The 72,089-nt window shown below is 28.3% G+C and overlaps 4 protein-coding genes and 4 pseudogenes across 4 annotated transcripts; 5 read left to right on the forward strand and 3 right to left on the reverse strand.

Moving 5' to 3' along the window:
• Window positions 1-3,648: 3,648 nt before the first annotated feature.
• LOC148201652 (putative lipid-binding protein AIR1 pseudogene) lies at window positions 3,649-4,418 on the forward strand (annotated as a pseudogene).
• Window positions 4,419-8,264: 3,846 nt separating this feature from the next.
• LOC148201653 (putative lipid-binding protein AIR1 pseudogene) lies at window positions 8,265-9,019 on the forward strand (annotated as a pseudogene).
• A 5,017-nt stretch (window positions 9,020-14,036) lies between these two features.
• Window positions 14,037-14,792, forward strand: LOC148201654 (cortical cell-delineating protein-like). The gene has a single exon (XM_088108646.1). It carries the CDS (start codon window positions 14,105-14,107, stop codon window positions 14,618-14,620), a length of 516 nt encoding a protein of 171 aa, XP_087964772.1. The 5' UTR covers window positions 14,037-14,104; the 3' UTR covers window positions 14,621-14,792.
• Window positions 14,793-20,168: 5,376 nt separating this feature from the next.
• Window positions 20,169-20,961, reverse strand: LOC124823418 (putative lipid-binding protein AIR1). Its single transcript, XM_047295610.2, has one exon. It carries the CDS (start codon window positions 20,862-20,864, stop codon window positions 20,457-20,459), a length of 408 nt encoding a protein of 135 aa, XP_047151566.2. The 5' UTR covers window positions 20,865-20,961; the 3' UTR covers window positions 20,169-20,456.
• An 8,280-nt stretch (window positions 20,962-29,241) lies between these two features.
• LOC124823417 (putative lipid-binding protein AIR1 pseudogene) lies at window positions 29,242-29,989 on the reverse strand (annotated as a pseudogene).
• Window positions 29,990-40,187: 10,198 nt separating this feature from the next.
• Window positions 40,188-41,076, reverse strand: LOC124823420 (14 kDa proline-rich protein DC2.15 pseudogene; annotated as a pseudogene).
• An 8,756-nt stretch (window positions 41,077-49,832) lies between these two features.
• On the forward strand, window positions 49,833-50,549 carry LOC124823421 (14 kDa proline-rich protein DC2.15-like). Its single transcript, XM_047295612.2, has one exon. The coding sequence runs from the start codon at window positions 49,921-49,923 to the stop codon at window positions 50,323-50,325; it is 405 nt and encodes a 134-aa protein (XP_047151568.1). The 5' UTR covers window positions 49,833-49,920; the 3' UTR covers window positions 50,326-50,549.
• A 16,131-nt stretch (window positions 50,550-66,680) lies between these two features.
• LOC148201655 (protein NRT1/ PTR FAMILY 6.3-like) lies at window positions 66,681-71,261 on the forward strand. Its single transcript, XM_088110240.1, has 5 exons — window positions 66,681-66,839; window positions 67,039-67,216; window positions 67,363-67,402; window positions 67,656-68,227; window positions 70,247-71,261. Exons 1-5 carry the CDS (start codon window positions 66,725-66,727, stop codon window positions 71,121-71,123), a joined length of 1,782 nt encoding a protein of 593 aa, XP_087966366.1. The 5' UTR covers window positions 66,681-66,724; the 3' UTR covers window positions 71,124-71,261.
• The last annotated feature ends 828 nt before the right edge of the window (window positions 71,262-72,089 follow it).

Consider the following 72,089-nt stretch of genomic DNA (forward strand, 5'->3'; position numbering starts at 1 on the left):
TCACACCATTTCTTATATTTTATAAATAAATGAAAGTAAACATATTTAATATAATAAAAACTATGAAAGAAATTAATACCATTTTCTATTTAATAGAAAAAATTTCGTAAACAAAAATTGGAAGAATATTTGGAACTCATTGTTAAAAAATATCAAATTGATCATCAAGTTAAATATGTTTACACCAATTGATATAATTTAATGGGGGTTTTAAATGTTTTAAGTATTTTTTTACTAATACATGAAAAGATTAAAATATCTAAAAGTAGTCATTATACACTAATATTATCATATTATACGATATGCCATTTAATATAATTGAAGATGTGATATTATAAATTCGTGCGTTATGTCCTCAATAGGTACTAATAGAGATGTTGGAAACCCTCTTTGTAATAATTTTAAATAGTCTGTAAGCTAAAGAATTAATATAAGGTAAATTTAAAAGTTAAATAATTAAAAAGTCTTGAATTTAAAAGTTAAACCACAACTCTTACCATCCGCTGCAGTAGAAGTATCCTCACAGTAATAATAAGACAATGAAGTAAACAATTATGATAATTATATAAATTATTAAGACTATTATTTTATAAACACATATTTTAAAATCTTCTGTTTGTCTGAATTATAATATAAACATATTTGTCTACATAAATTTTCATTTAAGATTTGGTTGTCATTTTTGTTGTGCAGTTGGTTTTATGTCCAAAATTCAATGATAAAAACTATAATTTACTACATTTCATTCTGTTATGTCATTTGACGGAATTTATAGATGAATTTTTCATTAATAATATTTTGTAAGGTATAAAATTATTTGAAGATATATTTTTTAATAATTATTACAAATATATCTTTTAATAATTATCGATAAATATTATTTATAAATAGTTATCGAATTATGTCAGTTGATAATTATCAATAAAGATATTTTTCAGTAAATATTACTATTTATGATAAATTTAAGTTTTTATTTCTAATGACATATAAGGTGTCTGATCTTGAATTATTATTATATTACAAAAAGATTATTAATAAATTCTTTGATAATAAATTTGATTTAACAATTTATAACTAATTGAATTTTTAAAAATCCATGGTAATATAATTTTTTAAAATTGATTAATAACTTATATTTTAAAATCTGTTGATAAGTTTATTATAAAATAGATATAAATTTTTTGAATAAATTTGATAAGATATTTGTTATATAAATTAACTAAAAGTAAATGAAAAAAAGGACAAAAAAGAATGAGGAAGAAGAGAATGTAACATACAACAATATTAAAATTCAGTTATATATTTCACATATAAATTTCATTATTGACTCATTAGAATCAAAGTGAACCTCATATAAATTAAGAAAAAAAAATCTAACCAGAAACACGTGGGTGCAACATGAGTGGATACTAAATTTCTAAATTTTCTTAGGGAGTATTGCTCTTCCAAAATAGTACAAGTGAGGTTGCTTTCGACAGGTAATCATCAATTTGTTTCCAAAAACCGAAGACCGAGGTGGTAAAAATAAGGTTCATGTTATGCTAAATCCTTCGAAAGGTAATTATCAAAAATCCAAGTAAAATTCTCTTACAGGAAATTATCACGTACTCAAATTGATGCAATATATAATGATTCACTTATAACAAACTACTTATCATAAATATATTATAAATTATATTTAATTACAATATTTTCAAAAGTATATCGGAGTTAGATGGGTTGGTTTTTTAAACAATTCAACAATATATGAAAAATAGTATTGCTATTTTGTGTGGCCATACAAACAAACTCATCGTAATTTGGTCAAAGTTGATATGCCGCAAGGAGAAAACTTCATATAGGATCTCGTTCATACTCACTAATTTAACATAGGAGATTTATATCACGATTCATTAGTAAGAAATTTTCTAATATTTAGATTATGGTAAGTCACACAATTTTTAATATTTCTTTACGATTTTTCTTTTGATACAATAGTTTATAAGCGATACATTTTTTATTAAGTCTTATTTGTATTTTAAAATTTCAAAACATAAAATATAAGCTTTTATTTTCATAATATAAATTTTGTATCACGTTTAACTGAATTGTGTTATAATATTTAGAATTTAAACTCACAATTTAGTCATAACCTCTGCTTTAAATATATCTCCGATTCCAAAAAAATTCACTGCTTTGTTTATATTATTATATTTAAAAGAGATACAGTATTTGTTAACTATATTTGGTATGATATTTTAATAAGAAAATTTTAATCTTTAATTAAAGTTAATTTATATATAAAATTTATAATGTTATTTATACACACACACACACACACTTTTAAATTGCATTATTTTCTTATTTTAATTAATTAGTCATAAAATTATGTTATTTTAATATAATAAAAATTTAAATACAGAGGATTTATATTACTTGATTTAGATATGATTATCTTGAGCAGATATTTTACTAAGTCTAAAAATTAATATTTTCTAAAAATTTATATTTATATATTTTACACATATAATAGAGTGATTAAATGATTCCTACTTTCTTTTATTTAAAATATATATATCTTTTACATTATTTTTATCTATATAAATGAGGTATTAAATAATTATTGATTTAAAATTTAGTATATATAATATGTGTGAAATAAAATTTTGTTCTAAAAATAAGTTTAGGAAAAAGTATTCAATGAAAAAATATTAATTTTTGTAATATTTAATATAAGTTAAATTAATGTAATTTGATTTATGCATATATTATTATTTCTAAAATAATTATATTATGAATATCGATAAATTTATAATACTTGACAACTTATAGTTTAACAACACTGTGATCTTCTCTTTAGAGTGTTAGTATAGATATTATTCATTATTTTCCAAAAACTTGAACAAGTGAGTGATGATTGATGGACCTCTTTATCAGTGAAGATCCATTAGCCTTATAATCAGGTCAGTCCAAAGGTTTCTACTTTAGGGTTCAGTCTTGCACATGATCAGAAACAGCATCTTCAAACTTCATCTGCACTGTTAATCACATTTATCTGAGATAAAAAGAAAAAAAAAACCTTCATAAATCGATGAACATCATTAACTCCAGTGTCCATAATTGGGCAAACGAATTTACTTAAACAACATGGCTCATGGATCGGCTGACATGTGTATACACAGTTTTGTAGCGATTCCTCAAGGAGACAACTTTCATAAAGTTAATCGTTAATTAGATGCATATTATCTGTAATTTCGTATCGTGTTGGACGACAGGATTGAGTTGGAAGAGACAAGTACAGAGTAATAAGAACAACCTTGAGCTCTTGAAATAATAATTCATTTTCAATAATAATATGTCAAAAATGACAAAATCCTGTAAATATATTATGCATTGTTAAAAGCTAATGAATCTATTTTGAAATTTCGGAAGCAAGTATACGTGAAATGATTTCATGGAGTTGACAACTAACCACACCGGAAATCAGTATATAACTCCAAACTAGATATTATATAATATTATATTCCTTCGTCCCTGCTGATCCAGTGCCAGCTTGTACATTTTTCATCCAAAGCTCGGTCACGTCATCACGTGGGCCTCCAAGTAAACCTAATTATTTTAAACCTTAAAATTTAAAGACAATCTCGAATATCAGCCTATAAAAGCCGCACTCATTCGTCTCCAATCTCACACAGCAAAGCAAAGCAAGAGTGTAAAGTGTTGTAAGAGTGAGGAAGTTGTAACGACAGAGTGAAATGGCTTCGAAGGGTGCTCTTCTCTTGTGTCTGAACATCTTGTTTTTCAGTGTGGTTAGCTCCACATACGTGCCATGCAACCCACCCCCAAAAGCTCCAAAAAAGCCACCACACACACCTGTGCCAAAGCCACCTTCCACAAAGTATGGGAGTTGCCCAGAAGACACCCTTAAGTTCGGTGTGTGCGCTGATGTGTTGGGTTTGATCGGCGTGCAGCTTGGGAAGCCACCAAAGACCCCATGCTGCAAACTCATCCAGGGCCTTGCTGATCTTGAAGCTGCCGTCTGCCTTTGCACTGCTCTCAAAGCTAACGTCTTGGGCATCAACCTCAATGTCCCCGTCAAGTTGAACTTGCTTCTCAACTACTGTGGAAAGAAAACTCCTAAGGATTTCCTCTGCAATTAAACAAACACTTCCCATAACCACTTTCACACACTTAATAATCACCATCTCCTAAGCTTTTCTATTTTCCTATATTCCTTATTCATAACTATTCTGTGTACTTAGTGTTCCCCCTGGTGCTTGCCATTTACCCAACGAACATTTCGTTCGTACTACTGGTTTTGGCTATTATCATCATTGTCGTGGTTTAAAAAGACTCCCTGGGTCTTTCTTGTTAGCTTCTATAGTCCTTTGTATTCCAAGTGGTTTTTACCAATAAAAGTTCTACATTTAAGCTTATAAGATTAAGTACTCCTTTATATAATTTTTTCTTTTTCAATTCTTTCCATATATACGAGAGAAAAAGAACAGCAGCAAAACTCTAATTATGAAGAGACGGCGTGGTCTTGTTGTTCTTAATTTAATCGTCTTCTTCTTTTCCAAACCGACTCACAGAAAGATTGAAATGGAAGCTCTTCAATAATCTTTCGCCCGTATAAAAAGAGGCCACAAGAGTACAAAAGGAAAAAAACAAAGCAGAGTGTTTTTACTTTCTCCTGTGAAATTATTATAGCACAATGATATGACGGAACTAGAGGATTTACCACTTTAGTTGTTCAAGTATGTAAATTTTGAATATAGATTGTATTTTTATTTATTTTTTGGTTGGAAGAAGTATGGATTGTAAGCTGAATAAGTTTTTATAACATTTGTGTTCGAACATGATTGAGACTCTGCGTGGGCAAGCTCAATCATAATTGATTTATGTTTTGGAATTTTGTTTCTAAAATTGTCATTTGCCAGAACCTGCTTGGCCTTGTTATGTATGTATATGTGTATATTTATTTTCATATCCGAGGGAGCACGACATATTACTCCTATATAACAATTATGGGAGTTTATAATATTTACAGTCTCGCAGTATGTATCATTTTGAGTAATGTATACGTTTCAAAATGGAAATATTCGTTGAAAAGGAAGGCATTCTTTCCTCTGAAAATAAGCGTGGAAGAACATTAGAAAAAGAATTTTTGTCCTAAACCTCGTAAATTTGGTGAAATATTGTACAGGTTACAATATAGTCCCATCGAATTTGTCATTGAAGGGAGGAAAATATAATGGTGCAAGATTTAATTCGTTTAATTATGATTAAGTGAGATGGAGTCAATATTAATAAAATAATTATACATAATATTGAAGAAATAATAACTTATTAAAAACTAAATGTATAACATGATTTTCTACATTCTTAACATTTAAAGTTCATGCAAAAGGTTCCAATATAACTTTCATAACTCTCAGTTTTTTAACTATAAATATCACAATTATTAAAATTAACATTTAGAATAAGATTGAAAATGACAAATGTAGATTTTTTCCTTTTAAGAAAAGTCAATTTGACGCTTTATTAATCACTTTTCATAAATCCGTTGTGAACATTATTTTAATGGTTTAATTATATTTTTTTTTTGCAGAGTATTTTTTTTGGGCTGTGTTCTTAAATTGATTTTATAGTTTATTTTGTTTTTTTAGTCCGACGAATTGGTTTTTCAAAATGCTGTTTTGATGCTATTTTATTATTTGAAAGATAAATTAAAAAAATTAAGTATTGAGTGTAGATGGCAAACGGATTCGAACACCCAAGTGTTCCTTATTTTCTATATTCTTTTTTATTGATAAAAAAAATTAAGTATTCATGGTACCCGTTATTCTTCACATAAATTTACAATAATTCACCCTAATTTCACTATAATAGCCTTTCAAGTACTATATTGTTGAATGATTTTCATTTGTTGAGAAGGCAGAAACCATGTTAAGTTGAACCTAATTTCCTCTATTATTTGGTTTTGTTCAAGTGCTTTATTTAATTTCATTACATCATTCAATAGAAGATACACAACTTCTAACATATATGATAGATAGTTTGTGTACATCTACTTTAGAGAATAACCTAAGCAATATTCCAGCTCAATGATAAAAAAATATTATTTACATGTCTTCTCCACTCATATAGGCATGTTTTAGTTAGTTATAAAAGTTATATTGTACCAATGCATATATCATATCATCTTTCTAAAATCCATCAATAAAATATATTAATAGTGCAAATGTTTTTGTTATTGAAGAATATTTCCATCCATAAATCTTGTTGGAAAATTAGTGCTAAATTTCTCACTTTAACTTTGACTTAACTTTGACCATGTTGTGGTAAAATTCTTAGTTAATGATTTTGTTTTTCCAAATTTCTTAATAAATTAGTCGTTAATTGAATTTTTGAAAATTCGTTAGTACATTCGTTGGTAATTGAAATTTTGAAAATTCATTGATAATTTCATCATTGTATTTGTTGATAAAATAAGAGTCAATATTCTGGTTGAATTTAATAAAATATGTATTATAAATTAAGTGGAAATTAGTGAGAAGAAGGAAAAGGAAAAGAAAAAGAAAGAGAAAAACAATAAGGAGGAAGATGATGGAAAGATAATAAAACCCATGGTTGCAATGACTCATACTAACAATGAAAAAGGAGGAAAAACAACACAACAAGAAAAAAAGAGGAAAAAGAAGATAAGGAACCATAGGTGATGAATACAACTATGAAGGGAATAATGACAAACTATGGAGGAAGAGAGGAGGAGGAGAGAAAGAAGAAAAAAGAAGAAGAAGAAGAAAGAAAGGAGGAAGAAAATCATAATTCAATATTTACCAACAAAAAAACTATCGATAATTACAAAAATATATTTAACAATAAATTTAAGTCATCATTAATTATTAACAATTTTCTGATTTTTCAATAAATTCATCCAACATATATTTAACGATAAGTAATTACCGACATATTTTCTAATATATCAATAAAACTCATTAACAAATATGTTACCCATATATTTTTAAACAAACTAACAAATAAGTTTTATCGATAAAAAGAATTAACCTGCGCTCTGTAACATTAGAAAATCTTGAATCTTTAGTAAAAATTTTACCATGAAAATTTTCACACTACATCTTCTAAATTTTTATTTTTGAATATTTGTGTTAAAATTAATTTTAGTTAATAAAAAAGCGCATTAGTTTTTAACTGTGTCTCAACCTTAAATATTTCATACGACTTAACGTATGCGTGAAATGATTTTACTTCAGAACTAACCACATAGCATATGCACATGACACGAGCTTCCATAGTTAATATTATTAATTTTATTCCTCATTCAATGATATGACCCGATGCCAGTGTGTCCAATTTCCTCCCATGGGTTCACTCACATGGGCCTCCAAGTAAACCTAATTATTTTAAGGGTGTTGCTCCCTCCACCTCCACACCTTTCTCCCTCCACCTTCCCAATTTTTTTTAATTCCAATTATATCCTTAAATTAAAATTTTTTACTTTTATTATTTTAATTTATTTCAAACCTAATTCTCCTTACATTATTAAAATATATTAAAAATATATTCAAAAATAATAAATCAAAACATTTAAATTAAATTATTAAAATATTTCAAAAATAAAGAATAAACTAATAAAACAAACCCTAAAATTACAAATGTAACTTTTGACATCCTTAAACGGATGTCAACATCCGTTTAAGGAAAAAACGGATGTCAACATCCGTTTAAGGAAAAAACGGATGTCGACATCCGTTTTACCTTAAACGGATTTTGACATCCGTTGAAGGATTTTGACATTCGTTGAAGGATTTTGACATCCGTGGAAGGATGTCACCTCCGTTTAAAGGTTACGTTTTTTATTTTAGGGTTTTATTTGAAGGTTTATTCGAATACGCACCTTGAGAAAGCAACACACGCACTGCTTGATACGCACCATGAGAGCGACACTGTACCACGAGAGAGACTGTTTGATACGCAATTTGTAGTATCTCACAACGACAAAAGAAAGAGATGAAGAAATATAATGTTAAAATAAAAGAAAAGTATTTTATTCATGTACGGAGAACTAAAATAGATTATTAGTGGAATAGGTTGTGAATGGGTAAAATTAAAAAATAACCCTAAAAATAAAATTTTAGTTAGGGACAAAATAGTAAAGGGGAGGTGGAGGGAGAAAGGTGTGGTGGTGAAGGGAGCAACACCCTTATTTTAAACCGTAAAATTGAAAGACAGTCTCCAATCTCAGCCTATAAAAGCCGCACCCATTCCTCTCCAATCTCACACAACAAAGCAAAGCAAGAGTGTAAGAGTGTTGTAAGAGTGAGGACGTTATAACGACAGAGTGAAATGGCTTCGAAGGGTGCTCTTCTCTTGTGTCTGAACATCTTGTTTTTCAGTGTGGTTAGCTCCACATACGTGCCATGCAACCCACCCCCAAAAGCTCCCAAAAAGCCACCACACACGCCTGTGCCAAAGCCACCTCCCACAAAGTATGGGACTTGCCCAGAAGACACCCTTAAGTTCGGTGTGTGTGCTGATGTGTTGGGTTTGATCGGCGTGCAGCTTGGGAAGCCACCAAAGACCCCATGCTGCAAACTCATCCAGGGCCTTGCTGATCTTGAAGCTGCCGTCTGCCTTTGCACTGCTCTCAAAGCTAACGTCTTGGGCATCAACCTCAATGTCCCCGTCAAGTTGAACTTGCTTCTCAATTACTGTGGAAAGAAAACTCCTAAGGATTTCCTCTGCAATTAAACAAGCACTTCTCATAACCACTTTCACACACTTAATAATCACCATCTCCTAAGCTTCTCTATTTTCCTATATTCCTTATTCATCACTATTCTGTGCACTTAGAGTTCTCCCTGGTGCTTTCCATTTACTCAGCGAACATTTCGTTCGTACTACTGGTTTTGGCTATTATTATCATTGTCGTGGTTGAAAATTGAAACACTTCCTGGGAAATCCTTTTGTATTTTATGTGAAATTTCTACGAATAAATTTTTATATTTGCAGCTCATATGATGCATTGTTTCCTCTGTCACTCTTTTATTCTACTCCTAAGCATTCAAGCTACTTTATGAAATTACATATTTGTGGATCGGTTGTAAAATTAAGTTTTAATAGATATTTCTCTTCTACATATTAAATCCTTGGGAAGATTGAAATGGAAGGTTTTCAATAATCGTCCGCACAGAAAGAAAGAGATACCAAGAGTACTGTAGTTAGAAAAGAAAGAAAAGCTTTTTCGCTTTGATTGAAGCTAAACAGAAGTAGAATATTTTTGTGACTTTTTGTAGAGAAGCAAAAGATAAATGAGGTTATGATGAAGAGGGAAAAGGTTACAGCACAAGATGTGTCCAACTTGGAATTGTCATTCCTTATTTTTTGAATATAGATTTATAACTTTTTTTTGGGAGAAAAAAAATTGTGAATTGTTAGCTGAATAAGTGCTTTAAAGTAGAAAAATAGAGAAAGGCAGAAGTAAATGTGATATGTATAGGTGATTGAACGTGGTCGACACTGTGTGTGGAAGCTCAATTATTATTTGTTTGTTGGTTTTGGAATTTTCTTCCTGAAATTGTCATTTGCCACTGGCTTGACCTTGAAATATGTACAATGTTTCATAAGCGAGCAAGACATGGTGAATATATAACACTGAACTATATTCTTCTAGGTTAAGGTTTGAATAAATCCTTAATCCCACCACTTTGTTAAGTGAAAGACTAAAATATGAATGAAGAATGAAGTTTAATTAATCATATAAATAAAATGTATAGTTTTTTCTTTTTTTTATTATCAGCAATAAAATGTATCTTTCTATAAACTATCTTTCTATAATGTATATAACGCATAATAAAATTTATAGTTATGATTAAAATTAATAAAATAATATAAACTATCTTTCTATAATTAATTTTCCTCACCTCTCCCAATCTTAGTACACATACCACTGTTAGTCATAGAAGAAATAAGTTGTTATGGTTTAAAAACTTTATATACAGTATTACGAGTTTGAATCAAAGTTCTTAATCATATTAGGAAAAATATTAATTTATCATGGATTTTTCTGGTGTGTCCTTATAGTACGAATCCAAATTCACTTAGTACACCTTGATAATTATTGAAACCAATTTTCTAAGTTTGATTTTCATACATTTATTTACTTGAAAGAATGAAAGAATAAGTTATATTTAAATAGAACATAAGTCTAATTTTTATACCATTATAAATAAAAAAATCCAGTTAAAAAAATGTAATTATGTGTAATTTTTTTCAAAAAAATATTTTTCATTTAATTTTAAACTAATACTATTAAAAAAATAATATATTTATTGAGAATACAATTTTTTCTATACGTAATAACAAGTTGTCGTACTTTTATAAATTATCTCATAAAATTCATATTTATGATTTGTTCATAATAAATGCTAACATGTAATATTAATTTTAAAAATTGATAGTACACAATAAAAAATATTATTAATCAATCACATAATATAATTAATTAATTAATCACACTTAATAATTTTTTTAAAAGCTATAATTTTTTAATAATATAAATTATATTCAAACAAATATAATTGATGCAACTATAACTAAAGTTATTAACACACACTAAAAAAACTGACAATATAAAAATTAGGCCCACGTACTATTCTTTAAATTTTGGTTAAGTTAAAAAAAATTATGTATCTAATTTCAACAAATAATATTTAAATTTTACCATTTAATATATATATATAACCAACGTATAAAAAATATCAATTTTATTTTTAATAAAAAAATTATAATATTTTCACTATATATAATGGTTCTTACATGTATACACGGTTTTTCTAATTTAAAATATCTATATAAAAAAATTTGTATAACGTTTTTTTGTTATATATGTATTTATATATACTAATTCATTTAATTGATTATAAGCAACCTGTCAAAATATACAAATTTAATAATTGACATATATGATAATTTTTGAAATAATTACTTTTCCCAAATTGTGACTCTCCTTTCTCTAAAACTTAAAATAATACTATAACACATATGCAAAGTTGACCAACTTCTTTATACGTAATGAGTAGTCTTAAATTGCGTGCTCCTAATTTATTACACGGTAAAATGATGATGCGGTAAATAAGAAAAAGAAATCATAGTAGGAAATTGGTATAGTAGTGATCCATAAAGAAGTTACGAGGAACAGGACGGTAGGTGTCGTGACTCTGAACTTGCATCAGCAGCTACAATCCGCGTGTCATTGACTTCCTTCTATGTCTTCTCTTCATTTGGATCATTGTTATATTAACGAAGCCAGAATTAATGAGATGTGGCCCAACCTTTTGCAGTAAGTCATGCACAACCGCCAACGCGCCAAGGACTACAAGACAGGGATGGTAAAGACTAGGATTTTACGTATACCATTATATACTATTTGTCTTTCTATTATTTGTATCTCATTCAATTGTACACTTCTTGTATCACTGTCGCTCTATCATATACCTATCTAATTTAGAGTAAAACCAACCAAAAAACCTGCAAGTGCTCTCCAAAAGCATTAAAATTACAACTCCCAAATTTACCAACAGCATTTGATCATCCATACTTCTCCAGGTTTCCTCCCTCTTGCTGCAATAGTTTGTAGTTTAGCATCTTTTTTAGGTTAATAGATCCTTAAACATCAACACACACAAATTCATCGTATTAGTAATAAGAAATGGACTTTAAATTTAACGCAATCTCACAAAATTAATTTATAAAGTGATGTTTGTACACACTTATTTATATATATATATATATATATATATATATATATATATATATATATATATTATAAATTGGTTTTATCTTTAGTCAATGTTAGATTTTCAACAAATGACTCATCAACCAAACAATTTAATTTTAAAAAAAATTATATCTTTGACTGAGAACTCATAACTTACTATATTTGACTGATTATTCTGGATCGACTATATACTTGATCAAATACCCATAACCGAGAACATTTATTGTTGGTCAAACACTTTTGACTGACCATTCATGATCGAACACTTTTGGTTGTTTATCCTTCGACCAACCTCTTGGACATAAGTATGATTTATTACTTTGATCGAACAATATGACCAACTAGTTATAGAATGATTTGATTAACATAATGATAATCATGAATCAACATGTTAATGTTGATTAATATATAATCAAGTTATGATTATGCTGACAAAAAAGTAAAAATCCACAACCACAATAAATAAACCTCGAAGTTATGATTTTAAAACACATACATTAAATAATGTATCAATCGATCATCTATTAACTTTTGTATCGAAGTATCTTCTACATGTATTATCTTACTAGACTCAATCCACCATCCATTCGACCATAGAACGCGACACAAACACCCGAATGAAACAAACATTCTAGAAATTCACAATTTGACATTGGAAACCGACCACAAAAGCTCGGTACATACATCTCGAAACAAAATTGATTAAACTTTTTTTTCCTTATAATAATACGTTATTCTATTATACATTGTTAGCATCATATCATTTTATATACATATATTATACATTATACATTATTAGCATCACATCATATTATATATATATATATATATATATATATATATATATATATATATATATATATATATATATATATATATATATATATATATATATATATATATATAAAAGGTAACTACGAAGGAAGTATATAAAATCATAAGAATTCGATTATATTTAAAAACAAAGAGATGATGAGATAACACATTAAAAAGTTTGGACATCACGATAAACAAAATAGAAAATATATTTTTTTATTAGTATTTATGTCCAAAATCATGTATTAAATATGTTTTGAAATAGTTTAAAGGTGAATTAAAAATAGGAGTTTAATCTATTATATTGCTGCCAACAACTATGTTATCAGCTTTTACGCTATCAAGGTTTTTAGACAATTTCCTTGTAAATGAAGAGCTTTTTCTTGCAAAGGGAGTGATTGTATTTTAAAATTATCATAAACAAGTAATACTGAAAAGAAACTATGTTTTGTATATATTTAAATAAAATTATGCTCTAGGAGAGTAATTTTGAGCTGAGATTGTTGTGATGCAAAGTTACTCTTATACTACTTATAGAATGTCAAATCTACCTAATATATAAATAGGTTTCTTTGTAATGATTGGAATAGACTAAACTCCGAAATGAAATCTAAGTATAAATAGATTTTTTTTAACGATTTATTTGTGTGATATTTTTTTCTAGAAATCTGGTATTCAAAATTAGCATGTATCTATTGAAATTTCTCTGCACATGTTACGACACCCTTAATGTTCCATTTTTTTATTTATATATTAGTTATTAATGATAAAAATAATATACAATTTAATAATTAATAATTGAAAAATAATTATGTTAAAATGAAGAAAGTTAATTGTGGACTGTGTTGAATAATAATTTATCACTTGCGAGTTTTGACACTAACAGCATTCGGCTAAATGGATCCACCTTGTTCTTGTTTGAATGCTTTGCTCCATCGTCCAAAACTTTCACTTTGTAATGGGCTATGATACTTTTGTTGTATTTATTAAGGAAGAAGTTTGACTGAATTATGTATGTAAAATAAACATCTCACATTATGATGATTAGTGTTACTCATTCTAGTGATTCATTTATTTTCTCTACCTCTCGCTGTCACATATTCAGAGCTCTGTCATATGAATCAGAGAGGCCGAATATTGCAAAACAAATTATGTGAAAATACAATGGAAATCTGCGACACTGCACACAGATTTCAGCACTCTGAACAGTTCACGGATCGTACTGAACAAGTCACGGAGTCACTCTCGAAATTCGAAAACCCTCCAAACAAAACTCCAAAAACTTCAATTACCTCTCTCTATCTGTCACTTAGAAGAAGCCTTCGTGGATCGATGTTCTATGTACATGCTGCCGCGTGTAATACTCATCAGCACAAGGTTCAATTTTATTTTCAGCTAAAGCATATACTTATATCACAGACTCCATATATATACACTTACGCTTCTCGGAATATCAAACCCAATACATAGAACAGCAATAAGAAGAATTTAGAACCCAGAGCTATCATGTCTCCAAAATCAAAGGCTAAAGCCATGTTCTTCATCATCAAAGTAATAATGTTAAACTTTTTGCCACCAATATATGCATGTGGTCATTGCACTCCGCCACGTCACCCCAAGCACCCACCGCATCACGGCGGAGGCACGCCAAAAGTATCCCCTCCTCTCCCACCGATCATAATCAACCCTCCTGTGGTGCCCCCGCCGGTTGTGATTTACCCTCCACCAAGCTCACCGCCGTACTCGCCGCCGCATCGGACATGCCCAATTGATGCCCTTAAATTGGGACTTTGCTTGGACGTGCTCGGGGGATTGGTGCACGTGGGAATAGGGAACCCAGCGGAGAACGTGTGCTGTCCCGTAATACAAGGGTTGCTTGACCTTGAAGCTGCAATTTGTCTTTGCACCGTTATTCGGGCTAAGCTTCTGAACCTGAATATCTTCCTACCTCTTGCACTTCAAGTTTTGATCACTTGTGGGAAGACTCCTCCTCCTGGTTTTGTTTGTCCACCTTTGTACTGAACCACTGCATGTATGCATGCACTACTTCATAGCATTCCATGCTTGATATCATCATGGCCAGTTCTAGTTTGTTACTGCTTAGTACTACTAGATTAATATGTATGTCCCTTTCCTTTCTATTAGGGTTTCAGGGTTTATGTTATAACTCGTATTTCTATGTGTTTAGCTTTAATTACGGTGCGCGTAACTTTTAAATTTTCCTGTTTTGAGTTAAGGGCTTCGAGTTAACTTCTTTGCTACAAAATCCGTTTAATGTCTTATTCACTTATTCATGCTCTGTCTGTTTTCTCCGTCTGTGGTCTCTCAGATCACGTGGACGCACACGCACCAACATTGGGAGAGTTCATCACCTGTGTATATGTTTTAAAGAGTTTTTCTTTTTTCTCTGTACTTTTTTATTAATTTTATATTTTTTCAGATGAGATTGCTAAGATATATGTTCACAATTCTTTTTCTAAGAAGGCTCTTTTGTAGTTTTTAAAATCTTATTGAAATGTTTAATTATGTCAGTCTTTAAATAAATTCTAGTCCTTCAAATTTAGTTTTTGATGTAAATTCAATTTTTTTAATATATTAAAAATATAATTTTAAAATTTGGAAACCATCAACAAAACTATCCAAATTTTTTGGGATAAAAAATTAATATCACCAATCACATAATCGAGTTATTGATATTTAAGTGAGAATTAAAATCTAAAAAAGTAATACTACCTAATCAATTTCTTCTAAAAATAATATTGTTGTAAATGTTCACGAGAGAGAAATAATACACTATAGTTTCTTAAATTTCTTCAACACTATAAGGTGGACATTGTTAGATTATTTACTTGCTTGTATGGTGTGTTAATATTAATTTAGAACTAGTTACATGGATTCTAGATCCAGTGGGATACATGAAAATCACAATCTTATAAATTACACTTTTACAAATAAAGTTCGACAAATCCTAATGAAGGACACATGAAATTCATTATTAAGGCTTATAAGAATTGCTACTTTTAGGTATGACCAACTGAACATAATAATTGAAAGAATTAATCATAATTGATTCCTTTAATTATATATTAAGCTGATAATATACACTTATGATGCATCCCCTAATTAAGCTGGTGATTATTTCAAGTGATAATGAGTGTAAGATGGTTATTTGTTTACTTTTGAGGTTTAATTCTTATATTATCACATTTATAATATAAACACTTTGTTGGTTTATATACGATACGATTTAGAACGTTCTAGTGTTATATTATATTGTGTATATAGACTAACATTTCCATTTATGAAAATATAATTAAGATTTCATTAGTATTTTATTTTATACAATAATTGAATAACAAAACAATGTTTCTCCACATCCACAAACTTTGGCTACTGATTTTGAAGACGTCCTGCATTTGGGACATTCTCAAACAACTAATGCTCCTTCACGAAAAATCAAAATCATTTGAGAGTTCGGTGACAAAAAATATAATTAACCTTCTTTAAAATGTATAAAAAGTCAATCATTTTAATTTATTTAAAAACAAATGAGTTATTATAAAAATATATACAGTTTAAATGTTTACAACACATTTTGAGTAATACATCAAAAATTATTATCTATAATAATAATCAACATTCAAACACAATACATAATGCCTTAAATGTTTAGAGATAATAAATAAAATACAGTAATTTACAAATTTAGTTGCACTATCTATTTTGAGTTTGATCACCATATATTATGTAGAATAACTCTCCAATGTGAATAATAGAAAAACCATCATTACGTGAATGTTTTACAATGAAGATTTGACCATTTTCAAAATATACATTTTAAACTAAAAAGAAAACTATTATATAGAATACACATCCAGAACAATGTTTTAGTCTAATAAAACTTGTTAAGTAGAATATTTCTACGATGCCAATTGTGGCACTATTATTTCCTTAATTCTTTAAATAACATTTAAGTGATGATAAATCACTGTCCTTACATATTAGACAATACATCAATCATTGTTATTACATATTATAAAATACAATTATTTTGTCACATTACACATTGTTACTCATTTATCAATTTTAACGTTTTTTAATGTTTTGAAGGGTAGATCAATCTCTATTGGTTGGAAATTAATTGTGCACTCTTCTTAAGTGAAGTGACTATTTAAGATACAAAATCATTTGATTTATTTGAAAACTTAGTTAACAAATTCTATAAAAGAAAAAAGTACTTAACAAAGCTGAAAAAAGATATTTTATGTTAATATATTTAAACTTCAATATTTTGCCCAAAATAAAATAACTTTAAGCTTAAAAAATATAAGAAACAATATGACTTTTTTTTTATTGATAAAAGACAATTTAAGTGGTATCAATAAATAGTAAAAACTTTAATAAGTTAGTTTTTTTAAGAACAGTAAAAAAAAGATTAAAATTCGTGAGTCAACTCGATTTATTACAAATTTGAATCAAATTGACTTAAAAAAACTTTACAAATTTCAATACAAACCAAAAATAAACTCAATATACTAAGAATCTATGGTTGAACGTGCGTTGAGTCAGGTTCACTCACCAGATAAAAAAGGTCTACCTCACTTTAAAAATCCAACTCAAAACATAAGCAATATTTTTTTAATAAATTTTGGGAGAGAGAGTGACTATGCCTATGACACTTTATTTACTCTTTAGCTTTATATTTGGATTGTATTGAAGTTTAAGCTTTAAAATAAATATGTTGATTGATTTTTTCGATTATTTATATTTTATCTAAAATTATGATTTAGTTTTTTAAGATGAGTGATTTATTTATTGTCTAAAATAAGAAAAAAAAAACATAGATTTTTTACACTTTTGGATTTTGGTTAAATATTAAAAAAAGTTGTGATTGTTTTTAATTGAATGAACCAATTCGTTTAACCTACCATTAACCTATAGTAAGTCGAATAGACTCAAACTTTTTGAGTTCACAAATAAAAATAAGACGAATTGAATTGACTTACTAAATAATTAACTCAGTTGATCAGACCACATGATTGATTTTTTAACAGTTCTAGTTTATTATGTTAAAAGAGTCTTGATAAGAACAACATAAACATAAACAAAGTTAAAAATGTTTTGAAACTCGAATCATGATAATGCCAACTTTCACGCGATAAAAAGAAAATACTGTGTTAACAAGCTTAAAGTTGAATACTTTATCCAAAATAGATGAACTTTAAGTCGCAAAAAGAATATCATAAAGAGTAACAACTCGTAACAGACTTGTATTTTGCCCAAAGAAGATACAATTTAAGTCTTATAAACGAGCATCACAAACTCTAATACAGGATAAAAGTTCTTGAAATGAGAAAGGATTTAAGATTCAAATTTTAGCCATTCTCTTTCCAAAGGTTCGGATCTTGCCATATTTTGTGAATGCTAGAGTCCAACAACTCCAATACTAAACGTAATGCATTGGTTTGGCAAGACATGACAATAAGCTGAATAGAGAGCTTGAAAATTTTAATTTTAGAGAGTATAAAATAGTATAATACGTTTTTAAAGAACAAATATTTTACAACATTGTAACACCATTTTAAATTCCGACAAACCTTGAAATGGTGTGTAGTAGGGTTTTGGAGTGACAGAGGCACGAAGTGGTTGGCGAGTGAGAAAGGCAGTATAGTTATAGGGTATGATAAAGAGGAAGACGAAACATAGGATTTACTATGTGAGAAAGACAAAGTGGGAGTGGAAGAAAGAAAATAGAGAAAGATAGTGTACGAGGAGAAAAAAAATATTACTTATGTTTTGAAATTTTGTATTTTTGCCGTGGCAAAAACTTTCATTTATTTTCTTGTTTTGTATATTTTATAGATATATACTTTTTTTCCAATAAAAAAATAGAATTGATAACTCTTGATTAACAAAAACTTAATTACAACCTAAAAAATACTAGATAAATAGAAGATTCAAAGCCGAAGAAAGATAAATATTGAATGCTTTCCTGCTCTTGACTCGAACATCCTATATAATTATTGACTTTTCATTTATATTTATAAGACAATAAAATATTTATAAGGAACTTTGATTTTTGACGTGATTTGTCTGATAAATTCTTTGTGGTTGTATTGATCGAATATTGGGAATGAGATTTCCGTAGCATGAAATGATTAGGTTTGTATGAAGTGCGACAGGAAAGGGAAAAGGAAATCCACTCCGACATTTTTTTCTTGAGTGAGAGCGTATTTTTTTCCTTTTTCTAGTTTATCCACGTTGCATGTCACGGGACAAATAGTGCTCCCATAATTGAAAAGCTAGTTGGCATAGACTTGGTGAAAGTAATGTACAGTATTTCCCAAACAAGAACGCATCCATGACCAGCTTTAATTAATCTGCAACATGATGTAATCAAAATAATTTAACTATAAAATATAATGGTAACTAATATGTATGAATTATTCATTCTAGACAGAAATTGTCATGTTTAAAGATTTATAAAAGGTGTCTGACAATTTTTTTCATAACTTCTTTTTATCATGAACTTATTGTCTCGTCTCTCATCTGATGAGTCTCGTATGAGATGTGTGAGTGTCATTTGCACATGGAGTCTAATTTTGAAGTTACTGGATAAATACTAAGGACAACCTAATTAGTTAGATTTATGGCATGTAATAATGGTGTTTAATGACCCTAGTGTTTTGGTCAACAAAGGAGGATGAAGTAATTCACTAGTCTAAGGCCAAGCTGGGTGTTCGACCTTAATTGTTATTCCTCTGAAACAAATATAAAACGCACAGGCTTAAATAAATACTAAATCATTGCTACTGCATAATATATATTGATAATGCATTTTCAGAAATGTTGTGGTGAAGTTAAAAAAATTGTACGGTTGATATAGTCGGAACAATTATACCTTTTATATACTTAAAAATAGCCCGGTAATTAACATGTGAAGGGTAAATTATAAGGAAATATTTCTTGAACAAGTTTTTTGATTTTGTCTAGTATTTTCGAGATACAAGTATTTGTAAAAAAGAAAGAAAAAAAAAGTGAAACAACGGTAATTGTGTACAATATTTTTAAGTGTCAATATCACTATCAATGAAACTCAAATGATCACAAGACAGTTATTCAGGTCGTAGTTACATATGTTGGATCTCCCATCCGATCTATTTTTAACAATAATTTAGTAAAGTAACGAAGTAGTTTATTTATTTGTCTTGTTTTTGTGCCGAATATGTAGTTTTGTGTTCGGATTCCTTACATGTAAGTCCAAGGGGGGGAAAACGACATACAAGTTGCGCAATGGTTTCAGACATGCGATAATTTATTTTACGGTAATGCAAATAGAAATTGTGGCCCAAATAGAGTCTCTTATGTTCAGCATCTTCAACCGATCCTTGATTATGTCATCTTGATATATCCATATTATGGCCATTATATGTAACATATTAACAAGGAGTGTGTACTGTTTGCTTTCCGTTAATTCTTTTTACTGAACTTGTTTTTATGTTGTTGCGGGAAGCTTAAGTTCAATGAAAAGGCCAAGGGATTTAACTAAGAAAGGAGAAAAAGGAAAAGGTAGAAACAAATTAAGAAGGATTATTGTAAAATAATCATGTCTCAAAAACACCATATTCATCATGTTTGGTTCCCAGGCTACGATTTACAGAAATGATAGCATCAGGAACTTTATACTTATTGCAACAACACACTAACCATGGAACTAAAAGGAATAAGGAGGGGGGAGAAGTTAACCCTCATGCACGTACAATCAATTAGAAAACACACAGGTTGATGAAATTTGACAGAAGAAAAAGAAAATCCAGACGTAGAAAAGTAGATGAAGACGATATGATATATGTTGTGATTAAGCACACTGGAAATCACGTGGGACAGTTTTGGAGCAAACATTGAGAAGCAAGGAGAGTGAGATGGGAAGGTTGAGGTTGATGCCCAAAATGTTCGCTTTGAGAGCAGTGCAGAGGCAGACTGCAGCCTCAAGATCAACGAGGCCATCGAGAAGGGAGCAGCAAGGGGTAACCGGTGGTTGACCCAAGGTGGCGTTAACCAAGCCGTTGAGCACATTGGCGCATACACCTAGTTTGAGTGCGTCACGGGGGCAGGAGCCACTGGGGCTGGGGCTGGGTGTTGGCTTTGGCTTTGGCTTTGGGCTTGGACCAGGGCATGAGTAACTACCGCATGCAGAGACAAGTGAGAAGAAAATGAGGTTGAGTGTGAGGAAAATGGCAAGGGAGGAACAAGCTTTGGAAGCCATCTTAAACTGATCTCACTGCTTTGTCTTTATCTTCCTAATCACTACCAAATGCTAATGCTTAGGAGAAGACTGCTTGTGATGATGGAAGTAATTTGGAATGGATGGTTGCTTTATATAGTGCTCTTGGGGTGCTCAAGTGCCAAGGATCGTATCATCATACTTCATTAAAAAATTAGCAAGTAGTTCGTCTGTTTTATATACCATATGGGTAACGCATAAAACCTAAAATTAAATATATTTACAAAACTGATCCAAGTGCTGATAGTTTTTTTGTTAGCGACGAAAGAAATAGATATGTATGGATTACCTGTAAAGATTCTCTATGGGTTAAAAATAAGTGAATCGTAGATATTGTATTGCAAATATAATTGGAGTGATTTTTGAATCAGAATAAGCTTAGTTGATGATCCCTATTTTTATTTTGGCAACTAAAATTAAGAATAATTATGTATATGATGATGTGTGAAGTTGAGAATATTTTTAGCTGGCAGAGGAAAGGCTTAAAATTAGGTTTTGGATGGTTGTGACTTGTCATGTAGGGAGTGCCATGATCAATGAGTGGATCCTTTGGTCATTTGATTCCTCACACCGTAAAACGGTTACAATCCCCAGAATTATTCAATCGCTAACTTTTGCACGTCGAATGGCGGGTCCCATTCTGAACATTAACGCACTAATTGTGGCTGTAAATTCACCAAAATTCTCTGGAAACTCTTCTCAAACATGAGCCTCTAATTAGTTCACTTAATTCACACTGTGAATAGTCAGAGTCTATAATAACCGTTTTTAAACACTTACAGAATTTTATTATTAGATGTTCTTTACGATTATGAAGTAAAAAAAAATTGATATTTTAATAACTCTGTTTACTTTTTAAATCTCGAAATATGTTAATTAAATCGATAAATTTTATGACTTATTTATATATGCATGTATAATAATTAACTTTTTTTGCAAGATATTAAAATGACACAATTAAATTATGAAAATATTATACCAATATGACACGATTTACTGTAAAACATTTTTAAAATTAAAATTGTATTAATAACACTTCTTAGTTCAGAGTATTTTTAAATTGAAGTCGTGTTAATATAACACAACTTTTACTAAAACTAAACTAAGATTGTATTACTTTTACATAACTTTAACTTAAATACTCTTTCTTAAAATCGTACATCTTAATAGAAGGTCTTTACAGTGTCATAATAAACTAGGGCAACTTGTCTATTTTAGTTATTTCTATAATTTTGAAAAACTTACACCATTTTCATACTTTTGCCAACCTTTTCCAATTATAACTTTCCAATTTATTCTGGTGTGCATGTGAAGAATGAAATTGTATTTTTGTTTGAAGTTTGGAACTTCCAGAGAGGTGTTTTCCGACAGCCAACCAAATCCTCACATTACCACTGGCCAATAGGCTTATAGCTATTATCATGTTTTAAACTAATTCGTTAATACCCATTATTAAGTAGAAGGAAACTTACGATAGTTTCTTAAATTTGGAATTAGAATTTTATTTCTAATCTACCTAAGTTATTATAATAAAAACAAGGAGTTGTTCAGTAACTAACCTTACCTTAACAAACTCAACATGTTACCGTACTATAATTATAATTTTTTTTATCCTTTTACTCTTTACTAATGTAAACAAGTAATACAATACATCGTGTTAAGAGATAGCTTTTTATTATAGAAATTAATGTATACATATACACCACATGCATGTATAATTTATTATGTGGTAACACTATACCCTGCCGTTAATTCTAATTTCTAATTTTTCATTAATAAGAAAAAAAAACTATTAAAATGGTTAAATAATATAATAAAATATATTTGTTGGTGAATTTTTTTTTTTATATTAACAAAATATATTATCAAATCTTGGTAATTTTATTATGTTTGAAATTATTTTATATCATATATCTTCCTAATTTAGGATTATTTAGATAAGGTATTATATGTTATTATTATTATTTCATTAATTATTATTATTATTATTATTATTATATATATATATATATATATATATATATATATATATATAATAAGTTGTTATTTTTATTAATATTTTATTGATAAGATCAATTTTTACAAGCCTCATAAAAGATCTATAAATCTCATAAATATACATACTTAATTTTCTTGTATTCACTTTTTTTATTCAAAATATTCAAACTTCATTAAAATGTCTTTTGCAAATAGATTTTTTTTTTCTGATTTCCAATTCTCAAAAACATTCATAAGGAGTTATCAAAGACATTCGCTAGTTCAAAATTTCCCAAAGGAGATTATTTGTATGGTAGTGCAAGAAAGAAATATTAATCATTATTATAACTTACACAATAATGACTAAGATTAAATTACACAAGTTTTGAATCTCTTCCCTGAAAATGTGCGATTTTGACTTCAAATATCTTTATATAATTATTATTCATGTATTATTAATTACCTTTCTCGTTTTTTTTTTCTTAATTCATATAACTACCGTATGATAAACCATTTATGATGTGTAAGTGTGAAAAAACGTAACACATGGTATCAATGTCTTAATTAGTTGTTTTACTTAATTACGATCTATCTTTATGTTTGATCAATGAAAGCAATTACGTGATATTAGCAATTGGAAAAGTTGTACCATGCTTGAATGCGATATCATGATCTTAAATTATATAACAAAGGAGAAACACGAGTTTTTTTTATTTAAACACGCCTTTTCAAATAAAAGAATCACATTTACAATTTTCACACACAAGTACATGAAATAGATATCGTCAAACCTCAAATGAAAATAGAGTAATACACGATACCTAAAGAATTACCCTATTTATATGCATAATAATATTAATTAAGTTCTAAAGAATCAATAATATTAAAAAAATTATATTAATATCAATTGATTGATATTAATTTAAATAAATACGACTAATAGCAATCAAACTAATGTTAATTAAATATAAATCTGAATTTTTTTCAAAAAAACAATATTAATTTAAGTAAATAATAAAAGTAAATTAAATTAGAATTAGTTAAATTGAAATTAACATAAATAAATATTAAATGTAGATAACTTTTGAGTCGAATTATACATATTTCTAAAAATTATTTATTAAATATTTCTAAAAGGATTATGTGTACTAAGTTTTAGTATCTTTTATAGATACCGTATTAAAATACTTGCATTCACATAAAAGAAAAAGACTAGTTTTGTTTAGTTATTGAAATGGAGCATGTGTGAACATGAGAATTTTATCTCGAAATTTTGGATGGTTGTGGCTCGTGATGTAGGGACCAGAATATAGGTGGATCTGATTTTGATAATAAAGGATAAAATTGTCTTTGTATTAAATTTGGAAGTTCCAGATTACACCGATAAGTTCTAAAACAAGAAAAATGTGAACCCGACAGCTTATCAAATCCCACATTACCACTCACTAATAGGCTTATACCTATTATTATGTTTTTAATCATATCCTCACATTCGCTCTTCCTAATTGGCCAACCCTTCTTATTAAACTACTAATTTCAACAAAACTTAGGCTATTCTTTACTTCAAACTACCTTATTGTGTTATTTTTATTTTAAAAAAACAAGTTCATTTACATACTCATTTTGTGTGAACTAGTCTGTAATTATTGACTTAAGTTGTGATTAAGAATTAATATTAAGATCTATTATTTTTCCACGCGTTTTGGCCAGTGGAATGTAATAACTGATTTTTTTTAAAATGTCTCATGCAAAATTGATGTGGTGTTGATTTTAACACGTAAAGTTAGTCGTTTAAAACAATTTTGACTAAACATATAATTAATATTAGGTTAAGACAATCATTGAGATAAGTTTTTCATTTAGAATTATAATTCATAAAGATCTGAAAAAATATGCTTATATATTGTAGAGAAATCGAAAAAATGTGTTCAAATTTTAGGAAAATCACAAATTTTATTCGAAAAAGTTTCTGATGTAGAGCGCCAAAGTTTCTTGTAGAACTACTAGCAAATTTCTTAGTATTGTTGTCTACTTATAATTCATAAAATTTTAGTATTGTTGTCTGTAACACTTTTTAACTGAACTCCACCATGAAAAATAACAAGTAAATAAATTGATGTTTTGTTGTAACGCTATACCTTCTTAATTAAAGAATTCACTGCTTCAACGAACTGATCCTTCGGCTATTTTCATTTTCTTATTTTACCACTAAGAACTACTTTTCAGGGATTAACAATACCATTAAAATAAGAGAATGTTAGTTAACTTATCTTTCTACTTTGTCAGTATACACTTTTTTTAAACAAAAATTGTGTGATTGTAGTTCATTGTTTTATAGTTTGAAAATAAGTTAAAAATAGAATGAGTATTTTATTATTGAGTTATGTATGAAATTAATTTATTTTTAATCATCTAAAATAATTTATCATTTTATAATATAAAAAAAATATCATAAACTCAAAATAATTTCTTATGGTTCTATTAATAAAAGGATATTATAAATTATGAATGGAGTTCTCAGAGTATTCCAAATCCATATTGACATTAAAGTTGTTTACAAACAATTTCAAACTTATTACAATAACATACAAGAAAAAGCACTCCCTCTTATTAAAGAAAATTATGTTAATTGAACAAGAGTTCTTTGAAGTTCTTTGAAGTTTGACAACTCTATATATTGCAGTTGTTATGTGAGTTGTTGCAATTGACTTATAGTTATTGGGTTCTTTCATAAAGACATCAAAGAAATATGAGACATATAAACTATCTTTATATTCATATATAAAAAATCATAACATCATTATCAACATAAAATTTTAAAACAAAAGTTTAAGTATTGTAGATTATTTATTTTATTATTTAAGTTTGCAGGTTATTCATTTTTATTTGATACGAGATTCTAAGTCACACTTACTTCTTAGGAGTCACTTAACACATAACAAGAATGAATTTACATATAATAACTGAGATAAATTCTCAATGAATTTCTTTTATTTAAAACTTTACGCTGATAAGGTGTTTTCTTACCAAAATAGACCTAGAAAACAAAGTGAGCTTTTGAACAACCTTAATTGAAAATGTTGATTGTGCAACTAAATAAAGAGAGATACTCCCTCCACCACCACACATTGCTCCCTACACCTCCCCATTCCTCTTTTACCCTTCGGTAATATTTAAACGGATGTGAATATGCGTCGAATTCTTAAATGAATGTCACACGAATATCGACATCCGTTGAAGAACAAACGAATGTCGATATCCGTCCACGGATGTTGACATCCTTAAGAATATATTTGCAGCTAACAGTTCCTCGTTTGAAAATTTTTTGGACTGAAAGCATGCACTCATGGAATATAATAGAAGATGATCTAGAATGGTGTCGTTCTAAGTGCGTGTGTGTCACTGTAGTTCTCTCGGGAGAACAAACCATAAACAAACCCATTCCCTTTGGAGTGTTGCGTCCTTCCATCATCTTACTTCGATCCTATCTGTTCCCAAACGAAAAGTACAATTCTTCCTTTCCCTTTCGTTAGCTCCACTCCACACATTCTCAATGTCAATCCAAACCCCAAAATGTCTCTACCTTTTCGTGGGTAACCCTTCCTCTCCCTTTAGGGTTCACCTTTTCTCACCCCACCCCTTTTCAGTTTCTCTGGCCTCCTTCATATCTTTTCCTTTTTTTGTTCACTTCTTCATAATTCTTCACTCACCCTTTTCTTTTTTTGTCACCCTCTCACCACAATTTCCTCCTCAAAATCCCAATTCCTCCCCTACTTGTCACTAGGGTTTGTGTGCGAAAAACAAAGGAGAGAAAGTAGTTTGTGTGCAATCAGAGAAAAATAAAAGTGAAGAGTAAGGGGGTGTAAGGAGATTTATGATTTTAAAAAAGGTGAATAAAAGTTAAATTAACATAGAACATTTTTTGAATTAAAAAAATAGTAGGGAGGTGTTGAGAGTACTTGGGGTGATGGAGGGAGCAACACCCCTAAATAAAAACTTTATAATTTTTAACTTAGGAAGTTAACTTTTAAGCATTATTTTTTTTTATAATTTTTGACAAAATATTATATTTTTTATTTATATTTTTACTTTTTAGACAAAGTCTTAAAATATTACTTTTCTCTTTTTAATATTTTTTCTTTATTATTATTTTTATTTTGAAAACTATAAACAAGTTTTATCAGAAAATCAAATATCATATTTACATTGCATTCAAATAATTGTAGTATTTTCCCTTTACATTGATCGTGACCGAAATAGTGTTCGAAAATATGTGATAACAAAAATCCTGGTATTTAATATGGTAGCTAAATAGGCACCAAAATATCTATGTTAATCCGTCGGTAAAAAGACTGGTCACCTTCTACCATAAGATCAATATAGCCACCAAAATTTTCATGGCAAATTCAGTTGAAAAAAAAAAACAACTTCTCTTTTTTGGTTGTTAATATGAAAAAATGTTATTAAATTTTAAAAAAAAAATTGGCCGCTAATTCGACCAACTATGATAATATAACGACACTAATCTTTTGATCGTAAATAAGTAACTATTTTATTTTAATTAAAATGTTTTTCGGTAGTTAAACGATGACAAAATAAAATAAAATATTTAGTGACCAATGTATTTTAATGACTATTTTATGTACATAATTTTACGTACTTATATATATATATATATATATATATATATATATATATATATATATATATATATATATATATATATATAATATTTTAATTAATTTTCTAACCTGCCTATAAATACTAGAAATTTAATTATACTAAATATCAATAAATTCAAATACATAATGTAGTAAAGAGATTAAAAATATACATGATATTATATGGTGTAACATAAAGCCAAAATGAAATGTATTCTACACAAATATGAAAACTTTAAATTCATAATACATTTAAACATATATAATTGTTTTCTATGTACTATATTATCTATACAATTACAATTATAAGAAAGGTCTCGTATAAGATTCTTCAAAATTAGAGAAAATTAAAAAAAAAATTGAACTTTAGATAAATAGAACTTTGAGTGAAATAAATAATCAATATCTAACTTTTATTAATAAATTTTCAAATCATTATCTATTTAAATTTTAAAATAAAATGCACATCTTTCCATTATAGTTTTTTCAAAGATTTAAGAGTAATTTAATTAATGAAAATGTCCACGAAAAATAAATGCATATAAAATTAATTTTTTTTTCTTTTTTATTCAAAAATCGTTAAGATTAAGTTAACGAGAAAATTTAAATCATGTTTTGGATTTAGCTAGCAAACCTTTTTTATCCCTAATTCAGTCGCTACATATAATTACATTTAATGTTTTAGCGATCAAATATTTTCGGTCACTAATTATCATATTAAACATATTTTAAATATTCTTTTGATCACTAATTTAGTAATTAAAATATTACATTTAGCAACAAAAATTTTCGATCTCTATTTTGATCATTATACAAATAAATGTTATTATATATTGATTCCGTCTCTAATTTGTGACTACTATTATCCGGTTGTTATTTCAGTCAAAATTTGCAATTAATTTCTTTTTACCGTTAATTTCAACTGCTAAATTTCATTTTTCTAATTTATAAAGATTTTTTTGGTGAGATGTGAAAAACGCTTACAATAATGATTGACCTTATAATTATTAATATATTTTTTTAAATTGGGTTAGTTTGTTTTCTATTGAACTTTTTATTGTATATATTGTCTTTTGATACAAATCAGTAGCAATATTAAGATATTCAGCATTACAATAATTGAATTTGAGATTGATTATTACTGAGTTTATGAATGATTCATGTAGTTAATGACTTTATGATATATTTTACTTTACCATTTAACCTGTACGAATGTTTTTACTTTATTGGATGAGTTTTAGCTTTTATAATTCATACTTGTTGCTATCAAAGTTTGACTCGTGCATCGGCTCCAACAAGCTAGTAGAAGAAGAATAAAAAACAAAACACAAGTAATAAATATATACCCTATACGTTGTGAACCGATTTCACCGTTGGATAGGTTAAAGTAGTATGTTTGAAAATGGACCTTCTTGATGCAGATTGTTGAAGGACCCCATATTAATCTATCAGTGCCAAAATATAAATTCAAACGTAAACTGCATTAGTCTATAATTTTGATCTGGTTAAATATCTAATGCTTCACTGTAACAGTGCATGCACGTGGACTGAAATTAAGTTAGTCACGGGCTACGTAACTGTGCACGTTTTGCATAAGCTTTGATTCTGTCTTGAATCTCTGTGGGACAGAACTTATAAGGGTAACGAAAGTTTTCCCGATCAACTGCATCTCATAATCAAAATCGACAACAAGAAAAAGAAAGGCTACAAATGAAGAAGTATTTTACTTGTAAAAACATTTTCATTTCTCAGTTAAAAAATAATGACGGACATGTTTGACTGTTTTGCTTTACATAAGAAAGCATTGGGAATTTATTTAAAAGAAAACACTACAGTGACATGATAAGATGGAGTTAAGCATCCATGCACGTACAAGAATCACACACCTTGATGAATAAGAAAGCACAAAAGAAATGAAAGGAATGAATAGAAAACACGATGATGGAAGGAAATTGTGTATATGCCATGATCAGGCACATTGGAAATCACGTGGAACCTGCCTTGAGCAAACGTTGAGAAGGAGGGAGAGTGAGATGGGAAGGTTGAGGTTGATACCTAAGATGTTTGCTCTGAGGGCAGTGCAGAGGCAGGCTGCAGCTTCAAGGTCAAGGAGACCATCGAGGAGGGTGCAGCAAGGGGTAACTGGTGGTTGACCCAGCGTGACGTTCAGCAACCCGTTTAGAACATTGGCACACACTCCTAGTTTGAGTGCATCGCGAGGGCATGAGGCACCAGAACCTCCATTGCTTCCTGAGCCACCTGAACCTCCGGAACCACCATAACCTCCGTGCTTTGGGTTAGTGGCAGAGGCAATGGCAAAGAAGAGGATGTTGAGTGTGAGGAAAAGAGCAAGAAGGGAAGAAGGGGTTTTGGAAGCCATCTTCAACTCTAGTAGTTGCTGATATCTTACTTTCTTCAACTCGAAAATAGGAGGCAACTATCAGAGCTTTGTAGGGATGCGAGTTATTAGCAATCGGTGGTGCTTTATATATGCTTAGAACTCCAAGTGGCGTCTATTGTTTAAGAACTAAAAAATGTTAAATGAGTTTGGGACACCAGAAATTAATTTATGAGATGATTCAGTTTTAGCTGGCTAACAAACTCTATGAACTCTGCTTGCATCTACTCACCACTACCTTAAGATAATAACTGTAAAAAAATATTTAAAGATAATTTATTTTTAAACAATTTAAAATGAATTTATAATAAAATATAATAAAAAAATTAAAAAATTAAATTTGAAAAGTTGAAAATTTTTCCATCATCCTTAACTAATGCATAAGATCATTTTAACCTCAATCTTTTTCTTTTCTAAAAGTCCTAATGGATAAGTTTATCGAAAGATATTCTAAATAACCTTACAATAATTAATTTTTATATTTTTATCATTCATTTTAATGAGTAAATATGTTTAACAATAACTATAGTTCACTTTCTTGGAATTTAGCTTTCTTAATAGCAATGATAATAAAGACTTATTGGGATACCTTATTTATGATAGTAACCGTTATAGTTTTATTAATATTTAAGAATTCTAATAAAAAGTTAATCGTAATTATCAATTTTATATCTTAAAACACACTTGTTTTTCAAGGATTTGGATTCGATACAATTCAGAGTACTTACGAATGAGCCAAATCAATTATATATGAATTATTTTTCAATGGCTAGCAAACTAATTCTCAATCTGATTTAGAGTGTTTTTTAAAGGGTCAAAAAGGATAAAAAATGGAGAAGTAAACGAAGAAGATAACGGAGATGAAGGTTTTGCAGAAGTGAAAATTGTAGTAAAATAAATTTTAAGAGTAAAATAAAAACTCTTAAAAGGAAATCAATGAAAGCGATAACCTAATTATTACAATCAACACTAAATTTGTCAAAACATTTGCGACGTTCTCAAAATATTTGAAATTGTATTGATATGACATCCTTTATTTGATTCACTTCTTGATATATAAACAATACTACATCATCAATATAATAATGACGAGATAATAAAATCATTATATATTTACGAGCAAACAATTATTACATAGCTATCCAAATTTATCAAGAAATTCTGTTTCTTAATTTCTCACTATACGAGTAAGGCTTTCACTTTTTTTTTAATATTTTCATTTTTATTTAAATGACCCCTCTTCAAAATCCATAATATATTAGATAATAATTTCTAAACGTAAAGCTTCCTTTGATAAAAATTTCACTTAAAAAGATTAAAAAAATGATTTAAAATAGTATTTGTCAATATTATTTACATAAAACAGGGTTCATATATAAAACTTAAAAAAGGGAGAACGTTTTTAAGGTAATTGAATAAAAATATACTAATTATGTAGAAAAAATATATGACTTTATTTTTTATTTATTTATGTTTTAAATTGATATTTTTCTCCACATAAAAGTGTAAATTGGTTATTTGACATGATAGTATTTTCAAAGTTATTTTCTCTGTCTGCGTGTTTTGCGTGGGTCAGCCTGCAAATATTTTGCATGAGTGTGCCTGTAATCAACTTCAAAATATTTACGTACGTATTTGTAGACTTTGTAACGTAATTAAATAGGTTTATTACTTAAGATTGAGCTGGATTGATTTTTCAATGTGGCAAAATGGATCTATTCTTCAAAAATAGGGTAAGTGGGCTATTCATTATAGATAGGTGGACTTAAAACTCTGATATGCCAGGTTTGCGGGTCAACCTTTCAGGTTTTTTTAATAATTTTGTTATTTTCTAATATATATCTATATATCGATAACATATGTATGAACTTTTAATTACAAAAATTATTCTATTTGTATAATAAATTATTATATTTTAATTATTAATGTTATTTTTAAATATTAATAATCTAAATTATAATATTATTGAATATTTGTAACAATTTAAACCATTTGTTCATATCAAAGGTAAAGATAATACGATAAGATACGTTCATCTGCACTATATTGCAACCAATTAAAAACTACCTTATAACGAGATAAAAATAAATTTACTTACATAAAGATTAAACGTTAAAATTATGCTTAATTTATATATATATATATATATATATATATATATATATATATATATATAATTTTGACTTATAAAAATTATTGATTTAGATTCGTTATTACCATCCATAGAACTTTATTTTTCTATTAGAAGCATGATTTAACAATATGACTTCTTTTCATTTTTATTAAAATATTTGCATTTAAAAACAATAATGAAATAAAATCCATAAATTATATGATATTTGCAGCAAAAGAATAATTTAAAATTTCAAAATAAAAACTTAGTGTCATATTTTATTATTAATATTTACTATACTTTTTTCAATTTCCTTAAAGCATTTTCTTTCGGAATATAATATTTGGATCAACGTTTTAAAAGTAAAACGAATGAAAAATGATTACTTAATATTTTTATGAATTCAGGTAGAGGAATACGCATTTGAGTTTTTTTTTCTCAAAAAGTTCTAATATTCGCGATTTACATTCATTTTTATAATTAAGTATAAAAATAATATGAAAATAAATAAATAAATAATATATATATATATATATATATATATATATATATATATATATATATATATATATATATATATGTATGTATGTATATTATTGGATAGTGGTAATAAAGACAATACAACATGTGCACACGGCAATACCATAAGAAAAATTGAACTTAGCATATATATATATATACATACATATATATATATATATATATATATATATATATATATATATATATATATATATATATATATATATATATATATATATATATTAAATTAGTGAGATGGCACATTACATACGTATGGCATTTGATATTGAGATGTTGGTGAAGATGATGGTGTAGTGGACCCACTTTGGTTAAACGAAACCCGTGACTCTCTTATCTGTAAATGCTTCATAGAATGATTGCTATTTTACAAATTAAAAAAGTTTAGCACAAAAACTTCCATCATGTGACCCTATTGCATGCTCCCAACGCGTTGAAATAATTAATTTTTCTTTTAAAAGTAATTAGCAGTCTTACTCACTGGCTAATCCGGATTGTGTTTATCTTTAAGGAAAGTTTAATTCAATAATTAAGTTATGGAGTGTGTAATTAAGCTTCCATCTCAAATTAATCAACGCACGGGAACAGATTACGGAGCCTTCTGTTTAGGGGTTTCATTTGTAGGCTTCTCTGGGTTCGTTTTCAACACAATTGTCAAATTAATACTTATATTATATTTGTTTATTTATTGAACAATTAAAACGTATAATACTACTCCCTATCATAATCATTTTTATTGGTTAAACGTATTAACAACAATAAATGTGTTTACACATTGAAATCATTTCAATAAATGTTATCAGATATAAATACAAACATTGATACAGTATTTTATTAATGAGAGAATTAAAAAAGTAAAGCTTAATATTTATCAATTTAAAGAACCAGTAATGTCACAGTTATTTTAGGACAGAAAACAACTTATACAAAAACTATATTGTATTAATTCCTCTAACATTTGAGTGTTCTATATCTAACTATTTCTATACTACATTTGATTGTTCTAGATCTAACTTTTTAAGGTTTTGATATAGACCTAAACAATTTTTTATTACTAAAATAACTATGACTTTTATCCGAATAAATGAAAGTGGTTAATTTAGTTATATGTATATGTATATATATATGTATATATATATATATATATATATATATATATATATATATATATATATAACTACTTTTGTAATTAATATTCCTTCCTCTTTTCTAATTCTTTTGTCAATACAACTCTTCTCTTTTTAAATTAAAAATATTCAGTACAATTAGAAAGATTTCTTTCTCTTTTCTAATTGTTTTGTGAACAATCATGACTTTCATTACATCTGTCTAAAATTTTTGTCATAATATCACATGTGACTTTCGAAAAACTCACATGGTTTGTTTTGACCTTCATAGTTGAAAATAAAATCGAATGATTAATATTTATTCATTTTACTTTCACATAAAAAAAAATCTCACGGGATATGTAACATCTGTATTTTCTCTAATATTTGATTAAATATTGATTGAAATTAATTAAGAACGAAACAATAATTTAAAGCATAAATGTTATATATATTTTTGTGTGTGTGAAATTTATGCAAGTTTAATGGTTAGTTCAACTAAAACTTGAATTGTGATACCAAAAAAAGACTATAAAAGCTTGTACATATTCTATAATTAGTAATATATGTTAGCTGTCTATTTTATTTAATAATCGACTTTTTTTATATGATATTTTAATTCAATTTCTTCAATTTGGAAGCCTTCTAAGTTTTGAATCCTTCCAAAAGGAGTTATGAGAAGACGATAAATGAAGAACAGGACAAACTCCACCAAACCTGCAGGGTCGTGAATGATGAATTTTCACAATGTTACAATGTTATGGAATCTGTGTCCATTTGTTTCTTTATAATGTATACTTAAATTCTTTTATGTGGAGATTAAATATAACCATTTATCTCGCATGTAGTATATTTCATGATTTATGTTTTATTGTATGGCCCAGACCATCATATCTTTATTCCACATCAAAACAAGTCAGACGGTCTTGAAGAACAGAAAACAGTTAAGTAGTGATTAAACGTGACAGAAACAGTAGACAAGACCGAACAATCAGCAGTAGAGACGTCCAACCTTAGTCGACAAATATATTTTTCTACAAGGATTAAGATAAATGATAATTATAGGCAATGAGTTAAGATTCGGCTATGATTAAGGTTTCACTAATATCAAGCAAGCACATGCCAAAAACTATAAATACAGGTCAGATGTAAGAGATAGGTGATCGCATTTACTGCACACTTATTACCATTACACTGAACTCCCGAACAATTTACTGACTTTAGTGTTGGAAAACCTTTGGCGATTACCTCTCCGGACGTTGAAGTGAAGACAAAGACTTAAGTTAGCTACCGAACGACATTCCAAGAGAAATTGTACAGGTGTTTGAAGTGACTCGACCTCATATTCAAAAAATTAGTGATTCATTTTTAATATTTTCTATAGTTGAAAATTTATGATTGTTTCATTTTGAGAGTCAGATACTAAAGTACGCAAAGCCTTCAAGTTCGAAGAACTTGAAATTTAGATATTAACTAATTTTAGACCCTCGTTTCTCTTTTTGTTATTTTGTATAATGAAATTAATATAATTATTATTATAGTTAAATAAATAGTTTATGTATATAATTATGTTTAAATGTTGTAATTATGTATAATTATAAATATAGTACTTAAGTGAAGAGTTAATAATATTAAAAAATATCAAATAAACATTTAATTTTATTGTAACATATAAAAAAATATTTAATTATAAGTAAAGTTAAGTTGGCGGTAGGTATGGTAATCAATTGGGTACATATACTACCTACTAATTACACGACTCAAAAAAAAAGCTATTTGTTATCATATTAATTAAATCTCTTATAAACTTTTATAAATTTTACTTTAAAATTTATTCTCTATCATCTTCGCATCCCTTGAAAAAATAACAACTCACTCTTTATTCTAAAATTCACTCAAATTTATTCATTATTGTTGTAAAATTGATCTTGACAGCTGAACACACCTATATAAGTGAGGAATTAAGGATGGAAGAGGCTTTGAGGGTTTGAATGACATTGAGAGGAGGAGGACAAATTAATGAGAGTGAGGTTGTGATAAAAGATACAGCTTTTGAATGATGTTGTGATACATAACATTGTGAAATTGGCCAATTAAAAAAAAAAAATCCAAACTATCTAAAAACACAGATTGCAATGGTGTGTTTCAGCATTGTTCCATCAACTTCAATCACATATACACAATACTCGCGCTAATAGAAAAGAATCAAAAGACAGAAAAAGACAACAAAGTCCAAAATATTTCTTCACTCCCAAAACAAGAAGGCCATGTGTCAACGAACTAAGAAGGGTTCTTTCAGGATTTTATTACAATTGTTATCTTATATTTATTTATTTAATTATACATTCTTATTATATTTATTTTCTCTTTCTCAAATCTTTCTCAATCCCTCAAAATAAATGTATGTAGTATTCAAAGGAATAACATAAATAGTGAGAGGTAATTGTTCGAAGAATTTCATAATTTGTAATCGTAAACCAAATAATCTAATATACTAAATATTTTTCAAATAATTTCATTTTATTTTACATTATATTTACTTTCTGTGACTTCTTAATTTACTTTTTAATAGTTAAAATGTTTTTTGCTCTTTTGAAAAATTTAAAATTATATTTTAGTCCCTATATTTTATTTTAACTTTTTATTATGTTATTCTCTCAAGTACTATCTAAATCATTTTTTATTTATTTTATATACTGCAGCTAAAAGTACTGTATTTTAAAATAGAAAAAAGGTATACATTTTGTTGGAAAGATTAAAAAGTTAGATGAATTCAAAAAATTATTTATTGTACATAGAACGGATAAATTTAATTTTTCATAATTTTCATATTCTTAAGAATATCAAATTTTATCTAACTACTAATCTTATCGTTTTAACTCTATCTATATCAAAATAAGTTAAACCAAGCCAGTAAATCACATATATTTTCTGCAAAAAATCTACAGAAAAAATCTTTTAAAAGTTACAATACAAAAAATGAACCAACTTCAATACACTAAACAAATTGGACAAAATTTAATTTTGCATTGTATCCGTATTGTTAAAAAAATTAAATCTACATCAAAACTTATTCAGCTACTAACTTCATCTCTTCAACTCTCTCTATAAACAAAGTCAAATAAAATAATCAATACCAAGTTAACAAAGTAAGTCATATATACCTTCGGAAATATAGAAAATTTATTTTAAAAGTAACAATGCCAAAAATTCTACAACTTCAATATACTTAAATAGATTGGATAAATTCAATTTTTGCATCACGTACATATTCTTAAGGAATTAAAATGTTATATCAAAATTTATCTATCTAATAACGTTATTTCTAAACTTTGGAACAAAGTAAACATATTTAAACTAAACAAACAATGAGTATATATTAATACCAAACAAATAAAATACATAACATGGTTTCACATAAAATCAAGACATAACAATTATTTTAAAAGCTGCAACACAAAAAATTCTGCAACTTTGATACACTCTAAACAAATTGGATAAAGTTAGTTTTGCTTCGTATCGATATTATAAAGAAATTAAAACTTAATTTTAAGATTTATCTAACTACTACCATCATTGTTTAACTTGCTACAAGAAGAAAGGGAGATTATACCGAACAATCAAGATTGACAAGTTTCTCATTCTAACTCTTGGACACATGTCCATTCTTTTCTTTAGCTAGCAAAATTTGAGCTAAAGAATCTTGCTTTGATATATCGTTTGAGGTATTTTCACTAGGTTCATAAACTTCATTTTTTTTTCTTTCTAAAAAACACTAAAAAGAAACATGTACGTAACCCACAAGGAATTTTGAGCATTATCAACTTACTCTAATTCTCTAACTTTTGCAGTCACAAATAGTATACTAGCATGTTTGTGTGTCTTGTTTAGGCTGCTGACATTATTGTAGTTGTTTTTTGGTACGTGAAATCAAGCGCAATAATTCGTGCACACATTAGAAGGGCATCGAAATAGAAATATGGGCTTGCCCCTATAGTAAAAAAATGTTACAATGATGTTAAAGAAAATGCAATTTGAATAAAGTAAAAAGAAGTAGTACACAAGTCCTTCAAACATCACGTCCACAATTCTAGACTTTAGGTATATAGGAAAATGACTACTCTTACTGTCTTTGAATAGGAGGAATAATATCATCTTTAAAAATAAAAAATTAGATGTTAGGAAAATGTTTTTTTTTCTTTTAACACAAATTAAAATATAAGTTTGGATCACAAATAAGTTTTTGTATTCAAGAATATATTTCTTTAATAAAAAACATACAATTTAAAATGACAAAAAAAAACAAAAATCATATAAAAATTTTAAACAATTCAAAAATTATCAAAAAATAAACTTTATTGTATAACAACTTATTAAATATATTTTAAAACAACTCAATAAACATATTTTGAAATTCGTTTCTTTCTTAACTAACTTTCGAAAGTTGTTAAGCTTTTAATTGAGCTTATATTAAGACAGAAATATATTTCAAAATATATTTTTCTCTTAACCGATTTTTGAAAATCAGTTAAGAGCTTGTCTTTGTTAAGAAAGAAATTTAAATAAGTTTCTTTTCTTAACCAGCTTTCAAAATTCGATTAAAAAATACTCATTTCAAAATACGTTTTCAAGTCTTTCCCTTACCTCGAACAATCTCATCTTTCACGAGTAGAGAAAGTCGACCATCAACAAGCGACAATGATCACCACCGTAAACCACAATCACACAAGACCAGTACCAATACCATGACACCGTGAAGGCTGTGAATGAACTGGAGAAGGGGTGCAGTAATATAGAGAAAATGTTGATGCACATTATGAAATCCGATTAACATTCAATACTAGCCACCGTGCAATATTTTTTTAATTAAAAGACTAAATTAATAACTTTTAAAGTGCAAGAAGAATTTCTAAAGGTGCAAAAGAGAAACGCTCATCTTTATATGACAATTAGCGACACATTCTATGCTATAATCTTAAATTATTTTTGCGATAAAGATAGATATTTATGATAACACATTTTACATCACAATTTGTGACATTTTATTTGTGCATGATATTTTATTTTCATGACACGTTTTATAACATTTTTAAAAATTAATTTAACAAGAGTTTAGAACCAAAAGAAATTAAATCTACTACCAACTTCTTTCTTTATTACTCTAATTTTGGAATTTTAACTTTAAAAGATATTTTGCCAGAAAATAAAAATAAACTAGGGCAAACGTCAGAAACTCATTCCCGATGCACTTGCACAATTATAGGTTTGTGTTCCATGACGTAGGATTATAGATTCTCAATAATGAAATGTTTATAATTAAAATATAATTATATAAAATTATTGAACTTCGAAATTCGAGAAGCCTGTTTCCAAAATCCTCGTTAATGAATACTGCTTCTATTTAAAAATAAAAAGACAACAAAATATATATATATATATATATATATATATATATCATTTTATTTTCATTATATCATATATTATATAAATTTATATCTTTTATTTTTTTTCTAACCAGGTGTTGATGAATCTTATCCATAATATATTTTCCTAAAATAAATTAGTTAAATCAGTGTGTCATAGAAACGAAATGTATATACTTCGACGTGTGAGATGTGTTGGAAGTCTCACATAAATAAGACCAATTTATGATATATAGTATCAGAGCTCGTTTTGTGGGATTAAATTAAACTTAAGATTTACTTCTTAACCTATATTCTCCATAATATATTTTCCTAAAATAAAATAGTTAAATCAGTGTGCCATATTTTTAAGAGAAACGAAAAGAAAAATAATAATACACACGTGTACATTTAAATGGCAAAGTATATAAACCATTCATTCTAGCCAAATCAAATCTCTCTAAATTATTTCCTTAATACATCAAACACGCATTGGACCAAAATCAATAAATTATTTCTTTTCTTGCTGAATGTAAATACGGAATCTGTCAAACCAAAAATATATTGTCAATAATGAATTAATCTGTAATCGTTAATAAGCAAAACGGACCTAAAGAACATTTGTCTCAGATATACATTTTTGCTTAAGTTTTCTTAAACTGAAAGACACAAGCTTGGAAGTAGCCACGACAAAATGGATTCCATACTTGGTTTAACGATTGTAGTCTTTATATTCATGTGAAGAAAAGTTACTCAAAATAATTTTAATCTAGATGTACATTATGGACCAAACACAGTCAAATGAACCAGTTGGCCTAAAGCTATAAATGGATAATTATGATTCTGTTTAATAAGGTAATTATTCAGAGATAAATAAAAAGAAAAATAATAATAGTGCTTGCACGTGGAGGATAAAGTACATTAGTCACGGGCTCGTTGCAGAGATGATGACTGTGTTGCCTTTCTATTAGTTTTTATTGTTTTCTTAAATTTGTTTCCCATTGCCCTATAGTTGGATGTTGGACAGAAGTTCTGAAGGGAAAGTAATTTTTCGAGGAGCCAGCTAATGGTTTCATTCAAAGATTCAACGAAAAAGACAACATTTGAATGCAGCAATAAAATAAGAGGTGTTTGTAACATTAATCATATTTATCGATCAGTCAAATAAATAACACTATCATGTTTGATTCCTTTCGCTTTACATAAGAAAGCGTTGGGAATTTATTTAATGCGACACTCTTCATGATTAAACAAACACTAAATAAAGCGACAGAATAACGAGAAGTTAACCATCCATGCACGTACTTGAATCGCACCACGATCAATGAAATTTGGAAAACAAGACAACAGAAAGGCACAGGTAGCACCAACTTGGGCATGATTAGGAACATTGGAAATTACGTGGGGGTTGTATAGAGCAAACGTTGAGAAGCAAGGTGAGTGAGATGGGAAGGTTGAGGTTGATACCCAAAATGTTTGCTCTAAGGGCAGTGCAGAGACACACTGCAGCCTCAAGATCAACCAGACCATTGAGGAGGCTACAGCAAGGGGTAACTGGTGGTTGACCCAAGGTGACGTTCACCAACCCGTTTAGCACATTGGCACACACTCCTAGTTTAAGTGCATCACGGGGGCATGTGGTCCCAGAACCACCAGAACCACCAGAGCCTCCTGAACCACCAGATCCACCGGAACCACCGGAGCCACCTGAACCACCCGAACCACCTGAGCCACCGGAACCTCCCGAACCACCTGAACCACCTGAAGGACTTGGTTTGACAGGCTTATGCTTTGGCCTAGGTTGTGGCCCAGGGCAAGTCCCACAAGCAGAGACAAGGGCAAAGAAGAGGATGTTGAATGTGAAGAAAAGAGCAAGGGAAGAGCTAGTTTTGGAACCCATCTTAAACCGTAGCAGTTCCTGATATTGATGAATCGCAAACACTACTTCGCTACAAAAGAGAAGAGTGTTTGTGCGGATGTGAGTTATTGGCAGTGAATGGTGGTTTATATAGCGTTTTGGAGTGCAAGTAGGGTAAATTGTTTCAGAACAAATCACAGAAGTAATTATTATTAAAATAGTTAAATGGGTTTAAGAGAAGGGTTTTAGCTGGCAGAAAAACAACCTTGAATTAGGTTTTGGATGGATGCTTGTGAGGTGATGTTGTGGGTCTCAAATTCAACGGCGGGTGATCCATGGTAAAGCTTTGCACCTATGGACCACTAGATCCCACCCTAGGACCAATCAAAGAAAATGCAGATTCCATTATTAGAAATATTCATATTTCATTTCATTCCTCAATTTTTCAGCAGGGATTTTTGGATACCTAAACTCTGCAACCACCTTATTATTATTATTTTTTTATCTTCCCAACATGTTATCACTTACAACTTTTTCCTTTTTGTTTATGTCTCTATTTAAGCCTAGATTAGCTTATAGGATGCTCAAAAAAATATTTTCTTTCTTTTTATCATTCTCTCTTTCTAATATCTGCAAAATATTACTCTTTTCAATTACTGATTTTGCACGTGGAATAGAGATGCATTAATAATATTTAGTTGGTCACTAATAGCTTATAGCAAGCTTAAATCATGATTTAGATTCATTATGTACCTCTGGTTCAGAGATTTTTTTATGTTTTTAAAACAAAATAAGCTTTTAAAACAAAATAAGTTTTTAACTTAGTTTCAAATATATTCCAGTTTAAAAAAATTACAGTTTATATATTAAACATTGGTAGATTAAACCAAATTTAATATCTTCCTATTTTATATGAACTTTTTTTAAGAATGCAGTTTAACTAATCACAATTAAAATTTAAATTACAAATCAAGAACTCCGACAACTTTCTCGACTGCATGAGATCTCAAACTAGGAAACACACACTTGTATAATAGTTTAGTTTGTCCCATATTTTTTTGACACAACACTTCTTTTGTTTGTTCTAATTTTTATACGTGATTGACGTGCTTGAATCATATTTTTTTTATGCATAAACAATTATTATTTGAATATTATAATTGATAAATAATTTTATATAAGTGTATGAAAGAGCTTTGACACACAAGTTATTTAGCCTATTACACATTATTTCAACAACAGCGAGATCCGAGTGAGATAGAAAAGTATGACTATTTAACATCAATTATTAATCGAAGCATAAATTTACTACTCGACCTCGGTTATAGAAGAAGCATATAACATAAAAATGTTACTAAATAATAAAAAATAAAAATCAAAGGAGATTATGCTTCAATTAATTTTCTTTAGAACATGCATCTATCATTTCATACTCCATACCCATGGACAAATAATTTTCTTTGCATCATAATTACGAGTGGGTAGTGTATTTTCATTTGAAAGCATTTTTTCATTCAATAATGTCTATAATCCTGTGAAACTTATATAAGTCCATTTACCGCCTTCAAATTTAAAAGCATTAACATCACTTATAATTATGTGAACTTAGTTGAACCGATATACAACAGAGTTTTAATATCAATAGACATTGTCTCATATACATGTGCTTGGGCAAAATGTTTTGCGTCAACATTGTAGATCATGTATTCTAATTTGTCTTCTTTCATATGATCTTCCATGGTGGAATTAACATGTTCAATAAGGACAATTGGGAAGTCTATTAATTCCCCGTGCCATGTTCATGTTATATAACTTTGAAGAAAACCATCACAAATATAGTGTTTCCTAATTTCGGTTTCATTCAGCTTTCTCTCATTCAAATAGTTAACACCATGATATCAAAACTTCACTTTCTCATCACTTCTAAACTTATTACGTTGCTCAAATTGTATAATTTTTTCCACTCCTCTCTTATACTCAGCATTGATGCATGGTGAATTAATCTAATCTTTATTCATACGTATATATACTAAAATTGTTCACACAGTTTCAATAATCTTTTTTTGAATGTTGATTTTACTTTGTTTTCAAGGTGTGATCCAATCTCATTCAAGAAGAATCATTTTCTTTAGTTTATTTTACATATATCAATTTTAAACAATATATTTTAAATTTCAGGAAATCTTGCTAATATTTTGCATTGGTCTTGAGGTTATATGAAATGAAAGTCATTATTAATCACAATCAAATATGCATATGAATTTTAACATGTACGAGGAAAAATGTATACACTAATGAATTATGAAAAATTTGTTTAATTTTCTCAAACTATTCAACCAACAATACTTATAAATTATTAGTATCAAGGTAATAAAATTATTAGTATCTGTTAGAAATATTATATCTTTTATCTTTCAGTTTATCTTTCAGTTAGTTTGTTATTATTTATTATTTGTATTTTGGGCTTAGCCCATATTTTTTCTATTATAAATAGAGAACCCTATGTGTGTTTAACACAAGGGAGATTAATCCTAAATATAATTTTCACTATATTTAACATGGTATCAGAGCAGGTTTTCTGATCTCTTCCGGTGGTCTTTGTTGTCTGCCGACGGCCGACCGTCATGGTCGCTGGCAGCCCCTAAAAATATCCAGAATCAGAGACAAGTCTCCTAGAAACTACTGCCTCCTCTAAATGACCGGACCGAAACCACTGCCTCCTCTGAATGACCGGACCTCCCTCTCTGTTTAGACCTTCCAGAGCCGTCATTGCTGGCATCGAAATCTGTCCTCTTCTTGCCGCATGCTTCTGCATCTTCGGACCTCCTTCTTCTTTCTGCGTAATTTGCTGTGGAGGGTTTCGCCTCTGTATTGCTGTTCTTCCTTTCTTATTGTATTTGCCGCACAGATCTGCTGCGTCTCCTTCATCCACTTCTGAAGTTGAAGTGTTTATTGCCTCCTTCTCCGCTGCTCTCCTTCATCCACTTCTGAAGTTGAAGTGTTTATTGCCTCCTTCTCCGCTGTTCTCCTTCATCCACTTCTGAAGTTGAAGTGTTTATTGCCTCCTTCTCCACTGCTCTCCTTCATACACTTTTGAAGTTGAAGTTTCACAAGCTTGGTTCACACTTTTGAAGTTAAAGTTGAAGTGTTTATTGTCTCACTCTTGAAGAAAAATCATCTAGTTCAAAACCTAGTTTAGTTATTTCAAGCTTGATTCATACAATTTGTATGCTCCAGCTTGAGAGAGAGTGTTAGAAATATTATATCTTTTATCTTTCAGTTTATCTTTCAGTTAGTTTGTTATTATTTATTATTTGTATTTTGGGCTTAGCCCATATTTTTTCTATTATAAATAGAGAATCCTATGTGTGTTTAACACAAAGGAGATTAATCCTAAATATAATTTTCACTATATTTAACAGTATCCATGTTATTAGTATCTATATTAGAACGTAATTCAATATGCAATACTCAATACTATTTGTATCCATATTATTAGTATCCAACGTATCTCATGCTTATTATACGCTAGTTTTTTTCTTATTTTATACGCCAGTTTAAAGTGATGATTATTCACTTTTTTTAATTCCAATTCATGGTAAACATAGTAAAAAGAATTAATCTCAGAAAATTGTTTTTTATATATTTTTTATTATTTTATTGTTTTCCCACCCTATTATCTATACAGCCTACAATGCCCACTTGTTTGTTAGAATCTTTGAAAATAAATTTTGGTTCTGATTGACATCTTTTTTGCAGTTGCTTTCAAGATGGGCAATATATGGAATCAATCTCATGATCTATTGTAATCAGATAATTGGATAGGTGGAAACCCTCGAACATAATTTCAATACCTACGTTACCTTTCTCAACAATTTGTCTGAACTCTTGAAAAATAAAATAATAATGTGTTTGATAAGAAATAAATGATGGAAAAAGAAAAGCCGTGGATTTTATTTTTCTTTTAATTTGATGAAGATGAATAGTAACAATGTATTTTTTAAAAAAATATATTATATTTTTTATATTTTTTCTGTCAGAATTTTTGTCTGTAAACATAAAAGTTGATCTCATTTAAGCATTGAAAATCTTAGGGTTGAAAAGGAAACCAGAGAAGCCTACTTAGGGCCTAGAATAGAAACCTGGACACTGAAGCCCAGAAGTCTTCATAATAATTTGTTGCCCTAAATTGATTAATTTAAAGTTATGTACTTTTTGTATATTGGAGAAGCAACTTAATTAAATTAACATACAATTATTGGCTTCAAGTTTTGCTAACCATAAGCCCCTTCCAGAATACTCTGTTTAAAAAAGGAAATGGGTGATTTTTAAATGTAAAATAAAAACTAAATTTTGTTAACCAATAAAAATAAAATGAATTATTAAACCCTATTCTTAAAAACAAATTAAAGATTTGCACGTGTTGGGCCAGGCACATTCACATGGAAGTTGTTTTAGTAAGTAAAGTGTTTTTTATTAATATAATAATTAGCAATTATTCTAAGAAGCACTTAGAGTCACAGATTAGAGAGTCACGGGCTTGGTTAACGAAAGTGGGGTCCACCACAGGCTTGCCCGACGAAGATCTTAATGTCAATGCATGCCCTTGCCAATAAAAGTTAAAACAAAAGATATTTTGAGATCATTTCCTTCAACGTCCATATAATAACCGTAAATAATAATATTATAATAATTAAGTTATTTAATTTAATATAAAGTAAATCATTTAGTATAAAAGTACTATTTGAATTTTAGAGTAAGGATAAGTTTGTGGAATCTGAAAATATCTCCATAAATATTTTCTTCAAAATAACTCTTATATTAATTAAGTTTAAATGTTTACTTCGTCGGAGTAAATTTCTGTTTAGTATCTGATTTTAAAAATAAAAACATTGGATCCTATATTATGAAAAGTGTATGAATAAGGGTTATGTCCATTAAGTTGACAGCAACGAACACGTTAAGTCCATACTGATATGGTCGTATTTTTTCTCTTCTTGTCCAGCTTTTTCTCTCTCTTTTGAATTTTATTTCACATCGACATATTTTGAAAAGCTAACTTTTTATATTCTGTAAGACCAATAATCTTAAATTTTATTACGTTCTAATATGGATATTTTTAAAGATTTCTTTTTTAAATTTATGACGTTCATTAATGATGTCCTGATATCATTCATAAACATTAAATTAAATGTTTTTAATTTATATCTAGTTGAATTAAAATTTTATTTTATCTAAATTATGTTTATAAAAATTTGATTAATCTAAAAGAATTCGATACATAATTCATTCCTGTTAATTAAAGTAACCTTATATATATGTTTAAGATGGAAAAAAACATTTGATCATATATTATAATTTTTATTATTATTTTGTTTTGATGCAAACCATCTAGGTAATATATAATTACAAATTGGCGTATAAATTAAAAATCTATATCAATATATAATATGATTAACAAATATTAATAATATTATCTTCCAAATGTATACTTATATATAGATTTGACTCAGGCCAAAATATGTACCGCGTCCATTTTAAATGTATCTCAACACCTAAAAGATGGGTCATTGATTTTATTTTTCTAAGTTGTACAACTTGAAAAAAATAAAATAATATATAAATTTGTTGAAAATAAAAAAGAGAAAAATTGTTTGATAATTTGATTTGAATGACTAATATACTTAAATAATAAGATGTATGATTGTTGAAAATTCTATTCGACAGATAAGATTAAGTTGAATGCAAAATGTTATGATTTAATAGAATTGGATTATGTTTATAATCCAACCTATTAAATGATCTCTTTGTAGTTTTGCACGTTAGAATTATCGATAACTTTAAGTATCTAAGATGAATAAGGATGAGTTAAAAATGAACACTGCATATGCATGGTTATCCATTTTGAACCAGATAGGTACAGTGTGGACCACTTCTTTCCCAATCTATACCAAAATCATATCATTAAAATGTTGAAGCATAAAAAAAGTTGTTGAGAAGAATGATTGAAATGGGAACCCTATTAACTTCAAGATCAAGCATCACTTGACATCACAGATGGAAAATCTCTCTTTTTTCTTTTTCTTTGTTTAGTTTATGTCTTCTACAAAGCTTTCATTTAGATCCATAGAGTCTAATCTAGCTAGTAAATTGAATTATTATTTTTTTTATTTTGAAATCATTTTCTTAAAATAATCCGAATAACTGTTTTTCACAAGTTAACAAAATGAAAGAAAAAAAATAACAGTTTGATAGAAAATTATATTAAAAAATTGTAAAGTAAGGATGAAAAGAATAACTGGTAAATTTATTTTCACCGTATATTCTTTGAATACATAAAAATACATGTCTCATCATTTCATTGTGTTTTAACTATGTTTTCGTCATTTTCTGAAATCAAAGAAAAGAAAATGGATATATGCGCATTTCTTTGAACCAGACTAAAGTTACTTCAAACTTGTTGTAAATAAATCGTTTAAAATAAGTGTTCTTAGTTGAGTTAATAAAATAAGGTCTGTTATCATAATTAATCAAGCGTAAGCTTGGCACGTCATTAATAAAATGCTTGACATGTTTCCTTGTTTTCAAAAAATTTAAAAAAAAAGGATTCACAATAAAAAAAGTTAAAAATGAAAAAAAAAACTATTTTTGAAAATTAGTTTATAAAAATAATCCAGTCAAATGATTTTATTTTGAAAAATTTAAAAACAAAAATTGTAAAAATCTTGTTTTGTTTAGGTGATGTAAGATAAGTGGGTGAAGTGATTAAAATGTGATAACTGAATTTAAATTATGTTTGAGACCTTATTTTATTTAATATGACTCTGTGGTATATGTTGTTTTGTTTTAATGTGGGGCGGGATAAGTGAGTTTAAGTTAGGAACTGAAAATAGCTTTTGTGGGGGTGTAGAAATAATATAGAGAATGGACATTGTAGTTGTTGTTATTGGATTGAAAGATAAACGGGAAGAATAGAGGTGCGTGATAATAGTGAGAGAGTGGGTGTTAATAGTATTTGGAAAGTTTCTTGTCTTCCTTTCTCAACAACATACCACTTCTTTCATTCTCTCTTATATTCACCATTCTTACTTCTCAACTTGAAAGCCCTTAAGCTTCCCTTTTCATTATAAATTTCTCAATTATCATGTTAAGAAAAGCATTAGGATCAACAACACCTTGACCTTCGCAACAGTTCTTGAATTCAAAAATGTCATTAGCAGTATTTTTGAAAATATTTGAACAATTATAAACTCCAACTATTTAAAGAATATTTAAAAAACATCCTAAAGTCCTCCCAAAATGTAAACAATGTCATTATTATTTTTGAATTTTATATTTGTCGAAAAATATGATCAAAACCTATAGTTTTGTAAGAAAAATTGAAAAATGGTACCGATGACATTTTTGAAAATATTTGTATAATTATAGGCTTTAATTCTTTAAATAGAAATCTAAAGTCATCCTAAAATTTTAAAAGTGTCATTGTGATTTTTTATTTTTATCTTTGTATAAAAGAATAGTTTCACTTTTACAAAGAACCTATGCATATTCCTTTATTAGTGTTAATTTTTCAAATAATACAACAAGTCGGTTTTGTGAGATTGAGTTAGCCTTAAAGTTTACTTTTTAACATGGTATTAGACTCATGTGTTAGAATTTATCCAAGTGAAATTGAGTTTGTTGGACATATCATTTCACCTATCAGACAATCCTTTAATATCTAGTCTCACGTAGGAAATATATATATATATATATATATATATATATATATATATATATATATATATATATATATATATATAGCTTGACGTGAGGGAGTGTGTTGGAAGTGTCATGTCAACTAGAAATAAAACTAATTTAAAACATGTATGTAAAGAAAAATCTCATTTTTTTTAACTAATTTTGTGAAATTGAATTAAGCTTAAAGTTTACTTCTTAATAATATTTTAAAAAAAAATTGAACCAAACCTTACTCTAAAGTCCTGTATGCGTGTTTTGTCCATAGCATACATTTTGATCTATAAACCCATAGAATTTGGTAAACTTTATGAATGAGGTTAGGCAACGGGACGATCTCTGATAAGTGAACTCTATAGTTTCATAATGATATATAACTTGTACTTTAGAAGAATGAGGTCCCCTGAGGTTTCAAAAACAAACTCACTGTGTGTAGTTTCAAATCCACCAATGGAATGCATTAAATTGATTCTGAAAGATAAAATGATTATTTAATAAATGAAGCAATTCAAAGAATGATAATGAAGCAGTTCTTCACAGCTGTAGACGACCATAATCCGTACTAGCTAATTGTAACTAGTAAGACTTCTCAAGCAAATGGTAGAGGGCTTAAGTAAGGCCAACTTTGCAGTGGGATCAGTGGTCAAACACCCCAATTAGGGATAAATTCAAATGGATAATCTGCATTTAGGAAAGACAAGGTCAGATTAATCTTCAACTCTCCATGGTATTCTCTTAAGGCAACCTAATTTGTCCTTATATATATATATATATATATATATATATATATATATATACACACACAGTACTATACATTTAAAAATAAATATAAATATTCGAAAGCAAGACCCACCAGTGGGAATCAATGACAGGCCATTTTCCTGGGCATGATCGCTGAAGTTCACGGGAGTGTTTCACTGATCACATGCCAAGTGGGCGATATCTTTCTGTAAAGCAAAAGTGGAAAACCACCATGGTTTCAAATAAACTAACAACGAAAATGTCCTATTGGGAATTGAAAAGCCTATCACATTTTACGTCGATTCACTTTGCACTGCCAGCCACTAAAGACAACTTAGTCGGTTCACATGTCTGCTGCTCTCAAAACATTAAAACTAAGGACAAACATTCTTGAATCTCGGGCTTAAAGTACACTACCTTTTAACTCCTATATGTAACACCATCACAAATTACTCCCTCGTCACACAAGACTTATTACAGTTGTATTGAGCGATAGCATTGCAAGATGGAGTCTTCTAGATCTTCAACTCTAGCTCTTTTTTTTACCATCAATTTGCTTTTCTTTGCCATGGCAAGTGGCTGCTTCACTTGCACACAGCCAAAGCCTAACCCATTCCCTTATCCTAACTCTAACCCTACTCCTCCTGCAAAGAGCTGTCCCAGGGATGCACTTAAGCTGGGTGTGTGCGCTAACGTGCTTAATGGACCAATTGGTGCGGTGGTGGGATCACCACCGGACCACCCATGTTGCTCGGTGCTAGAAGGGCTTCTTGATCTTGAAGTCGCGCTTTGCCTCTGCACTGCCATCAAAGCTAACATACTTGGCATTAACCTTAACATCCCCATTTCACTAAGCTTGATCCTTAACGCCTGTGAGAAGTCGCCACCCTCTGACTTCCAGTGCAGCTAGACGCAGTTAAGCACGTCATTCTCAGTTCATGCACTGCTATCATCCATGTCTTTGTCTGTTTGTTTATTTGTGATTTTCTGATTTTGGGATTGTTGTGTTGTTCCCACCTTGCTAACTCATTTATGAGAATGCAATTGTACCCGTTAGTTGTGACTGTAATTTGACTTCGACTGTAGTCTGGAATGGCTTCTAATTTTCTAAATTTGATGAATTATTGTGTTGAAGTATGACTTCTCTTTTATATTTACTATTGGTACTATAAACCCTTCTCTTTTTTGCTTTTATAAAATAATAAAATAATAAAAGGTTAAATATGTTTTTCCTTTTAAATTTGAACGTAAAATTAAAATTCAATTTTATTTTAATTTATGATACATTTTAGGATTTAGAAATTATAACTATTTATTTTTAAAGTTTAAAAATCAAGATATATTAAAATTTGAAAAAAAATAAATTTTAATTTTATATTTGAGGATCTAAAAATATATTTAACCCAAAAATTAAAATGTGTTCTTAATTGTTATGACTATGTGAATGTCTATATAAAAAAAATAACAATATTTTTAGGTATGTTGACTTAAGTTAATAAAAAGCTTTGTATAGAGGTTCTAAAGTGAACCAATCTTATTAATATGGATTGGCTTAATTTTGTATAGAGGTTATAAAGTGAGCCAATTTAATTAATATGGATTGGTTTAGCACATGTTAAGATAAGAATGAGTCAGATCAATTCTACTCACATTTTGGTGAGAAAAAAATTTGCAATCTAAGTTAACAACCTACCACATTGATGGGTTGACTCATACTTTTTCTTTCAATTTATTTTTTATATTTATTGTAATATAATTATAGTAAATTAACTTAACTCATTATTTTGTAGACCTATAATCAAAGAGTTTACATACTTTACAAAACATTATTATGAGTAGTCGAAACGGTCAACATATGTAATTTGATAAACAAATAAATTAAACATTCAAACTATTCAAATATCAATAAAAATATATTCTAGTATTTTAAAAGATGAAATTGTTAACCTACATATTTAGAAGTAGTAAATAATTATAATATAAAACTTATGAAAAATGATAAAAAAAAAACAAAGGATTGGGTTTGGATCAACCCACCTTCTGTTGTAATAATATTAGATTATTGCAAAAGAAAACGTTGGATTGCAACGGTCAAAACTTTAATTGTCAATAACATTTAAATTCATTTTATTAAGTGCATGGTAAAATATTTAATGGCTTTTATTAATTTTATTCTTTTCACTCTAAGATTATTCTGGGTTTATTTTATACTCCTTTTATAGATTCTTACTAGTTCTGAGATCCTGAGATATATTCTGAGAAGTTACAGCACCTTCAACCTAATTCTAAACTATTTGTCCTATGTATTAAGTAAGAGTCCAATTTAGTACAAGTTAAATTTTAGCCAACTTAATTCAATCCAAATTCATGATAAATTAAGTTAGTTAATGAATTGTAATTATTTGAACATGTCTAATTTTATAATGAAATAAATTGATCATAAAACATAGAAAACGATGTCCCAAAAATTTCACGGATACAATTTTGAAGAAAACCTATATTATTGTAAAGTTGTGATAAAAAAATACTTTTTCATATATTAAAACTACAAAAGCCACGAGAATCACATGTTCTTTTTTGTCATGAAAATAATATTACGTATTCAATAAAAATTCTTTGTTGTAATAATTAATCATAAAATTGTTTAATTGCTTAAGGGGGCACACGATCGCTCTCTAATCTAGTTTTGGCAAGACATATAATGTTTGAAATGGGTCAAAGACTTTCGAAACAAAAAAAAAATATTATTTAAAGCGATATAAATTGATTCTCTTGATCATTTGTCCCTCCCATAAACCTTTTTAAAATCCTTGTACCATCAAGAAGCATATTTTGACTCGTTTCCTTTGACCAGGTTTCATAAATTAACTTTAGTTTCAAGGGTGTCCCTCAATAATGACTTATTGAAAATATTGATATCCTTTATTCCTAATTCTCCACATATTTCATCCATTGATTTTCATTCCATCCACGATACTTTATTCCTCTCACTTCTCCGGCCCCATGGAAATTTCCTCCGTCGAACTCGGAATCTTGAAGAAAGAAAGAAGCAAGAGGTGAGATTATGTCGCATAGAGCAATTAATTAGTGTTTTAAGCAATACAAAATTCATTATTTTCTTAATGTTGGGGTTTGTTTACTCATACACAACGTCTATTGATATGGTTGAAAGCAAAACATATAAAGGTTGTGATGTCTACTAATATTGTCACTTAAGTTGGAAGTATGATTTGCATTGGAAGTGATAATACTCTTGAAGATGAGTGACTAAGTGAAAAGTTCCTCTGTATTATTTGCTCCTAAAACAAGTTCAAATATAATTCGATTGCAACTTGAGTCATACTTCTATTATTTTATTATGATTTTGTATACAATTTTATTTAATAGTTTCACTATTTTAATAATAAATATTATTATATATTGGGTAAAGGGAAATATTTGTCATTTTAATATTGAGAAAATGTCTAACAAGTAAGAATAAAAATTTAATATAAAAATTATATAATTCTACTATTCAATTACACGTTCAATTACTAAATTATTATTTAAACTTAATAATAATAACAATGTGTTTTCACTAAATTTTGAAAGTTCTAAAGAATAAACTGCAAAAAATTGTTGAAGCACATACACAAAAAGAATGAAATTTTTAGAACCATTTTTTCAATATCTTAAAAGAACATAATAAAACCATAATAAAATTTTATTAGTAAAACCTTTAAATATATTTTGTCTTATGATAAAATCATTAGACAATTTTATAAAATAGAGATTTAATATTGAAAATATGTAAAACATTGTAAACATAATTTTAATATTAGTAAAAATTGATATTCGTCACTATAATAATAAGTAAAATAATAAAATAAAATTGTTGAAGTAGTAAATATTTTACTATGCGCAAGATTACGATTATTTATTCTGTCTATTATACTATATTATATATTATTAATATGTCATTTATATCTTATTTTAATTTATGTTTTTGTTCTTTACAATTAAAAAAATATATGTATGATGTGTTAGGGAATTAAAAAAACTTATTGAAATAAATATTATGCTTTTTTAAGAAAATTAATATATTTTTTTTCACAAATATATGGATATAAATAAATATTACACTTTTTTCATAATAAATATTAAAAAAAATACGAAAACACATTATAGCGCCTAAGTTTTAGCTAATTACTCATAATAAAGAAGAAGAAGACAACACATATGTGAAATTTAAAATTGATTGAGGGCTTGTGTAAAAAATCTAATTTAGAATAAAAAGCAAATATGAAATTCATTGTTATCTCTGACTATTTATGAAGAGTGTTAAATATATTCTTACATGTAAGGTGACGTAAAATTCCTTTTCCAGTTTCATGTTTTGGAAAATTTTTCTGTCTCTGCGACAATAGCATTGCTGCGAATTCTTAACTGTGTATCTATTCTTTCTCTAGAAATGCTCCTAATGGACTCAATAATAAACTGAAGTTAATTTTAATTTTTTTCCATTACATAATTGAGATGCCATGTCACTACGATAAAATGTTTAAATACTGACAAATTTTAATGAAAAAAAATTATTTATTATAATAAACAATTTATATATTAATTTATAAATTTAAAACTATTAATAATTTAAATAGTTTTTAATATAAATAAAAAATTATAATTGATTTATAAAATAATTTTTAAATTAATCATTAACATTAATTGTTAAGATTTTGAATAAAAAAGACTCTAAATTAATTCCAATTTATGCATGCGAAATTGTTTCAGAGTTTCACATGAATTCACATTATCGTACTCTATAACATATATGTGCTTTTACATTGTCTCGAAGAAAGTTTCTACAAAATGAATGTACCTGTCAAGCAAGTTAACAAAGAAAAACTATTGATTGGCATGACAATATAACTTCCATCGTTATTATTAACTAAAAGGGTAGAATGACCATTTTAAAAAGTTAGGGAGGTGCAGGAGAAACAAATAGGGTGCAGGAAGTAGAAACCTTCCTATTGTTATCGGTCCCGAAATGTAGAAAAACACACTGACTTCAAGGCCCAAAACAATATAAAAAACACACAGCAATAGCCGTATGATTATTATTTTACGATAAAATGGACATGTTTCTATTTTTTTTTTAAATTACACACAATAAGTTAATAACATTTAAATTATAGTTTTAAGTTTGTAATAAAATTTTTCAACCTCAAGATCACAGAATCCATATTCGCTAACTGTAAGATTTTTATAAAAAATAAAATAAAAGATGACCTTTTAGTGGTGATATAAAATTAATGTTAAAAGTTTTGTAGTTTTAGAACTTAATTGTTTTTGTTGCTTTGTTGTTAGATGATTAAAAATTATAAATGAAACACCATATTAATTAAATAAGGTAAACCCTGTCTAAATTTACTTAAAACTTGATAAGTTGGCATGTTGTCAGACACTTCACATTCACGTTAAAAAGGATAATATATAATAAGAAAACGACAACTCCTTGAATTATTGTCCATCACACTTTCTGAGAAAGAATAATATTTTGTATAATAAGTTAAAAAAAAATCAACGAAAGAATAAAAGAAAAACCTAACTCTATTGAATTTTATTTAATTAATTTAAAATTATACAAATTTTAATTGGCTCTTATCTCTACTAGTTGTGGTTAGATAATATGACAGAGACGTGGGAACTTTAACTTCATGGGCCGTGATGTACAGACAGATCCAAATCCAATCATAGTGTAATGATAGAGCTGCACCTCCGAGTTTTTTTCTTTTTTACCTCTAAATTTCTTCATTTCAATTTTACCCTTTGAAATATTTATATAAAATATAAAATAAATTATTATTTACCAAATATATTTATTGTGATGAAGTCTTATATTTAAGTATGTATTTTTTTTTTCCAACAACAGTATAACTTCTTTTCTTTTGTCTTACTTTGTTTTTTTTTTCATTTCATCTCATTCATTTTTTTTTCATCTTCATTCAGGCACACGTATTATTTGTTTATGTTTGATCAATTTCATTTGAAATTTTATATTTTGCATATATATAATTTCGAAATTTGGTTTAGAAAATTCACCTAATTTTAAAATCTGGTTAAAATCAAATTTCAAAATCTAATAAATGTTTCTCTTAAATTTTGAAATTCGGTATTATTTTATTTTTTTTCTTTTTTATTTTTTAAATTTATTTTTATTTATTTTATTAATTATTTAATCTCTAATTATTATTATTATTTAAAAAGTGAGGTATTCAATGACAATACTTGTTATAGGTGGTTATAGTTTAAGATGGAAGATTATTCTTTAAATTTGATTGATTCACAAGTTAATTCTAATATAATAACAAATTTATTTTCTTTTTATAAATGAAATATATAAGGGAGATTATACAAATAACTTTATAACCGATCAAATTTTCCCACAAGTAATGAGTTAATTCAATAGATTCGAGAGATTCTTTTATCTTGGTTTTGTTGTTATCAGTATAAGATCTGATAAAGTTAATGGTAAACCTGGGAGAAAGATATTAGTATTGTTAGGATGTGAAAGTGGTAGAAAGTACTAGAAATACAAATATAATGTTTATCCTACTATATCCAACACAAGAAAATGCGAGTGTCCTTCTAAAATGAGAGGCAAACCAATTTCTAATGAAGAATGATAGGTATTGAAGGTAATGTGTGGATATCATAACCATGATTTGTCACCGACTTTAATTGGTCACCCTTTTGTTGAAGGTTAAAATCCATTTAATAGTATTGCTTATTGATATGACTAAGATTCAAGTGAAGCCTCCAAACATTCTCCTTACTCTCACAGAAAATAATGAGTGTAATTTGACAAATAATCAAGCAAGCATATAATGCAAGATACACTTATATATAATCATTGAGAAGTTTGAGACCTGAATTACAACAACTAGTGATAATGTTAAAAGGTGATAAATACATCCACTAGAGTATATGTATTGTCGAATCTGAGGTGGTAGATGACATCTTTTATACACATCCTAATGCAATAAAATTATTGAATGCATTTAATATTATTTTCTTGATGGATAACATATATAAAACCAACAAATATTGGTTGTCATTGCTTGAGATTGTTGGGGTCACATCAATAGAATTAACTTTCTCTGCTGCTTTTGTATTCTTATCAAGTGAACGATAAAATAATTTCACTTGAACTTTGAAAAGGTTAAGAATATTAAATAAAAATTAAAAAATATAAACCCTAAACAAAAACACAGAACAAATACAAGTCATAAAAAATAAATTAAAATAAAAAACTAAAATAACAATTAAAATAAACTAATATATATATATATATATATATATATATATATATATATATATATATATATATATATATATATATATATATATATATATATATATATATATATATATATTCAAAATTCAGTATTCAACTTTATATCCCTAAATTCATAATCTTAAATTTTCAATTCATTTCCTATTTACATTTAAGAACTATGGAATTCAAGTAAACTAGACATTTACAAATGTGATAGACATTTACAAATGTGATAAAAAATGTGTATCTTATTCAAGTGATATGATGTGTTTCAAGATGTGATACAAAATTAAGGAAGAAAAAGAAAAAGAAGAATTTTGTGTGTGGATAGTATAACGTTAGAATTAAAAAAAGGTATGAGTGAGTAAAAGTAAATAGATAAGATAAATATAAGGAGAAAATTTTATTTTAGTCTAATAAGAAAGTTAGTTTAAAGACTTAGAAAATTTTAGAAGTGTGGAACCAAAACCTAATGATAAATGTAGGTAAGTGCATCTAAAGTGTATCTTCAATTTTTCTTCCTTCACCTTTAATTTTTCTTCCTTCACCCTCAAATTTTACTGTTAAATATATTTACCGTGAATATTGTCCAATTTTATTATAGTTACGGAAACTAATAATAAAAATACTCTTAGTGTACATTATCTTTTCTACTTTTTTATAAAAATTATTTTTTAATCTTATTTCATATTTCTTTTCCAAAAATAAAAATGCAGATGTTAATTAAAGATACATATCATATTTATTAGCCATTTTATTTGTTACGTTGATCAATTTTCTTAAAATGATTGTTTTATTAAATGTGATCTATTATCATGCCGTATCATATATGATTGCCTTAAATTTATTTTTTTACAAGATGAGAAACAACCAAAACTTAAATTAAAAATTATATATATATATATATATATAACAAAGTATATATATAATATTTAATCTAAATAATGAAAAAGTAATCACTGTACACTTTTTGAAAGGAATATTCGTTTTTGAGTGGTCATAGAAATATCAAGGAATAGAGAGATAAACCACGATATTATATATGAAAAATATTAGTGAAAAACTTGACAGCGTGTTTACTTTTATATAATATATATAATCAAAGTATATATTTAAAATTTAATTTAAATGATGAAAAAGTAATGATTGTACACTTTTTGAGAGAAATATTCGTTTTGAATGGTCATAGAAATATTAAGGGAATAGTGATAAACTACGATATTATATATAAAAAAAATTAGATGAAAAGAGAAAATTATTAATTAAAATAATATGGGGGAGTAAGAAAAGTGAAATTGTATATAAGATCATTATTAAAAATTAGTGAAAAACTTGCTACCGCGTGCTTACTTTTCTATATAATAACAAACAATGACAAAATTATAATTATAAAAAAATATAAATATTTTTTATAATTTTATTAGGAATAATTTTTATTTTTTATAGATAATTATTTTATTATAGATAGTTATTTTAGTTTTCAAAATGATAATTATAAAAAAATAAAAAAAATTGATTAAATTAAAAAGTAATTTTTTTAATTTTAAAGAATAATTATTTATTAAATATTAAAAATGAAAAAATATATAAAGATAAAAATAAATCTCCTTTATATTATAATATATAGAATATATATATATATATATATATATATATATATATATATATATAATACACACACACAAGCTACATAGAGACAAAAATGGATTTAACAAAAGTATGTATGTATTTTTTTTTCAGGAGTGATTTTATATATACATTTTTGTGCGATTTTCTTAAAGAAAAATAATTTAATGATGGACCATATTTTATAAATAAATTGAGTAAAAATTATGCTTTTAATATTTTTTAAAATTAGGTTGTTCATTAAATATAATAAAATATATTATTTTTACTCAAATTATATGTGTGTGAGAGAGAAACATCTAAGTCAGGGTGACATATTACTTGGAATGAGTTTATTATTTTAGCCTTCTCTACTTACTGGATTTGATGGAAATCTAAAGGAGAAAAATATATAAAAGGGAAAAATTCTAATCAAACTTCATTGTCATTGAGGGTAAGAAAAATCCTCGAGAAATGATCCTATATATCTTAGAATATAATTATTTTTTCATATAATTTAAAATAAATCATATAACAATGTGTTGATTCCATTTTCTATGAAATACTATATAAAAATAATAATAAACAACATTAATTATAATATAATTTCTTTTAACGGAAAGAAGTTACATAAACATCACAATAAAGCAATTACAATAGAAATTTAAAAATCCCATTATTCTCTATACATAATGTGATTTCAAATTTATCGTTTGCATGTTATTATTATTATTTATTTTTTAGTTCTTATAATGCTTTATTTCTCAATTTATGTTTTTAAAATACATAAAAATATAAATTTTAAAATATATTATTAACTGTTATTTCGAAACACATTAAAAACAGTGAACACAAATCACTATTCATAAATTAAATATTTAATCTGACTTAATCGTATGTTGTCGCTGTTTTTTAACCGATAAATGTTGCTAATAATGATTGCTAAAAAAAGAAAGAAAAGTAAAGCTGTTAACTTCTGTGATACTTTAGTTTTTCACACTTAATAAATCCAACACAATGCTCTTTAAATATGCCAAAACCAGGGAGTGGAACAATAATTAAAAAATCTTTAGATTTATGTATTGCAGTAGAGAAATTTTACTTTTTAAACACTGATTATTTTCTGCTCTCATTTTACAATCTAAATTTTATTAACAAATTTTTAATTACATCATATTTTTGAATAAATATTTTATTATTAGCGAAATTACAATGTTTAATTTAATTCTGTAAAATTAAATTATTAAAATAAAGTTTATACTACTTATACATTATAAATTTCTTTTATTTTTAATTAACCCAAGATTATTAACACATTTCTTATGTCAAAGACATGTACATTTTTAATAAAATTGAGAAATAAAGCATTATAATAACTATAAAAAATTATGATAAACTTAGCAAACTTGATTTATAATACATTTTTAATAGTTCTAAAATAAAATTAAAATAATAGAATTTAAGTGTATAAATATAAATCAATCTCACAGTATTAACTCAATAAAATGATATTTATTTCAAATACATACATATTATAAATTAATATTGTCACTAATGGACATAAAATTCAAACAATTAAATCATATATCATTTTTTAAATCTGAATCAATATTTAAAATCTTAAATATTAGTGAATGTTGACATCTGATTCAACTCTATTTTCTTTTATCATAGGTGTTTAAGTAAAACTTTTTGGGCACACTAATACTATATCCTTAGAAATAGCAAAAATAATCATTGAAATTGATGGAATATTTTAAAGTTTTGTTTAATTAATTTTGGAATTAAGTTAGTTTAGAAATTCATGGGAGATGTCTACATAATATTTATAAAGAAATTCGTTGGAAGGACAAGTTTTTTTTTAAAAATTAATTATTTTAGGTAAAGTGTTTTTAATTATTTAATGACAGTCAAAGAAGGACAGGGAACTATATACTAATTGGGGTCAAAATCATATTGTGACATAAAGTTCCCACTATTGGTCACAGAATCGGAAATTTGAGGTTTTCAACTTTGAGACTCCCACGATGATGATATGACTGAATGAGCATGTTCTTTTATATTTTCAAAAGATTTCTTTTAAATGTGCACACTACATTTTAATAACATACAAATCATATCAAATGTTTCCGATATCAACAAATTGAAGATTACAATTCTAACCTAAAATCTACATTTGACATCCACAGATGTCAGTATCGAAAATGACAATAATGTTAGAAGCAACATTATATATTAAGAAATTAAGTAATAAATTAAATATTAAAATGAATAGATCCACTTAATTTAAAAGCATCAAGATAAAAGCTCATAAAAGTAATTCATCGTACATTTGCTACTTTATTTATAATTGTTATTGACTTAGTGTTAAAGTATTTTTATAGGCATCTTATCAATTTTTTTTGTCAAGAAAAAAAGTGCAAAAGCTTTTCCACGTGAAGAAAGAATATTTCGGTAGAAGTCTATCATTTGAAAATAAGAGAATAATTCTAATAGTATTATTTTTCTCTAATTAAGTGAATCAAAAATTATTTTCTTATGATTAAGCTATTATTTCCTATAATTAATTTATTAATTTTATGTTATTATGTTGTCAATAATTAGATATCTATTTTATGTCATATGTGTATTTCAAATATATGTTCTTGCATGATTACACAAGTCATTATCTGATTCAAACTTTGATTCTTTCAATTTGATATCGTGTATTTTTTTTTCACCACTTCATGCTCCAAGGCTATCTCTTGCGCTACCGCTATTCTCAATCTCCATCACACCTTTCATCTATACCAACATTATGCTTTTGCACCCTCACTCATTTTCTTCTCCAACTCAAGTGTTGCTCCTCCTATTCCAGCAGTTGTCAGCCACCCTCCCTTCCATCTCCTACTTGCTTGTCGTTCTCCTGGTCCCAACACCACCACCTGCCAACCTAGTCATCACCTCTTCTTTTTGTTGTGCACTAGTACCCACTGTTGTTGTCATGTCTTCAACCAACTTCAACCTTGGTTCCTCACCAAACACCATGGTTTCTTCGTCAAAGTCTCCTCGAGTAAACTTGAAATTCACCAAGCACTTATGATCACTAATATAAAAGATAACATCCCTTTTATGTTGGACATGAAGAAGAACTATGTGGGTTGAAATTTTTAAAACACATGCTTGAGCTACTACAATTCTTCATCATATCATCCCTCAACCCAGGAAGGAATGTTTGACACCGACTTATGTTGATCACGAACAGTTGACCACTCTTGATTCCACTGTCCTTCATGGATCTATTCTACCATCTCTTTTGATCTCCTTATCACTGTCATGGAGAAAGGCTTCACAACTATGGCTACCTGAAATAGTTTAGCTACCATTTTTAAGGACAATAAAAAATTGTGTTGTTGCTCTTGGGCATGATTTCTCTTCCACTCGCATGGATGACTTTCCAAATGTTTTAGGATATTGTTAGTGACTCAAACAAATCTCTAATCATTTGGAAAATGTTGATACTCCTTTTAGCAGTCATAGTTTGGTACTACAACTAGTCTCTGGTTTGTCTGAACGCTTTCGTGGTGTAGCCACCTTGATCCGTTAAAGAAACCCTTTACCTTCCTTCCTCTAGGCTTGAGGAATTTAGTCTGGCAAAGATGCAAACCATTACTTCTCATAATACCATGCACACTTCAACCCCACAAGACATTGATCTCCCCTCACAGTAACACTCCAATAATCACTTAAACTATCGTTATGGGTCTAATCACAATCATAAAAATCTGAGTCACTGTAGACGTAATCAACATAGTGGATCCTGCTCAAATGGTTCATTTAGTCCATATGCTTCTCCTGTTATAGTTCTTTCTCAATCATGGCAGCCACCTCATTCTTTTCCTTGGAATCCCTAGGGTTGGACCCCATGTCCTTATCCTACATCTCAATGGAATCGCCTTACAAGACCTTCAAAGCAAGTCGGCATTCTAGGTCAATGTCCTCAAGCCCACACCACCACATTTTCCTTGGTACCCACTGACATTGCTACTAATGTGCATACCATGTCCCTGACACCTTTTGATAGCACGTGGTACATAGACATTGGAGCCTCGTCTCACTCAACGACATCACAAGGTAATCTCACGTCTTATTCTAATTTAGGTCATTTTAAATCAGACAATAATTGTTGGTCATGGTCAAGGTATTCCAATTAAGGGCCCATGTCATGAACAATTTCACTCAACGACATCATAAGGTAATCTCACCTTTACTCTCCTTAACATGTAGAAGGTCAACCTTGCCTTTCAAGACTCTCAAAAGTAGGCGCTAGGCTTGATTGGATCCAAGGTTAAGGCTTTCCTCCATTCCAAGCAGTGTTATTCTCCTCCAAGTTTACACTAACTTGACCTACAAAACAAACAAGCCAATTCAAAGGTCAACTCAAGTCAAACTAATAAGTCAACTTAACATAAGTCAACAAAGAAAAGCCAAAACAAAACTAAACCCCTAAAAAGAAAGAAGATGAAGATGCTTCCCTTCTATACATATTTATTCTTCTTAAGTATGTGCGTTCATCCTTGGTAAAGGTTATGGCCTCATCAATACTAGTTGTCACATTCCTCCATTCCAAGCAGTGTATGGACAAATGTTAAAATATTGACAAGTGTACCAAATGATACAAGTAATAAAGTGAAAAATCCATATATTTCTTTCCTAATAGACTCAAGTGAAACTATGATTATTTACTTATTAAGGCTAAGAACTTTAAAATAATTAAAAGAATATGTTTTTAATAAGATAATTCAAAATTCTAGAAAGTAATTAAATTGATGAAATAAAATATGCTATAAAGACTTCATCAGGGTTGGGTTTCATGTACCAATTCAATGTGAAAACAATAAAGAATATGCTTTTAATTTTTATTCTAGCATTTTAAATCGCAAGCTAACAAGTCCTAATTCCTTATACACAAGTCTAAAGTTTATAATAAAACCTAATTCCTTAGATGGTTTTACCAAAAAGTTTGCATTAAATTCATATGTTTATAATGAATAATAAATTAAACTTAATGTCTAGAGGTAAAATCTATTAGTTGTTTTATCCCACTCAGGATTCTAAATTATTTTCTATTAATCAGATACAAACAAATAAGCAATCAATAATCATGCAATTAAAAACAATAATAGAATACAAGAATAATAGAAAAGAAAATAACAGAAATTACAAAGAGTGAAGATACATTAACACCAAACCCTAATTAATAAAGGAGTTAGTTTGATGGAAACCTTCTTCACACAAGCTGAAAAAAAACTCCATGGAGAAGATGTGTTGGACACAAAATCATGTAAAGATTAAGGAAATGAGTTTTTGGAGAGCGGGTTGGATGTGTATCTTGAAGGAGGTTAGGCCAACCATCAAGAAAAGGTTAGAAGAGTCAAGAAGAGACTATCTTAGTGAACTTAGAAAGGAGAAAGTTATAATATTGACAAAATTTCTTTATATTATTTTCAAGTTGAATTACAAGAGAACTCCTTTTATAGAAGGAATAGTGGACTTAAGTCTTAACAAAGAAAAAATAAAGTACATTGAATAAAAAAAATGCATTGAATCTAAAAGCTTCAAGAACCTTCATCAAGAGTGTAGATGCATGCACAAGGTGTCTTAGCTTCTAAGTTTTGTCCTACGGGTTACTTGAGGCGTAAGCAAACCCAAAGAACCACTTAGTTCACATACTCGTTCAAGAATCAAGTTAAAAAGCCAAAACTACAGTCAAAATTTGTCTATTCTAATTGCTTATGTATAACCCATAATTGATTAAATAAAAAAAAACTACACTTTTTTAGGATACTGTCTATTTTAATTAATTATGGCTTTTACATAATCGATTAAATCGACAGCTGATAAACAAAAATGACCAAAATATAAACTTAAATGAAATGTAACATTGACCCAAACACAAGGACGAAAAAAGACATATTTACAAATTTACAAAGTTTAAGAAAAGGAAAGATAAAGTAATTAACGATTATCTACAATGATAGAGTTATTTGAAGTTAAGCTAAAAGTAATAAGCTATTATCTATTATTATTTTCTCCAAATTTTTATTTTAAAAAAATAAAATTTAACATCAATGACATGGAATTTCATTTTCACATCAATGTATAAATTAATAACTTAGAATTTCATTTTCTTAAAATAAAAAATTAAAGAAAATTTTGTGAAAATAATGTCACTGCTTTTTTAAAGAACATAATTATAATTTATATAATTAACTAAATATAAATATAAATAAACTTAATCTTGTTAAAAATATTTAATAAAAATATCAATTTTAATAAAAAAATTTGTAAAGATTATATAAAAATTAAATTTTGTTTGAATTTGAAGAAAGACAAAATTGTTTAATTTTTAAAAAAAAATAGGATAAAATAAAAAATCCAGGTATCAAATCGAGACAAAATAAAAATACAGATTAATGCAATGACACATGACACTATCAATGTTACGCCATACTGTCATTGTCATGTGGCACAATGTGAACTTGACACATGACAAATTTTTTAATTAAAAAATATAAAAAGTAAAAATAAAAATAATTAAAACAAATATTTAAAAAATTCAAAAAAACTCACAAATTGACCTATGATACCTTCTTTAATCAAACTAACGATAAAGATCTAATTATTTTAATTTTTCAAAAACAAAAAATTAATTAAAATAAAAAACAAGTGAGAAATCTATTCTAGAAAAGTCATAGAAATAGTAACTTTCTAGATGATAAAAAAAACAAAATTATTATACTTTTATGTTTCCAGCAAAAGTGTTGAACTTCAATATCACAAAATCCCATCAATTTCATTTTCTTCTAATCAATGGAATTTTAGTAGTGACATCACGTCAATCTTAAAATTTCAATATTTTAGTAGTTTCTATTGATATTTTATTTTAAAGATATATTTAACATTTTTTCCTACTAATTAGGCTAGTAGGTAAACAACACAATCAACACGTTTGGCTACTAACTAGACAAGTCATATAACGGGGAAAAACACAAAATCCTATTTCACACTCTGCTGCTCAAGGAGAGAAACAAATTTTGGTTTCTTTTGGGGTTCTTTGATGTTCGTGTATTTGGGAGGGACTGTGCTATACAGATCCTAATATGTTGTAATATGCTATTTTTATGGATAATGATATTTTCACACTAAATTTTTTTTACTCTAATTTGTTATTATCTATCATTATAATTTTTTTATAAATACAAAACAAAAATTATTTCTATTAGGACTATTGTCCTTATAAGAAGTTGTGAAATGATAATTATTAATATCAAACTTTTTTATTCCACAGTCCTAGTTTTTAAGATGTTTTACCATCTCTAGCATTGGCAAAAATAAACATGATGTTTAACTTATCAATTTTGCACATTCGTCTGATTAGTGAGCAACTGGAATTTATCGTAGGTTGTATTCATTCCAAATTATCATTAATTTATTTTATCTTGTGGCACATGACTTGCTATTTGCATTTTTGATTGGTCACATGCTACAGTAACATTTGAATACAAAATCTTAGTCACGTGCTGTCCTTCGGTGCATGTAAGTATATATTCTTTATCCAATAATATTTTTTAATGTATTTTGTCGTTTTGAGGATGAACTTGTAAAATAATTATATAAAATAAGAAAAATAAAATAATTATTCAATCCTTTTTCACACTCATGCTAAGTAAATGTGTGATTAACACACTTCTATCTTTTTAATTAAATAACCAAACAAAAATTACATGTGTATATATATATATATATATATATATATATATATATATATATATATATATATATATATAATAATATTGTTTTATGTCTTTTCTCCTTTTATATATTATTTATAGTAAAATTATTAAGCATACAGTAATTTATCCATTACTTTCTTTTATCTAATTTTTTGGTAGTAGAGTTAAACTAGTTTTCGGTATTCTTATTAAATTGATTATTAAATAAATTGTTATCTACAAATATCCAGCTAGGATGATTTGGTAATTTTAGAGTTGTATTTCAATGTACATTCAGATATCTAACTTTAGTATAATATCAACACTATTAATTCACAAGTTATATAATTGCAGTGATAAGTAAATTAACATATTTATTATTATATGTTGGATATAAAAAAGTTTTAAATTTATTTTTGAATGTAGGAATTTCCAAATAGTTATTTCTAAAATATTAAAAAAGATGTTTGTTAAAGAGGATACTAATAAGATTGTTTAAAATCTGATATAAAAATAGGTACAATTATTTGATGTGGAAGTTTAGAAACTATATAAACACAATAACCCCATTGTGGCATGCATACCCACTTCATTAATAACATTTTAGTTCACCATCCATATCCCTTCCTGTGATGAACACTCCCTCTGAAACACAGAAGAAAACCATCATAGATGCCTGGGACTATAAAGGTCATCCAGCCCAGAGGTCCAAAACTGGTGGTTGGGTTGCTGCCGCCATGATTTTAGGTCTCCAATACCTTTAGAAGTTAATCTTGATTAGTATTTTTGTTAAATGAAATCTATTCTTAATCCTTTATTATAATTATTTATGATTAAGATTTACTTTCTCAAGCTAGAATAGATCCTCTGTATGGGAAGAAAAAGGTACAGTCTTAGTATTGACATAGGTTGTCTGTTTCCTTTTGTTGTTGTTGGTTTATTTCAGGAGTGGAAGCAAGTGAGAGGTTAACGACAATGGGCGTTGCCGTGAATCTGGTGACATATTTAACTGGCACCATGCATTTGGGCAGTGCTAATTCTGCCAACACGGTCACCAACTTCATGGGAACATCTTTCATGCTCTGTTTATTCGGTGGTTTTGTAGCTGACACTTTTATCGGCAGGTTTGTGACCACTGGTTCACTTGTCTAACACAGCCAAAGAAAGATTCAATTATTTTATTCCAATAAACTTTCTTACTGTAATTTTTTTAATATTATATACAACACTGTTGTTAGATTTTTCACTGGCTTCACTCTCTCGTTGACAGATACCTCACTATTGCCATCTTCGCAGCGGTTCAAGCAACTGTAAGACATTATTATGTGCTCCGTTTAACACTTTTTTTAGTTTCGCCTCTTTGCTTCAGCTCAATATGTATCTAGTTGGATGCAGAGCCTTTAGCCCTTTATATATTATTAGGTATATATTAGCTAAGGTTTATTATTCCTGACATATAATTTTTAATTAATTAGGTGTAATAGTTAGGAAGATAGTGATATAAATCAGCTAATAATTAATCTCTCGGAGAAGGGAGCGTAAATCATTTTTGGATGTTTACAGGGTGTTACAATATTGACAATATCAACCATAGTCCCAAGCCTGCATCCTCCAAAATGTGTAAGATCTGCTACGAGACGTTGCGATCCCGCAAGCAACATGCAGCTATTGGTGCTCTACCTAGCTCTTTACACCACATCCCTTGGCATCGGTGGGTTGAAATCCAGTGTGTCAGGGTTTGGCACCGATCAGTTCGATGAATCAGACAAAGGGGAGAAAAATCAGATGATAAAATTCTTCAACTGGTTCGTGTTCTTCATAAGTTTGGGGACTCTGACAGCAGTTACCGTTCTGGTGTACATTCAAGATCACATAGGGAGGTATTGGGGTTATGGGATAAGTGTGTGTGCTATTCTGGTGGCACTTACGGTGTTCTTGTCTGGTTCAAGGAGGTACCGCTTCAAGAAACTGGTGGGGAGTCCCCTGACGCAGATTGCGATGGTGTTGGTCGCAGCTTGGAGGAAGAGGCACATGGAATTGCCCTCTGATGCGTCCTTGTTGTTCAACTTGGATGATGTTGCAGATGAAACTCTCAGAAAGCAGAAGCAGATGTTGCCCCATAGCAAACAGTTCAGGTAAAACCTTCACCCTCTTATTTCTTATGTCTTATACTGTTCGAGCATTCAGATTAAATTATAGTTATTACATTCCTTATACTGTTCTTAAAAATTACATTCTCCCTTTTTCTTCCCTTATATATGTAAATTTAAATCTTAAATAGTGCACCTGTAATATAAAGATAATTACAACAGCGTTTCTAAAATAAGGAATAATAATTATGAAATTTTTTTAAAAATTAAAATAGTCTAATAAAAAAATGAAAACCAGAGTCTGATTATTACATTATATTATTTTACTTTAAAATATGAACTAAATCTTCTTTTAAGATACCCTGTTCATGTAAATAATCTCAAATGATGTGTATGTATAATAGTAAAGGATAATCAAGTTTATTTTTAGTTTTCAATTATTTTTTTATTTTTAGATTTATTTTAAAATTTAAGAGATGATTCTTTAAAATTAAAACTATATTTTTAAGACAAAACCATATTTTATGAAATAATAAAGGCGTGTTGAAAAAGCAATCGCATGTGTTATCTCAAGCAATTGTACCGAACAACCATGAGGATCACGATTCATTCAGAATACATGAACTTTAATAAAGAAATATTATATACCTAAATTATAAATATTACTTGTGCTCAATTGAAAAGCACTTTTGAATGAGTATATTAATGGCATATTATTACTGTTTTTTTATCCTTTTAGTTCATATTTTTAATGTTCACTGTTACAGATACAGAATGGATCTTCTGCTGAAGTCATGAGGAGATACTGTATATCCTCGTCCTATATATATATATATAAGGGTTTTGTGTAACTTACTTAAGATAAAGTTAAAAAATTATCATTTAGGATACCTAAAAGCTTTTAGAAGGTCTTTGTCGTCTGATATAGAAATGTGCATAAATAATTGAGATTTAGGTGAAAAACCTTGATTGAGGAGTATAGTACTGGGTAGAATTTAGTGGTGGAATGACCACCACGACATTATCTTTGAGAGTAGGGTCCCACGTTTCTTAAGAATTCACCTTTAAAATAAGTGCTAAAATGTCTATCTTGGAGTCTTCATTATTTGAACCAAAAGTGTGTCTGAAATGGACAACAAAGCTTAGTTCTCGGTTCCTCCGCTCACTGCTTTGGTCACATTCATCCACAAGCTGAAAATTAAACAACACTGAATAGATATAGATGTATATATTAACACACTGTCATCTTCGGTATACTTATTAATCGATAGTGTCGAGTTAGACATGTCACGTGTGTGATTTCTTATTCAGGTAGATGTCTCTCGTATAATTGGATAACCAGCCATTTTGAACTATAAATGCTGTTGTATTTTTAGTCATTATTTGACAAAGTATACACTGTTCCCATCTTCTTGTTTTATTCATAAGTGCACTGAGACGTGAATAAAAGTAAAAGATTTAGGAGATGGAAATAATGTTTTTACAGTGGCAGGTCTGGTATCAGTAGCTTTTGTTTTACTCTTATCTAAAAGTGAGAATGAGAGGTATCACGTGGTGGCAAAGGCCACAGCTAGCCAGCTACTATTGCCAATGAATATGCAAGGTCCTGTCTCATAGTGCATGTACCATCGCTGCCCCCATTTTTGTCCTTCTTCATCACTTTCTCTTTGTTATCTCCCTATTTCCATGTGTCCTTTGTCGTTTTTCCATCTTTCACAGAATAACACCCTATATTGTTGCTTCTTATGATTCTATTTTATCCGTGATCATCCATCTACTTCGCCACTGCTGATAGAATTCAAACTCCATACATACATATGCAATCTAATAAAATATAGTATAACCCTTTGGCTAGCTACCTAACTTTAATTATTCATCCTCCCAAAATACTAGGGTTTTAACTACTACTTGCACTCTCCATTATCAATCTCCTTTTGATAAGCTACTCTTCACATTATGTAGCAACACCAATTAATATTTCAGATTTCTACTACAATTATTGTCATTATTGAGTATGATATCTTTACAGAATGAATTATTTTCATATTTGAATGATGTGAATAGGTTCTTGGACAAGGCAGCAATCAAGGACCCAAAAACAGATGGCCAAGAAATCATCATGGAGAGGAAGTGGTATCTCTCAACCCTAACAGACGTTGAAGAAGTTAAAATGGTACAGAGAATGCTACCCGTGTGGGCCACCACCATCATGTTTTGGACTATCTACGCCCAAATGACAACGTTCTCGGTATCACAGGCCACCACCATGGACCGGCACATCGGAAACTCCTTCCAAATTCCCGCAGCATCACTTACGGTCTTCTTTGTGGCAAGCATTCTCCTTACAGTCCCCATCTACGACCGCATCATTGCTCCCATAGCCAAAAAAGTAACAAAAAATCCACAGGGACTAACCCCTTTGCAACGCATGGGCGTAGGGTTGGTGTTTTCAATCTTTGCCATGGTGGCTGCAGCACTCACTGAAATAAAACGCCTGAGAGTGGCAAGTGCTCACGGTTTAACACACAAACACAATGCTGTGGTTCCCATAAGCGTGTTCTGGTTGGTCCCACAGTTCTTCTTTGTGGGGTCGGGAGAGGCCTTTACATACATAGGGCAGCTAGATTTTTTCCTGAGGGAGTGTCCAAAGGGGATGAAGACTATGAGTACAGGATTGTTCTTGAGCACGTTGTCTTTAGGGTTTTTTCTTAGTTCCTTGTTGGTAACTTTGGTGCACAAGGCCACGCGTAACCGTGAACCATGGCTTGCGGACAACCTTAATGAGGGGAAACTGCACCACTTCTACTGGTTACTGGCGGTGCTGAGTGGTGTGAATTTGGTGGTGTATTTGTTTTGTGCAAAGGGCTATGTTTACAAGGACAAGAGGCTCGCAGAAGCAGGCATAGAGTTGGAGGAAGCTGGCACTGTTTCCCATGCTTAGCTTTGAATTTAAGTTTAACTTCTTAATAGGCCTGCTATACAATATACTAAAGCAAAATTTGAAATCAACTAATCAAATGTATCCATGTCACTGCTTCAAAAATTCAATAAAAAGAGGAGAGGTGTTTAATATATATAATTTTAATTTATATAAAGCCACTGATTTTAAACCCTACCAGAAAAGTTAGTTTTTGTTACAGAAATAATTTTCATCATTAAGATTGTGTTCATTTTCGTGGATGATATTATTCATGTGCATATATGAAGATCAATATGTGAGGATTTGAACGGTTTGTTTGCGTTGATTGTAGAATAAGTGAAGAGTACGGATTTGAGGGATGAACGAGGTTTTACAATTCTTCAAAATTGATCGGACTTGTATGGATTGATGAGAAAATTCTGAGATGACCCTATTATCATTACCATATTCACCTTGTAATTGGAATCAATTCCAAGCCATGTAGAAAAGACATAATGTAGCACATTTGGTTACAGTGACTTCTATTAGGTTCCATAGTATTTGATTATACCATCCCTTATCCACTTTCACGGCTTCGTATTCGATTTCATCATCAATGTATTTCGTTTCAACATTAGTGTACTGGATTCCATCCCTTATATTCACAAAATATTATATTTTAAAAATAATTATTTCACTTTATTTAAATAACATTTTTTTATTTTAAAAATTAATTTTTACTTTTTTTCTTCTAATAATAATTTTTACAATTATATATATTATTCACAATTATTATTTTATATTACTTTTATTACTAATGATATATTGATAATCTTCTATCTCTACCAATTAAATCATTTTTTTATATGTCACATCGATCAAATCATATATTAATTTTTACAAATTTTATTTTCAAATTCACTCTCACTCACATTCAAATTTTTTCAAAAAAACAACATTCAACTAACTTTCAAATCCCCTTAAATTCATCACACACTCTCCTCCAAA

This window comes from Vigna umbellata, chromosome 3 (genome assembly GCF_029865625.1).
Source record: "Vigna umbellata cultivar VRB3 chromosome 3, Vumbellata_1.0, whole genome shotgun sequence".
NCBI classification, from domain to species: domain Eukaryota; kingdom Viridiplantae; phylum Streptophyta; class Magnoliopsida; order Fabales; family Fabaceae; genus Vigna; species Vigna umbellata.

Bases quoted from the DNA above. Each gene is read 5' to 3' on its own strand.
- LOC124823421 (XM_047295612.2), top strand. From the start codon at position 49,921: ATGGAGTCTTCTAGATCTTCAACTCTAGCTCTTTTTTTTACCATCAAT.
- LOC148201654 (XM_088108646.1), top strand. From the start codon at position 14,105: ATGTCTCCAAAATCAAAGGCTAAAGCCATGTTCTTCATCATCAAAGTA.
- LOC124823418 (XM_047295610.2), bottom strand. From the start codon at position 20,864: ATGGCTTCCAAAGCTTGTTCCTCCCTTGCCATTTTCCTCACACTCAAC.
- LOC148201655 (XM_088110240.1), top strand. From the start codon at position 66,725: ATGAACACTCCCTCTGAAACACAGAAGAAAACCATCATAGATGCCTGG. The intron at 67,217-67,362 runs GTTTGTGACCAC...TCTCGTTGACAG, and splicing joins GCTGACACTTTTATCGGCAG to ATACCTCACTATTGCCATCT. The intron at 67,403-67,655 runs GTAAGACATTAT...GGATGTTTACAG, and splicing joins TCGCAGCGGTTCAAGCAACT to GGTGTTACAATATTGACAAT.